We start from the raw sequence: 72,089 nt of genomic DNA, 5'->3' as shown, positions 1-72,089 counted from the left end.
CATTTTTATTCGGAATATTGTATAACTAAATTCTTTAACAAATGCCTGAAATGAATAGAATTGTTGCTATGAGAAAAACATTTTCAAGAAAAGCCTGATGTCAAATTTTTTTTTGGCAGTTGTTCCTTTGTAGGAATCATTTAACACCATGGAAAGATGTGTCTTGAAGAGGAGAAAGACACATTTATGAATTAAAGTATTATTAATATTAGAATTTGTAACAAGATCTTATAATTGAAAAACACATATTAATCATTACCTGATTTACTTACAAGATTAGTACGTAATTTTTATGAAGTTGAAATAGTCTATTTCAAGTATATGTAAAATTTAGCTTCACAGAATCTGCAATTTGGATATTACATATATTATTATTATTATTTCTTCATATTTAATATATTCTCATATTATCAATAACTCACTGTATACTCTATTTGAAATAGAGTATGCTCTATTTGAAATTATTTATCTATTTGAAATAGAGTATACAGTGAAGGCAAATTTTAGATTATTTCTCATTATAATGAGAATATATTAACTATGAAAGAATAATAGTAATATAATATCCAATAATTGCAGATTCTGCGGAACTACGCCAATTACATTTTGTCAGCACAGGTAAAATTTTTTTAACATAGTAAAATAATGCACAGCATAATTTTAATTTGTTTTAACTTTAATCAAATTTTAAATGCGACAGACTAGACGCTATACTACTGGATTAGAACCACGACTTCAAACACGTTTAAATGTATATAAAATTAAAGGGTCAGTCTAAATTTTATGTTAGGTCATTTTAATCCTAATATTATTAGAAATAATAATAAACATATTGAATAAATTGGAACTGCAAGTTCTTCATAGAGTGCTTAAAATAAATTATTACATTTTTGAGATCCTAGTTTTAAAAGAATTCTTTTAAAACTAGGACCTCCAAAATGTGATAGTTTATTTCGTTTTGCTGCCACTTGAATTACTCCAATATTCAATATGTTCATTATCATGTTTTAAATCACTCCAAAATAAATGGCGACAAGGTAGATTTAGGAACGATTTATCTCTCTGTTGCTAGAAATACAATCTCCACGAGTAAGACAAAATTTATGCATTAAATTTAAAAGAAAGCTACTGCCAGAAAGTTAGTAAAAGTACAACCACAACAGGATTCTAATTCGATCCTAGTCAAAGATGATAACACTCCTTTATTGCTGCAATAAGTATGTAATAAATAGTCGACTTGTTTTTATTCTGATCCTCTACCTCCAAGAAGTCATGCCGGTCTCGTCACCACGATTATTATATCACGAGCTTTCTGCTTAATCACTAATTAACTAATCGTTAAATCTAAATAAGAAATATCTTAAACAATCATCGTTCACAAATGATCATCCTCTTTGAAGTTTCCGCGTGCTTTACAGTACAGAAGCAATTCTGGGAAATCAATGGCTTAAAGACTGTATTTAAAGCGACTTGGATTTATACATTTGTTATAATAAATGTGACTTTAAATATAAATTATCAAGATTGTATTAGTATAAATTTTAAATAAATGGTGTTTGCATTATAGGAAAGCATAGATGATGTGAGAAAATATTGTAGATGCTTAATTAATATTCTTGTTTCAACATTGGACGTCGTCTGTTTTGTTCAAAATGGTTTTTATAGGTTCTTGAAAAATTTAGATATAATATAATCTAATTAACTCTACCATGATGACCATATGGTTTAATGATTATATAAAAAATATGTTGAAATAATATAGGTAGAATATTATTTTTGAATATTAATACTAACTAATAGTATATTATTTTTGAATCTGGTTTTACATCACGTGTTTCGAGACTGTGTACTTCAATTTTCAATAAACTTTTCCGCTAACAAGTTTTAAAATTCTTAAATATTTTGTCGATAAAGATTAAAACTTGGTTTAGCCCATCTTGGTCAGCTTAATATCAAGCAGTAGTAATAACTGTGATTCTTGTGATAGCAGTGATACTAGTAATTCTGTTTAAAATAACTATTAAGGGTTCGGTTAAGGGTGCACCAAAGAGTGGGTTAGAAAGTCAAGATACATCTAAATGATTTCCCAATATTTAAAAATTTCTAGGTTTTACTGTGTATCCAAGATATCAACTATAATACCAAATAGTCACACAAATTTAAATATATTTTTCTATCAACCACCGAAACGATGTTCTTGCAAATGAACTCACATCAGTACAAATATGCATATATTCTTCATATATAAATATATATACACCAGATGTTCCATATTTTAAAATATGTTTAAACATCCTTTTTACAAATCATATATCCATAATTATATAGTATTATTACGTGTTGCTCGTCTATCCAAAAAAGGCACGATCATTTTCTGCCGTTTCCGAGGCACGTGTCGCGTATTGTTATTGTAAGGGTGATTTTTTACCGTAATTTCTCGGAGTTCTGTTTCCAGCATGTGGAGAAAACAGCATCCGCGAAGAGTTTAGGGGAAAATGTTGAACTAGTCACGTGAGTCTGGTATAAAAATGATAGCAGAGTAGAGCGGGGCTTAAAGGTCCGCGGGTAAAATGGTCCACCACCGATATCTCAAAAACAAGTAAAGAATTTTTAAACAACAATATTTTAAATTAGTAAATGTATAACCAGCACCACCTTGACTCTTACGACGTTATTATCTGGAGATGAACGGCAATATTTGAAAATCCAAACAAAATATTTTCTTTCCTTGCTAGTTTTTTTGGTTGTGACCACTGTTGTTTAGTTTAGGAGATCTTAATATCACTTTTAAGTATAAGTTGTTTAATTGTTTTATAATGTGTATTGTTAATTTTAAGTTAGATTCAACAGATTTTTTATACAACGTCTATAAAAGCTTACACGTGGGTGGAGTAAAAAGTACCAACTAAACCTTTACTCTTAACCCTATTATTAATTTATTCGCAAAAACAATAAAATGGCGAATAAAAAGCAAATTAAGTTAAAAAAGCTATTTTACAAAAGTTTTTTTTAATCATTTTTGAACAGCAATCAGAACCCAATAGTCCTATAAGCTGCTGTGCTGATTTGACTTAATACTAGTCTGTTTGACAGATGGCAACCCAATCAGTTATCACATCACTATATGATATATTATTATTACAATTTCTGTAATAGGGCGAATATTTTTTAAGGTGCAGCAATGCCGGGTGAGGGCTATTTTCACTTGGAAACATATTACTATCTATATTTCCAAGTGAAAATCGTTGTTACTGCTGCCTGACAACAGGCTGCATCGAACCCGGGACTTCTGATTCAGCTCCCATCGCTCTTAACCGCTTACCTACGGGAGAGCCCTTACAAAAGTTAATTTAAATAAATAGTTATTCCAACCCTGCTGTATCTGTATCTATAAAATTTATATTTAGCATTGATTAAAAATGTTATTATTGTTTCGTAGTATCCCTTTAAAATTAAAAACGTGACATTCACCCTGTTCGACCCTTATCCGTCTCATTTTACCCCGCCCATGACCAGGCGTTACATTTGAAACAAAAAAACACCGCAAAGAAACACATTTATACAATTATTGCGGTATTACTGAACATAGTCAGATAGTTGTTTGTTTTGATATGTGTTATTTGTTGTGATATAATTTGTTTGATTTTCACAATATAATTGCTTAGTTAAAATAGACCTTTGTCTCCCGTCCTACTCTATGTAATTACTAAAAGTTTATTGATTTAACTTATTTATTTAAGAATGTCATGTTTGATAATTAAGCAGCCAATTATGATATCGGGATATGATTGAGGGACATCAATGCAGCTTGATTTTGGCACATAATTTTCATTAATACGTAATGCAATACAGCACTCGTTGAATTAAATAGTGTCACACTTTATAAATCCAATTTTTCTCTTTACGAAATTTTCTCTTTATCATAAAACACAATAAATTTCGTCTCGCAGCTTCCTTTCCGTTCGCAGCGGGAGCTCGGCTTCTACATCGCATTAATTCGTTAGCGCAGCGCACACCAGCGGCGAGCGGCGAGGGCCCTGAAGACTCAAGCAGACTTAATAACTTCATTCATTCTAATAACCAGCGCGCGCTTCTCATAACCGAAAGGTGCAAGACGAACAATTTTTTTACCTTGATTTTGGGCCAAAATATTAATTTTCATTCGTATCATAAGAGGCGTAAACATTAAGTCATTATTTATCATAATCGCATAAGAATTAGTCAGTAATAATAATAATCAGAATAAAAAAGCAATGCTACAATTAACTATTTATTATGAATACGAATATTAACTAGGCTTGCACCGAATATTCGGTTTTTAATATTCGGCCGAATACCGAATAGTACCTTACTATTCAGCCGAATACCGAATAGTTAAAGTCAAAGGCGCCGCCGCCGCTCAGCGACAGCATTGTTGGTATTTTATCTTTTATGCGATAAAGAGCTCGCGATGGATCTGTCTTTGGAAGTGTTTAGTTTATATAATATGATATGAAGAAGTGATTTCATTATTGTATATATAATAATTTAAACTTTATCGGCTTTTGACATTATCAATGAACACGTGAAGAACTTTTTTCTGAATATTCACAAGATACTTTATTGTTACATGTTTATATTATTTAATATAAATCATTCAATGGTTGCACGCATGTGTTGTATCAATACAATAAAGCTATTCATTATATTCAATCTAAGCATTTGCAAATAAAGAATCATTATTGTTTTTTATCGCAAAATATACAAACAATATTTTTGATCATTTTTTTATTTAGTTTGTTATGATTAGCATTCCTAATATATAAGAAACTAGCAAACCCGACGAACTCCGTTTCGCCACCAGATGGTTTCGTGAGAAAGATGAGAAATTTTTTTGTTTTATATTTGGAAAAAAAAAATTGGATTTTATTATACAACAGTAATGAATTTATTTCGATTACAAAAATCGAAGTGTTTTTTAGTTGAACTTCTCTAAGTAAATGAAAGTGAATCCGCAAATTAATCGTTTCATTGATGTGCTCTTTGGCAAACCACATTTTTTTGTTTTTTGGTCTGACGTTAACACAAACAAAGCAGATTTCCAACTCGTGAACAGGCAACAATGATTTTCTAAATAATCTATTTGAAATTTATCCCGCAAACACTAAGCGATTGGCCTTGCGACTTGTTATTGCAAACGCAAGGCGAACTGGAAATTGCAATCGTTTGAAGTCAAACGGAAGACCAATCGGAATCATTGGTACCAAATCGCCAGCAATTTTTGATTAAATGGTGAAATTCAGTGTGTATATATCATTATTCTTTGCGGCAAGAATTGCTAGTTGACTTAACCAAGCAAAATTCTTATAATTCTCACTAATGTCATTACTTGAATTTTTAATTACAGTGCGTGAATTTCCAGCAGCTTGCATTAAAGCACGATGCCATGCACAACTAATTTTCTTAGCTATTAACCTTGCGGAGCCCGAGACCTTTCCAACAAATGCAAAATTGTCGAAATCGGTTCGTGAGTTCTGGAGTTATTTTGTCAGGAAGGAAAACCCGACTTATTTTTATATATATAGAAGATAATCTATTTGCAATTATTTAAAACAATTATTGATTATTTTTATTACTCAAATTTGTAATTACGGTGCGTGAAGTTCCAGCAATTTGCATTAGGGCACGATGCCATGCACCACTAATTTTCTTAGCTATAAACCTTGCGGAGCCCGAAGCCTTCCAACGAATGCAAAATTGTCCAAATCGGTTCGTGCGTTCTGGAGTTATTTTGTCAGGAAAGAAAACCCGACTTATTTTTATATATATAGAAGATAATATTGAGTTTATAAAAGAAAATATTAAAAGTTTATGAAAGAAGTAATTGGAAATTCATTTACATATATGTAAAAAATCGCTTTTTTCATGGTTTTACCATTTATTTCCCTATCATGTGGTATTCAAAAATACGGTATTCGGCCGAATAATTGGTGCCAAATATTCCAAATAACAAAGAGTAGCCGAAAAGTGGTTGCAAGTCTAGGCATAAAATTTGAATAAACATGTAGAGCGTTAGTAATATAACAATTACTGATAGTAATTACATTAATGCAAACGAGCTTAGGCGCCAAAAACCTTCCGAATAGTTGCCGAATATTCGGTATTCTACTACTTTTATAAGTATGTAGCATTACTTATCAAGTTATTTTACGTAAGTTTCTCTCGTTAATATAGAGTATCTCGTAAATATAGATAAATCAATATTTAGGATATCTAATTGCAAATATTACTTATAATTAGATAATTTCAAGGTTTGATCTAAAATATTCAATCGTCATAACAATTGTATCATATTAGAGATGCTTCCTCGGTAATAATCGACAACAATATAATTTGTTCATATGAAAAATTTTTTAGACACATTGTTCCAGACATTGATAACTATTAAATAAGTTACTAGAAAATAGTTTGAGAAATAACAGTTTCTGTAAAATATAATAGCAATAAATAATGAATAATAACAATAAATTCATAATAATAAAAATAATGTATAATAATAAATTCAGAACTAGTACTAATTAACATCACACACGATAAAGTCTCGTGAAGAATGCCCTTATGGCCTCAGTTATTTTTTTGTATGGCTTCGTTATAGGTATTTTTATATATCATAGGGACGGTAAAAGAAAGTCAGGATGCGACTAATTTTAGTATTTTATGTAAAAACTAGTGGAAATTTATAGCTACGAGAAGATACACTTTTTCTCATATCTTTGTTTGTCAGTGGTTTCCAGCGTATGATAACCAAAATATATTTAATGCTTTAAAAGGCATAAATGTGAAGAGATACTTGTAAATAACAAGAACAAAAGATAATTACAAACGATAATAACAATATTATCATTATGAAGGTATAATATTTTAAGGAATAAATTAAAGTAATATTTATTCGACTTTTTTACTATAAACATTAATTTCTATGTAAAATTTTCAGGTTTTATAGCTATTATATTTTTATTAATAGACATTGCTAGACAATTACTCTTCAAATTTTAAAGAAATTTGATTTCAAAATACATGCTCTCAAAAGTAAATATTGACATTCGTCAAACAGTACATAAACTTGTAAATTAAATTTATAGATATTGAGGTTTATTAATTTATGAAACAAATGGTTTCAATATGACGCTTTTTTAAACAGCAATTAGAAGACAACAGTTTTTTGACTAGTTCTAATAAATATTTTCCGTAACTACTTGACTTTTTTAAAAACAGCCTTACTATTACCCTATCGATAATTAATATAATTTTATTATTACAACATCTCTAATTATAATGAATTTTATTTTATGCAGCTATAATATTTCCATCTCCGATATCACTACTGCTTGATATTAAGCTTAGCCAGATTGATAGTATGAAACTTGTATACAGTCAGTTAATAAACTGATTTAAATGTTTATATTATATTTCGATTTAAGAATAAATACATATTTTTTTATATTGAGCGATAAGTAGTACAATAATCTTTTTTTATTATTGTCATATCGTAACATCAGTCAGAACGTTCTATAAGCTTTTGAGCTAAACCTTCTCCTTACTTCGTATTTTCAGATGGTAACCATATTGATCATTTTGTAATTAGAATTTATCTAATAGGGCTGACCTTATATAGTGATATTAATCGAAATTACAGAAAACCTGATGATAAAACGTAACTACTTCCGAATAATTTCCACCTTTGCCAGCACTGTTACAGGAATTCATAAACACTAATCTCCCTCAGACGTGTGAATTAAAAACAATACGATACGGTATCATACACCTCATTGTTCAGTTTTTTTTATTATAACAGATATTCGTTATGTACAGCGGAACTTACACCAGCGTTTAGGTTTAAAGATTCCTCCGAGAATTGAAAGCCCGATGATAACATAATATTCTTTAAAAAAATCAAACAGATCAATTGACACAAAACAGCCGTCTTTTCGAATGAATTTACAGTTAACACATGCGCACTCTATATACATCACACACACTCGCCGACCAAGATTTATAGATTCCGAAAGTTGAATAATTATCAGGTTTTTAACTAATTTTTATTGACGCTTTGTTCCATATTTCAGTACAACGAACGACACTTATCATTCGTTATTATAATGGTGATATTATGCATAAATTGGTTATAAATCAATGGAGATGTGACATGGTCTCAGAAAGGTGTGCAAGTTTACACTAACACCTGTAAAAATTGTCATAATTTTTATAGATTTATGTACATCCGTGTAACTAAGTATGTATTATGTTCGATAAAGAGATCGATGAAATATGTGCGAAGATTTTTGCTCTTTTCATAAAAAAATTGAAATAAGATGTATAACCACTACGCGTTGCCTTATGCATTTTGGAAAGTTTCAACAATTTAGCATATACAAGTGAAATATTACAAACATGACCATACGTTCCGGATTTTTCTATTAGCAATACTAATCCGGATTGAAGGTTTTTTGTCCTGGATTGCCCTGAATTTTCAAACAGGATCTTATTTCCAATATTTGTTAACTTCTCGTAGAGTAAGTTATCGTAATCGTCCAAAAATCAAAATTGATAATTTTTGCATATCTTCACGTTTTGAAGGTTTCTGAACATTTTGGTATAGTTTAAGAAAATTGATGTGTGTGTGTATGTATGTATGGATAAAAATTTTCGTACACGTTTCCGGGCGCTCGTATCAACCGATATAAATGGTTTAAAAAGCATTCGATTCTTATTAATAAGGAGATGTGCTGATTAGTTTCAAAATTATGAAAATATGAAGCAAAGAGTGCAGAAAATAAAAATCGAGTTTTTGAGAGAAAGGAGCATCCGGAGATACGGAGATAAATGTGCAAAAAATGGCAGTTTTTGAGATAACTAAGCATCCGATGTGAATGAATCAAAAAACATTCTGCTTGTGTTGACGAAAGGATTATTTTTGTTTCATTTTTTTATTTCCAAAACAAAATTCTTTAGAAACTAAATTTTATTCTTCGAATATTTCATTTTGGTACGGGAAGTTCCAGCAATATGCCTTAAGGCACGATGCCATACAACACCACTTTTCAACCAGAATTATTTTTGCAAAAATTGAACCAAAATAATTACACAAGCTCGATGTCTCTACATTTTATAGGAAATTGTGCTAAATTTTATACAATACTGAAATAAAAAAAAATGTTCCAATCTTTGTCAATAACTGTGATTAAAAAAAATATCTATTTAAAAAAACTGATGTTCATTATATATTTAAATTGCATTAGCTATGTATAACTTCTGTCACTTTTATCTAGCGGAGATTGCAAGAAACAAATACAGATTTTGTATTGTAGAGTAAGAAAATATTTTTCATAAAATAAAAAAAATATTCACATTTGATACCTCAATCGTTTCCTGCTGTAAAACTTTTATTTCAACTATCTAAAACTCGATTTAAAAAATCTTATGCAACATTAAAACGGTCTTTAAAAAACCCCAAGACGAAGTACAGAAAAATGAGAGGTGACAGTTTGATTGATACACGTCTAGATAAACGTGTGGAGAAATTAGTAAATGACGCATCATTTTGAATAATGATCTCGGTCCACGGGTAAATGATCTGACATAGATTTAAACTAAACCATAAAAGTCATATAATTTTTACGATGATTAATGTTTTAAAATATATTCAATTTAGAATACACGTTAAAAATATATCTGAAGTAGTATTGATTTATTACACTGAAATGAAATCATGTCAGATTGCTAAAATCGAGTTTCGGTAATTGATAAGGCAAAATTAAGTATTTATATAATCGCATATATTATACCATCAATTTAAATTTGTAATTTTACACGTATTGAAATCAAAACTTTTTTTAATCTTTTGCTTTATTTCGATTAAATAATTTAAATAATAAAATAGATTAAATTAATTATATATTTAATTGATGTATAAGCCAATTCACAAATAAGCATGTTTTTCGAAAAATAACAATTTCTTTCACAAGTTATTTATGAAAGAAATTGTTATTTTACAAGGCATTTAAGCCTTTATTATTACTTATTATAATTGAATTTAAAATAATTTTCAATATATTATGCAAAGTGCGATCATTTTCTTGCGATGTCGTAAAAAATACGCTTGAATTAAAGAATTATGGTGTCAATAACACTCATGCATCATAGATAACACTGTAAATAACCTTGATCTGGTATTTCGCCAGAAATTTTCATCAGCAGAATTGGAATAACTATTTATTTAATTTATCTGTTGTAAAATTGCTTTATTTGATCTGGTCTGTAGAAGAGAGGTAATGTAATTCTATGTGGATGATTGGAAACAAAATTCATAAAGTATCATTAATTAATATAAAAAACGCCATATTTACATTTAATGATTATAATGAAACAACATATATCTCTACGCTGGAACTCTACATAACATTTTAAACTGAACTTTCGAAAAGATTCACACCCAAATATACCAATTTTCATAACTGATATCGATTAGTATATTATTTCGATTTTTTTTATCATTTTGTTTAAAAAAGTAATAGCATCAGATTTCATATTTAGACTAAAATCGGAAATCTGTCTGCTGTAACCCCACAGACGTCCGTTTATATATTTGTATAACGCGCGTGGTACTTCTATAAATACCGATATTTATATAACATTCATTCATATTTACTGCTGGTTGAAGTAAACAGCCCCACAGATATCTATGACATCTTATATGGAAACACGTGAACGGAAACGAAAAAGTTCCAGCTAAAACATAAAACTAGGAATCTCTCTCTCTAGCCAGAGAGGTAAGAATATACAGGAGAATTTTTTTTAAGTTCGAATTCGAAATAGTTGAAATATTTTACTGGTAAATGTTCCTAAGATTTACAAAATTCCAATTTTGCAAAGCAAGTTAACAAAAACTTATATTCCATTAAAATTATTTCCCTAGTATGAAAACCCTTTTGTTTTGCTTCTTCAATCAGAAATTATAATATTATAAAATTCTCGCTCTATAAATTTAATGTTTTAATTCTAATTTGTATTAAATCTAATATACTTTTAACGTAAAACCAAAACAAAAGATAAAACTAATGGTGCATGGCATCGAGCCTTAGAGCAAATTGCTGGAACTTCCCTTACCGTAATAAAATATTCGAAAAATTTTAAATGTTTTTAGTCTGCATTAAAATTAAAGATATTTAAGAATTATTTAAGATATATAAACAATTGAAAAAAATTTGAGAAATAATCATTTCTTTATTTCAAATTTCAAATAATAATCATTTCTTCAAACTGTCAATAAAAGCAAAATGTTTTTTGAATTAGATAATCCGTAATCTTCTTAGTAATTGATATTTTTTGCATTTTGCTCCATATGGCGATTGGAACTACCTTTGCAACAAACTAATCAGCACGTCTCCCTATCAATAGGGATTGACTGTTTTTTGAATCATTCAAATCGGTTGATCCGTGATCCTTAAATCGTGGACAAAAAATTGTATCCACACACACACACACACACATCCAGTTTCGGTTCAAATTGCCAGACCTCTGAAACGTCAAGATATACAAAAAAAAATCATTTTCAATTTTTCGTCGATTACAATAATTTACCCTACGAAAAGTTAAAAAATACTTAAAAGTGAAATAATAAAATATTTATACGATAAACAGATAACAGGAAAATGTTCCATTAAAAAGACAAATGAGATTAATAAATTTTACAATAATCAAAAAAATTTAATTTTTATGAAAAATGCTGGCTCTTGAATTTGGGAATACTTTAAAATTATTTGCAATTCATCGCTTTTTTCAAATCACTAGTTTTATTAACATAATGTTAAAACATGAAAATTAAAAAGAAATATTTATAAAACATTAATGTTAAAAAAGATTAAAAGGTTAAAAGAGAAGGGTTTTAATACAACTGCAGTTATTCATACTTACAGTAGAATTTGACACGCGTAGCTCGCCAAAGGAAAATATAATCTCTAACGTATATTTAATATAATTTTTCCTTTTACTAGTATTTATTCAAAATTAAAAATTACATAAAAATTTTCTCCTTGTTCTTCCTTCCTGACGTCTTAACGAGCGTCGCGTGTAATATGCGGTACACCCCGCAGCATCTCATATGCCTTTTGTATATAAACTGTAAAATAATAATAAATTTAAATAGAAGGGAGATATTTTTTAAGAAAAGCTGGAATAATCATTACGTAAAATAGTCTTAAATATCTTCGTCATATATTTCTTTGAATATATTCTTACTATATTCTGAAAAATTATGTTTAGTAATAAACAATGATTCTATTATGGATTATTATAAAAATCCACATGTGTGGAGTTTTAAGGATTTTTGTATATAATTCATTATTTCGTGTTATTTCTAGTATATATTGACCTGCACATAACCTTTCTCCTGCTGACAAATGCACGTAAAACAAAGCTGTTCTGGTGACAGCGAACCGGATTTTAGTTAATGGCGCCAATGATTGATACAATTTCTTCAATAAATCACGTAAATGTGCATTTCTATATTTTCAGTATTTTTGTAAAAAATAATCTAGATTTAAGAAATTTCCAAGAGATTTTAAAGCCTCAAAACGGATATTTCAATGATCACCTCATACATTTATATTATCAAATATCAGTAAGTTAGTAATTCTATTTTACTATCGTAATGATATAGATTGTCACGAATGCTATTGAGATCGATTTTAGTGATTTATATAAAAATGTAAATATATCTTATTTAATAATCGTATGAATGCGATTTACATTTTGATTTGCCAAATCGTGGTTTAATTTAGGAAAAGATATATAATAAAGCAAATGTAAAAATTGTAAGTTTTTTTGTTTTTCGAATATTTGAAATTAGATCAAAATAAAATTTTAAAAATTAAAATGATTTTGCTTAATTTATATCCCCTAAGGTAATAATGATATAATATTTCCATTTAAAAAACATCTTGAGTATTTCTAATTGTTTTTATTAAAATAGGCATTTCACGTTAATAAAAAAATATGCTTTGGTACGTTACAAAAGGTTAAAAATAGTCACAAACCGTGGTTTGCAAATAGTATATTCGCAAATATAATAAAAAATGAGAAAATATAATAATATGTGATTTTTTTAAATTATGAGGTCTTTATACTCATTAAAAACAGCAAATGCTCGTAATTAGATATAAATCTCTATGAGATATAAAACGTTTAGCGCCAGAGCATATGTTTTGCTATATAAATAGTTTCAAGAAAGTTATAAATACATTGCACAAACGTGCAATACACAGATGTGAGCCGTTATTTGTGATTTTAATTATATTGTATACATAAATAACACATATGAATAATTATCATTGGTTTATTAATAAGAATGAATGTATATGTATATACATATACATACATACATACAATAAATATAAATATATATATATATATATATATATATATATATATAAACCTCGTGTCACGATGTTGGTTCGCGATGGACGCCCAAACTACTGAACCGATTTTAAATTTTATTGGCTCATCGTGTGCATATATATCCAACATAGGTTATAGGAAATTTTGAAAAGTAAATTTAAAATATAAATACATATATAATTTTTATAAATTACAATAAATTTTGGCAGATAATTACTAAAAAGAGACACGACAAAAGATACACAGTTTCTGCTGTGTATGTGTATTGCCGACTCGGCTCAGCCACGTATGACACATCTTGTCGATGACGACAAGATAAAGCGATTATTTATATATTATATACGACCTAATGAATGGAACCCATTTATAAAAATTATTAGTCGTCCACGTGCATTGTCCTCATATCTAATTCGTTATCAATGATATTTTAAACAAAATATTCAATCGACACAATATAATTCTTTATATTGTATATCTTCTTGTCAATCATTCGTATTTATTTATTATTTCATTATAATGAAAATTTACAAGTCAAATAATCGAGTGATAAATAGTTTGATAATCAATGATAATAGAAATCGTTCATATAGAATTATTTTATTTATTTATTGGACTATCAATAAATGCAATAATTTTCTTTAAGCTTTGTGATGTGTTGATATCTAATTATGCTTTGAATATAACCTAAGTACACTATACTAAGTACTAATTCATATCGACTAATAATGTACTCGTATTATTTCTTTATGAAAATTGTGCCGACAAATGTAGAATGAGAAAACGCTTTTTCGGTTTGTTATATTTGTACTAAAATTCGTTCCTTGCTTGAAGAGGAAACAATTGATTGTTTATATTTTTACAAACATATTTTAATAAATAAAATATAAGTGATTAATTGAATTTGTTTTTTCCTTGAATATATATAATTCCATACGAGCCTTTTATTTGTAAAATGTAACATAGAAGTTAATATATAATTGTTTACTAGCACGTTTTTTTATATATATCTACTCCTATTCTCTATGTAATAAAATAATAAATATGTACACATTTTGGAACAATGATAATGTTAATATGCCAATATAACAACTGCGGTAAATAAAAATATGACTAGTAAATTTTTTTATTGATAATACCGGTATTAATACCGGAATCTCGCTATTACAAATTTCAAATATCGAATACCGGTATTCAGATCTAGTACGGTATTAAAAGCCCTAATGTGATTCATATCAATATAATATTATATTTAGAATTTAAGTCCTCTAACTTTAACTTAATTATACTGAAATAAATATTCACCACACATCACAAATCAAATAATCTCCATCTGCACAAATTAACCTTTTTATTTTCTTTTCAAATACCTATCATTATTTTATCTTATTCTGTATATAAATAATATTGTTACATTCTGCATTATATGTAATTTTATGTTAAGCATTTATATGTTAATAACTATATACTGTTATTCATTATGTAAAATATTTATATTTTTGAGTCCTCTTGGAAGAAATCTGTGGGCTATCTATTTAAAAATAAATAAATAAAAATAAATAAATAATCATTCAATTATATAATAAACTACAATGCATTAAATTTTTTTAAAAATTTAATATATGATATGCGGTAAAATTCCCATTTGATTTCCAAAACAGTCCAGTATTTGGTCACTAAGGATTAGCGAGGCTTTTTAAAAAAAATGTTTTCTTTATTTTGACATATTTTGGAAATTCTGAACTTTTTTTCAAGGCAATCGTACTGCTTTGACTGCATAGAGAGGAAATATCAAAGCGCGTAAACGCCGCGTCGCCGTCTAATGGATAAGCATTGGTACGTAACCCATAGGAATGCAAACAAAATTTATACTTATTGTTAAAATCTCTATAAAATATCTGATAATTTGAAGTGCATATGTCTAATGATCATTTTTGACCGCCAAATGGCTCAATTTTTTACTTTTTCCTCCATATCTTCAAAGTCGTTGGACTTGACTTTCCAAAAATGTGAACAGTTCTCCATTTAGTCAATACAAATAAAATGCTTTTTGAATTATTCAAATCGGACGCTCCGTTCTCTTAAAAACTGAGTTACCGTTTTCGGCACTTTTGCTGCGTATCTTCGGAACGGCTAGACCTGCCTTCGCCAAAAACTAATCAGCACGTCTCCTTATCAATATAAATCGAATGTTTTTTGAATTATTCAAATCGGTTGAATCCGTATTCCCGAAATCGTCGTCGAAAATTTGTATCCGCACATACATACATACACGCACACACACATACATTTTTTTAAGGCATGCCAAAATGTTCAGAAACCTCTGAAACGTAAAGATATATAAAAATTTTCATTTTCGATTTTTTTGCGATTACTATAACTTGCCCTACGGGAAGTTAAAAATATTTCTCTGCGACCACCCACCAATGGCCATCATCTCAAATTTTTTATGAAAAATCCACCTGTTATGAATGCTGATCGGGTCATTTGTACTGTTCGCACTACATTTCTCTCGAATGAAGCAAAATGAATATAAAATGCGTCAGTAGTAGAACGCAACGTGTCGCGACGCACGCTTCTGCAATAAATCAAAGCAAGGGTCTTTCCCGTGCCGCGAGTATATTTGGAGGGATTTACTTAAATGCATTGAATTACTTTAAACTTTGACTCGCGATGATACCCGAAATATATTTTTCTTACATTTTTTTCGAAAAAGAAATCCATTTTTAATATCATCTGCGAGTGATACAGGATGGGTGCATGGATACTGGATAGAATAACACACGAGGGAACAATGTGTAGTCAACGTGTGTTACCACATTGGGAAAACGTGTTTTATAAATTCTCAATTTTATTTATTTCATAATTTAAATTGTCATTGTTAATTTACAATTATATTATATAAATAAAATAACACACACATTTTTAACAATACTAGTCTTGCAATATTAATTACAATCTCCAATTGAATATTCATTCAATTTAAATTTCTTTTCAAATAATTCAAATTAACGAATTATATGCTTGACCTATGTATATATATTTCTAGTTGATTTCACCAAAAACTATGAATAATTCAATATATAATATTTTTCATTTGAAATTGAATCAAATAGAAAAAGGATAAAATATAAAATAAGAAACTTCAGTTTAGTTTTAAAAGTTATGGGAGTTTACAGAAACTTCATCTTTATCAAAAATTTAAGTAAATTTATGTGAATTATTTCGATGAAAATCGGCTCCTACACCTTCGACTCACATTTAAATCAATGAAAGCTTATGTTCGATTTTATTAATTTTAATAATATAGGATAGAGCGGGGCTTGAAAACCGGCGGGTAGAAAGGTCCACCACTGTTATCCAAAAAAAAACGAAATTTTTAAGAACAATATTTGAAAGTAGAGACGACGTCGCTATCAAGAAATAAACGCAATATTTGGAAATCCATAACAAAAGTATTTGCTTTCGCGGTTAGTTTTTCGTTATGAGCAATGTTGTTTAGTTAAGATACCTTAATAAATTTTTTAATATACTTTATTTAATTGCATTATTAGATGTATTGTTATTTTAACTTAGATTCAACAGTTTTTTTATATAACCTCTATAAAAGCTCACATGTGGATGAGGTAAAAGGGACCAACTGGTTATATACAGTATTATCTTTGTATTATACAAAATGAACTCATAAAATTTATATTTTGCATTGATTGAAAAATGTAGGTATAAGTAACAATGTTTACATAATATAAGTTTAAGCCTATGGGGTTAAAAAGGACAGATGACAAATTTCGTACTCTATAAAACTCGATTTTTATCAAAACATATTGTTTACACAAGGTTCAATTCAAGGTTGACAATTGTATCTAATTGTCAAGTGTATTGTAAAATGTTCAGCATTTTTCAAAAAGAATTTCAACAATTTTTGAAACTTTATGGTATTATTTAATAGCACATCATTTTTGTTCTTTTATTAAATAATTTTCGAAATTGATAACAAAGAATTAGCTTTTCTTCAACTAATGTTTTTAATCATAAATCTAAAATAGTACTATTTCATGTTTAGCTAAATTAGATGGCCAACCAATGCATTTAATAAAGTAGCATGTCTTGGACTTGAATGAAATATTCACTAAATCCTGAGACAACGTACATATTTGCCCACACGACTAGGGGTTATAAATAAGAAAATAACGCAAACAAAGAAGGTGTTGTTGTTAGTTTTAGATGAAATTCAACACATAACAACCCGAGAAACTATCTCGCGCACCTTGATCTATGGCAGACGCCTCGATGCCAGAGAGTTATTTAATATATACCGGATAGCGTGACCGCGATCGTATATGTAACAATGTTGTGAATATACGATATATCAGTACATTTGGAAACAAAATTAAAAGTTAAATTGAGGTAAAAATATCAAGTAACAATTGAGGTAAAAATAACAAGTAACATTTATTTTTAGCAATTTATCAATGGATTTTTTTTATGCAAGCAATTATAACGCATCAACAAATAATAGTCATCAAAAGGCCAATTTATATGTTCAGTATGTGATTATTACGGATGAGAAAACAATATGATTTAGAATTGAGTAAATTTTAATACATATATACATACATACATACTTAATTCCATTTTTTAAATATTTTTATGATAATTAAATATTTATTCAATTTTCGTTGGTTTTCTGTTGGTTATTATTCTATTAGTCATTACTATTTTCACGCATAAAATTCAACTTTGCGCAAGAAATCTGGTCTTGACTGGAGATTGAATAGACTTTATTATGGAGTACATACTTTATTATAAATTATGAGTACGAACATGGTATTATACACACATATACAGAAACACCGACATATACACACATGTTCAGAAACCTCTAAAACGTAAAGATGTGCAAAAAATTTAATTTTCGATTTTTGGACGATTACTATAGCTTACCCTACGATGCCGTAAGGGTAATACCCTACGGGAGAAATTAGGTAAAATTTATTATAAAATATAATAAATGAAATAAACAGAGTGAAATTATATTTAATCATGACACTAAATTCATGACAATAGACAACCAAGCAGGTAATGAGTATAAAGTATAAAGGTAAAACTTATAATTTTATTGCCTTTATTATACACATCTGTTCCAGTCAACGTCATTTACCGTTAACATATTATGAACTATTATAGTACAATTAGTATTATTTATTAATAACTGGATATATTAAAAAATGCTGGGTATATTTTGCAATAGTTAATTCTGCTTATTATTGGCGTTAACATGATAAACAATAGAAAATAAATGTACTATAATCCCAAATTATTTTATAATTTATCATATATTTTGAGAAAAGAAAAGTTCAAAATTATTATTCATCCTAGATTTTTATTTCATTATGCATATAACAACAAAGGTTCAACTTGCAATGAGTTTTTCACGGCCAAACACAATGCATGCGCGCCTTGTGTTTATACTTCAGGCGAAACAAACCGGTTTGAAATAACTAAATTTAGATTAACAAAATCTTATACAATTATTTATGTTACACCAGGTAACATAAATTTACATATGTATTGAATTTTTTGAAAATGCACATTTTTAAGATTTTTTTTTTGAATTCCACAGTAAATAGTAAAATTAGGAAAATATATAAATATAAGGACTTAGTACAAATCGAAAAATTTGGCTGGCTCTTAGGAATAAAATTTACAAGTCATTTTTACTAAATTTATGTAGCTATTTATAAGCATTTACGTATTGCTATAATTTTTTATGAAATTAATGAACGTCATAGTTTTATAATCTTGTTGAATTTTTCTAGTATTTAGAATTATTTTAGTCTTAAGTAAATCATCATAGTTCTATAATCAAATTTATATAGTATCAGCAAGTAAAATTATTGAAATTAAATTAATTTCATACAAACTCATAATACTTAAAATGAGTTTATATTAAATTTATATATTTATTTATTCAAAAGTCATCGCTATATTGTGATATTTATATTATAATAAATTCATTTAATTAACAAAATATTAGATTTGAAATAACTTGCAGCCCATTCGTTGAATTAAAAAGGTTGATTGAAGAACAATTTTTTATTAATTATAGGTTACTACACTTGGATGTAAGTCGTCATTTAGCAGATCTAAAAAACATTGAATTTATCTTTAATGATCTAATATCCTTTTAGATATTAGATAGGCTGAATGATTGCACACATCGAGTGTCGAAACGAAAATAATTGTTTTTCTATTAACATTTTTTTCATTTTGACGAATAGGCTGTAAATTATTTCAAATATTTTTCAACGTCAAAGAAACAATAAAGTAAATAGTTGATATAAAATCAGAAAAGTATTAAAGCAGCTTTAGCGCTCTATAAGTTCCTATTTTTAAGATAAAAAAAGTTATTAATAAAAATATTATCTTATACTATAATAAGTTGAATATTTAAATAAATACAAATACAAATATATAATTTAACATCAAGCTAAGAGTGAAACGTAACATAGCACCATGTGCGCCTAACAAACTTCTATTTTATGCAATCCACGAAGCACTTGAGAGTGCGCATTATTCTATTGAAAAGCCGTAAAACTTTACATAAGTTCGGCGAGGCCGCGACCGATACCACAAACCGCGCTTACGTTAAACGTTGCACTCGACTTGCGAAGTTTATACATATAATTGCGATATTATAAGCAATACTTGGATATTTTGCAATGATAGCACTTTTTCCAATATTTTTATGTTGAACTGCTTTTTTTCTTTTATTAGATCAATATGACGCTATAATAAATATTCGAGATAAATTTGTTCGTATGATTTATAATATAATCAATGATTTTGCCAAGCAGCATTCGTTCTCCATCCGAAATAGAATACTTTCAGAATGAGAAAGAAAAATTCAATACAATAAAAAAGATTTTAAAAAAAATTATTATCTTTGTTTTAACACTTTCGGGACAATCTACTGTACCGGCTGTAAACTTGATTTCATTGTGTATGTCATGCAATTTGTTTGATAAAAATTTGTGGTCATTGAAGGACATACATTTTTAATATTAATTTATTTTTGATCATTTTATAAAGAATGGTGACATTCAAAACATTTTCCAAAATGCATAGCTGGTTGGTTTTGACATGTTTTACAATAAAATGTTGTTCGAGGCCTTTCTCCTGGTGCTTTTCTGTCAGAACAGACAATACAATCCCTTTTTCTTTCTCTCGCATTTAGAATATGACGCTGATTAGTCTAATAATTCATTTGTAAAATATAAAGTAAAATAATCTATTGGATGTCTTATATTGCTTGGTATTTGTAGTCGGAAATCGGCATATTCGCTAATATCTTCCCGCTCCCGCTCTTCATTTATTTTGTCGAACTTCTTTTTGTTGGTTGGATAATATAATCATCACATTCATCACTATTATCGGTGCGTATACATAGTAATTTCGTAAAATTTGTCTGTATGAATGTATATTTGAAACTCATCTTCACTACTGCTTAATTCACAAAATTTACTAGTCGTTTTACCATGTTTAAAAGCGCTCGGTCGTTTTAAATTAAAAAACAGACCATATAGCAAAGAAAAAAGCTTAAAATACTACTAAAATAATTTAAAATTATTTTCAAAATAGAATACTGTTTATCACTGCTATATGTAATTTATTCAACTTTTCGATGCAAACTGAGTTATTGTTTATAAAATAGCCTGTGCCTCACAGAGTATGTTTGTCCACTGAGGTGGACAGCCGCCCCCAAAGTGTTAAAATGTTTTGTTATTATTATTCATATCATTTATATTATGTTCATAAACTTTGTTTAAATGATCATGTTGTGTTGTATTACATATTTCTGACAACAAAAGCTATTTTTGTGTGCATATCACAACCGCCCCTGGGGGTGTGGACGGTCAAATGGCTCTTTTCCTTACAATTACAATTAATAATATTAATATTTACAATTAATAACATTTAGTAAATGTTCAAAAAACAAAAAACTAACGCAAACTCAACATATATAAATGTACAAACACTATTATTGTTAAAATTTAAACCGTTGAAGTAATTCTCCATAGATAGATCATTAGAACACAATAATATTATTATATAATTGAAATGATTAACTATAATTTTTTATCATAAAATGCCCAGATATTTTTATGGTAGGAAAATGATTGTTACAACTGACGAAATTTTTCATATTTTCATTTTGTCAAATTTTTTCGAAAAAACTCTTCAAAACTCGCTCAATGCTCTATGTAAAGCATCAAATCGCTTCTTTGGCGGCTCGTATCGCGAAACACTCGTATGCCGGGTCACTCGTAAATCGGAGGCCGCCTGTATTTGCTATGAATTACAGTAGTAGCGTCATAAGTAGTTTTCAAACCAAATAAGATTATTCGGAACTTTACAACCACATCCAGCTATGTAAAAGTTCTCTGTCTGTTGTTTTCCCATCGAAGGTCTGAACGCGACTAACCCCCACCACCCTCGTCTGAAACGCAAGTTACGCACAAGTCGACGTACGGAGCTCATAACGGCTCATCCATCTCATTCTCTCGTCTCCCACCTCAGTTCGACGAAGCCCTGGTTATCATCAGCGTGAAATATGCAACGCCCCACCGCTGCTCGTACGGGGCGGTCGTTATGATCGCCCGGCGTGTATGATAGTCACCAGTTTTGATTAATGAACCAGCCAGACCACGCCTTCGGTCAATAACGCGACTGTCATAACACGGTGCGCGCGCTCTACAGGGAAAAGAGAGACGGCTGCCCGCGTATACCACGCAAGCGCTCTCTGTTAGAGAGAGACGAGGCCAGCGAGTCTTCTCCGGCGAGCGAGACAGACGACTCGGTACGGGGGTGGTGTTGTGTTGAATCTGTCGACTTCGTGAGGCTAGTCGTGTTTCGGACGTCGAACGTGCAACACCTCGTTCGACTGTTTATCGTTAGACACGCGCGTGTTTTTGACTTGACTTGTATTTAACGTATCGTGTCGTTGTGCAGTTGTGTGAATCATTAAAAGTTTGAAGACGTTTGTTTGATGTTTTGCTTATATGCATTTTTAATTTATGTGTTATTGACAATTTTGTTTTGTGAGTGGGTGATGTCATTAACTTTGGGACGTCAAGGTGCAGCCGGCACGCGAGTTGGTTGAACTTTCTATGTGGTTAACACAGAGATGATTCAATTCGGCATCATCAAATACGGGATTCGTTTTAAGGATAGGACGAGCAGGCACACGAATCGAGGTGAGATTCGATAAACTCTATTCTGACTTTGACTATTCCGACAGACCTTGATATAAATCTTCGCATCACAAATCGTTTATGAAATTAAATAAAAATTCATTTTGAGGAATTCAATGAACACTTTTTTTAGAAATTCATAGATTTTTTTCTTTTCATGTTAAGGCATCGATAAACAAGTTATAACTATTTTATTGATATGAATAAACAATTTCGCCCAAATATATCTGTGGAGGAGCTTTGCGCATAGCGATCTAATATAATATAATATTTATAATAATCATTATCGAGTTTCCAGCTAGAAGATAAAATATAGTATATTATATGAATGTATTTGGGATATATCTGCCATCTCAGTGAATAAGTGGTTTAGTCAATCTTCACATATTTCCCGTTTTAAACGTTTTCGATCTTTTACGGTGTTTGAAAATAAAAACTCCTAACAATATTTAATAATTTTGCATTAAAATTAAATTATAAACACTAAATTATAATTTACTTAATATTTTCATTGTTTCACTGTCAAAATACATCACTACAAAATGTATGTTACAGTTACGAATTCTTAGTCGGATTTTTCTATGATCAAAACTAAATTTTATGTGTGTATAAGTTAGTTTGTTTGAAATACCGAAACAAAAACCGTCATTGTTTTTAATGAGTGTTTATATATAATTGATAGCATGAAAGAGATTTTTATTATTTAATATTATTATTGAAGTTATTAAATGTGTTTGATATTAAATATATTGATATTTATTTTTTGCTCAATGTTTTTGTTATACATCATATTGAAAAATTACAAAAAGGTCTTTTTATAATGATTTTCGTTTAGCACAGTTTTTCCATATAAAAGTGAATTTTTCGAGTTTACACGGAGATAGGTGTACTTCATTAGTGTTTGTTTTTCATAGACAATTTTTCAGTGCAATTCAGAGAAATATTTGAAATCATTTTTGCCGAAATTTGACCTAACTACTTACTTACTGTGACAGTTATACCTAATCGTTCATTCAAATCATTATAGATGCGCTCTATTTATAATTAAAAATCGAAGTTAATTTGAAAATTCCATTCATTTTTTCCTCCATTTATTATTTCATTTACTAATTTGCGTTTGTTTACCGTAAGTACATTCAAATGTGATACTTCAGTTATTTTAGTAACATACTTTGTTATAGTTGCATATGAAATAACTTTAAATAAATAAATATACTTGATGGAAAATAAAGCCAGTGATTTAAAATAAACTTAAATACTATAAAAAAGTGATATAAGTCAGCAGCAGTATGTTTTACATATACAAAGTGGGTATCATACGATTGCGTTTCTATCGACTTGATTTAAAAATATATTTTGAGTATTACCTGTTATAGTAAAATTTATCATTTAGAATGAAAAGTTTGGATAAATTGAAAAAATGATAAATTGTTTGTTAATAAATATACGTGAATCGTCCATTGATGGTTTTTATAAAATAATTACTTTTCTCGAAAAATACATCATATATTCTTATAACTCAAATCATATCGCATATTCTTTTATACTAATTGATATTAGTGATGCTAACAATGAATAAGTAAAAACTTGATAAAAACATATTTTTATAATTATTGTTAGTAAGATTAAACAAAGAAATACATATTGAAAAATATTTTACGTCATGTTTTTATTCATATTGATATTTTTAACGTTTTTTATAATCTTTAAATATAGCTTGAATACTGCAAATGCCATGTTTCAAACATTTATATCTATTAATGCCGACAAAGTTATGTTCTCGAACATATATAATAACATTTTAAAACTAGTTTCGATTTTTAATGCCTTTAGAAATATAGCTATTTCAGCATATATTCTGTGAAATGTGTTTTTTAGTGGAGATTACTTATATATATCGTATAATAATAATAATAGTATAAGTTATGTTTTACAAATAGTATATATATATATATATATATATATATATATATATAATAAATAAGTAATCGTGTAAATCGTTCGAGTTGAAATTTTAGACTGAAACAATTCAATTTGACTTAAAATTAGATTTCTTAAGACTTGTGACGCTGGACTTGTTATTTGAAAATATTTGGACTTGACTTATAGTTTTCAATTGTAACAAAATAAACTATCTATAATTATATTATAGATAGTTTATTATAAATGAGAAATTATATTATAAATAAGAGTATTTGCTTGTGTAATTATTACAGTTTTTTTTGAAAAATATAAAAAATAGTAGAGTTGGATTATACAACAATTTATATCAATTATTGAAATGACTCTAAAATCTTCATCATTATTTGCTTCATTATCAGAGTTGGAAAAAAAATTAGTTGTTTTTATAAACAAGGTCTAAACAAGGAATCTATGAAAACCTCAAACCCTAAATATAATGTTTCCGAATCTTCTACAAATCTTCATGTCTTCAATTAATTTGTATAAGTGTTGTTTATAGGCTAGATTTAAATGAATTTGTACTTTTCCAGAAAATGCATCTACAATTTGCATTTAAATTCCTCAAATTACACAGTAACAAATAGCAATCAGAAATAACAAATTTTATTCAATATACAGATTGAAATGGCAGGCGATAATAAAAGCATGTAACTTTGTTAGATTGCATTCGTAATAAAACATCGAATTATTAAAAAAAAGTAATAATAGGGCTTAACAAATTTTTTTGGTCATTTAGAATATTTTAATAAAGGTTTTTTGGAGTCATCAAATAGATACCCATAGTTCGACTCTACATTTTTATATATGAACATTCAAACTAATTTCATAAGTAAGTATATCATTATATACATGCTTATATTTTATTATATAAGCATAGATATTATAGAGAGAGAGAGAGAGAGATTTATATTAAATCTATATATGCATACATTTCAGTATGTATGAATGATCAAGGCACTTTCACACATCTCTATAAATTTTATATGAATTTACTCTACATCATATAAACTTATAGTATCAAAATCAAATTTATCTTATAATATTTAGTTATTAATAATAACTATATTCATGACTAAAAAATACGAGTAAATCTTCCATTCACAAATAAAGTTACATTTTCTTATTGGATTCTTATGTGATAGAATTTTTCTCAGTTACTGAAAACCAATTGTAATATTCAATATCTACTTTGTGAATTTATGTGTTTTTTACTGCATTGAAACAGTTAACTATTTTTTAATGTATAACAATGTTCAAAAATTTTTTTTATAAATAATAAGTAAACTTATAAGTACAAGAGTACGGGTCTCTTGTTTCTCAAATAATCTCAAAGTTTTCATTTACTCATTGGATTCTTATGCGATAGAATTCTTTAAGTTAATAGTTACTAATTATTAATGGAATTATGTATCTTGAGAATTTGTTTGCCTTCTACTGTATTAAACTAGTTAATGATTTTCTATCTATTGTGATGTTTAAATATTTTTATTTGTGTGATATGAATGTCTTCAATAATGACCGAAGTGAGAATAAATGTGACCTGATTCGACTAGATCGGCTCTATTGTATTTCTATCTTATTTATATAAATATAACAACGAATTATCGTGAACGTTGTATCTGATGTGTATAAATAGCAGCATGAATTCCACAATAAATTAATTAAATACAGAAAATAAATTTCTTCGATGCGTGATTCGCCAACGGCCACTTTACGAACATTGAAACATATACACAAACTTTAAACATGTGGAGACTCACAAAGAGTATTTTATACTTACTAAGCGTTTAAAATAAAATTTGATATTATAAAATTTTAATGACCATAGATGAAAGAGATTTTTCGAGGGCATGTAAACGTCTGTAGTAGGTTTGGAAGATGCACTATTTCTCATCATCTTTCTCGAGTCTTTTGTATATCTATAAAACTGTATAGACTTATTAACACTTTGGTAGTGCCTTCGAATTGCTTATTTTTTATTTATTCTGTTTATTTCTAAATTGAGGAATTCGCCTCAAAGAAATTTTATTAAGCTAAAAGGAATGATTTATCCTCATTCTGCGATTTCGACGTATAAATAGTTATTGATGGGAATTTTTATAACTTTTAACTGTTAAGATCAAAGAAATTCATTGAAGAACATTAGAAAATGTTGCGATTTCAATCAAATATAGAAACGAGTCATTTTTATTATCTGAGAACACTAAATTGACTGGTTGATCGATAGAATTTGAATAAATCGAGAGTGTTTTTTCCAAAAATAACTTTTTTTTATTGAAGACTAGAAGAATAAAAAAATATATTAAATTGATGATTCATTACGATATTTTGTATCAGTAATAATCGGTAATGTGAGTTTTACTCTGTATTCTTTATATTAACCTTCAAAATCATCAGTCGGCTTTACTCAAGGAAATAACAAACTAGTCGATTTGCTCTGAACCCAAGTAAATTATGGTAGAGCAACACAACGTTGTTTTCGATAAAAAAAGATAAATTTGTGATATTATATTTTCAATGCACATAACTAATCATATTTTGTAGCGTTTTACATTTTAAATTTAAAACACTGTCTTTTAAAAAAGCTATGGGTTTGTAATAAAGGGTAAAAGTGCAAAAATAGATAATTAACATTAAATAAAATTATATTCATACATCTGGCATTATATCTACTAATATGCATAAATTTACTTATAAATACCTACATGTATTTGCCCATGCATATAGGTATACACAAATATATATGAATTCATTTAAAGTCTGAAAAATCGTTTTAGTTACTTCGTCAGGATGGGAGAACTTGAAAGTGAAAAAAAATTCATATTACAATTTATACATCGCATTTATGAAAACCATTAACTACATTCAAAAAATCCTATTGGTAAAACCCTTGATAACATAATCAAAAGCCGGCTGCGCTTTACCATCCCCTATTTGTCTACCTATCCCTATATATCTACTCCTCGTCATTTTTCCAAATTGTAGATCGTATCATGTCTTGTAACGAATATTTTCAAATATTTAATGTATTTACCTATAATGTACAATTGGATTAAGGAACATAAATAAAGTACGCTCCCCTTGCGTTAAAGAAAAAAGTTTCTGAAAGTTTTATAATCTGTGGTTTGCGTTCGCAGATTGTTTGTTACAAATCATTTTACACATCCATTAAGGATTTTAATCTTGTACAGATGACTTATTTTAGAAATACACAGGACTTTAGCAAGTCTGATAGCTTGAATTTAACAAATTAATAATAAAGAAAATCAACGAAATTACATATCAAAATTATAGAATTATTAGACTTGTAACAAACATCGTGGTTAAAAGCTGTTGTGCTTTATATTTAAATATGCCTAAAAGTATTTAGGAATTGTATTTCATGATAAAATTTAATAATTTAACAATCGTTATATAATTTATTTTTTATACAAATTAAATTGATGCTTGATTGTGAAAGTTAACATACACAAAATCTTAAAAATTGCTATTGAAATTGTACTATTGTATTTCTTGCAGCTCTATTTTCATCTTATAAATTGTTATATTAAAACTTTACCACATTTATTAGATTTATTGTATATTGTATTTTATAGCTTGTTAAATAGGCGGTGCGAATTATCATGTATGAATGTATGATATACGAGGATATATTTTGTGATCAAGCTTTGAACTAACAGATAAAAATGATCTAAGTTTTCTTTTCAAATCACCACATTAGCAAAGGTTGAGTTATACTTCATGCTTTTGATTTAAATAAAATTGCGTTGTAGTTGATTTATAATCAATCCTGTTTATTGTTCGCCGTCAATTTTTAGTGCAATCTTATTGTAATTGATTGATTTATTAACAACTTTATATATGGAATAATATATAAAGTAATATTTCACTTCATCTCGCTGTAAATCTATTCATATGCTACCATGTTCAATATGTTTCATCTGTAATGCAGTTAAATCAGTTACCTTAATAATTAATGGCTGTGCCTTGATATATTAATAATTAATTACGACAAATCACTGAGAAATTGTTATTTATTGACGTACATACTAATTTCATCGAGTAAATAAAAATTATGGTCAATTTTAATGATCATAGGTAATGTAATGAAAAACATTCGATGAATTGATAATATTAAAGAATGTTATGCAAGAAATTAAGGGGCCGATTTAAGCAGTTTTCATACAAAATCGTACTAAATACTGTCAAAAGCCACGTGGTTGCTGTGCGGTAAGGCATTTTAGATATAAAACCTAACCTAGAAAACGCCCAAATATCAAAAAACGATGTTGTGATAATTTTTATTATATGTTATGATGACATGAGTGAAGCACAGCAATTACATGGAGTATTTAGTAGCATTTTGTATGAAAACTAGAACGTACCATAGCCTTGCCATAACAGAGAATCCTTGCCCTAGCAGAATTGGCTCATACATAGTATTTGAGTTGATTAAAATCAAATTATAATTGCAAAGCAGATGATATACAGTTTTATAGACCGTAACAAATGGATAAAAATACTTGATCAGTCGCCAATTAATAAGATTTTTCACTGATTTGCAACAATATTTTCAGCCTGCTTATTGTAATATAAAATATTAAATTATTGATTTTGATTTCATATAAAATATTTATGTTTTTATGAGCTACTATTTATTAATTAAGTTAATCCATTAAATGAGGTATTATCAATAAAAAGAAAAAAATAATATTTTGAATTTTGTAAGCAAAGTACGGAACCATTAATGTACTCTTCAACCTTAACTAAGCAGCGAATTTTTACGCAAGCCTGCGCAACAACTCGCGGAGCACGTGTTCGTTGCAAAATACTTGTGTACCTCCTCTTCAATTTTCAATTTATTTTGTTTTTGCGTATCAGATTTGCCTACAATAAAATATTCATAGACCATTCATTTGATTTGAATGTATTTATGTATATCAATTCTATCAATGTCAATTTGTCAAATCATAAAGCAAGTAGTTACTATTTGAAGCTATATATTCTTCCATAGGAATATTTATTTTTTAATATTCAATTGGTTCAGCAGGAAATTAGAATAAGCATATTTTAATAAATGCACGTATAAAATCAATACTGCATTTGTATTCGAGCACAACACGCACTTACGAATTAGTACATGCACATATATTATTATTTCTAGACATAAATAATTAATGATTTTAGTTAATTATTTCTATGTGATAATTAAGTATATATGTGAATAAATTAATAAAATATATATCAGACAATTTTAAATAAAATTCAATAGTTTAAACTAAGCACATATCTTTACAATACAATTTCTTTCAGTTACCTCAAAAACGGCCTTCGTTCTTACACTCTTGCGCTACCACTTTGATAAAAGATTATTTACCGTCGGATACGAATCGATCACAAAATGAAATCAATATATGTATTATGTTCATAATGTGTAAATTATTGCATTTAAATTTAATTATCGTATAATTGACATTATTACTTAAATAATAATAATTTTTAAGATTAATATACACGTGCTAATTAGAGATGCTATTGAGTTTTCGCGTCACAATAAAATAACTTCTCGAGATATTCGAGCGCTATAGTACCAATTATTATTTTAACCTAAAAATAACTCATATGTATCTATTGTGGTATCTGGACTTGGAAACATAGAAACCGCTAATAGCTTGGACATTTTTAAACTTGAAATTGGTTGTATTTATAATAATATGCTTTACTATTATTTGCTGAAATAATATAATAAATTTATCAAAAACAAAATTAATCTACTTTACGGAAATTCGAGTCAGTATTGTTCATAAAAATAATAGATTATCATAAAAAGTCGTTTTTTTTAATGTTCAGATTTTAGTATAGTTTTATACATTTCTACAAAATTTAGACTCAATAAATAAATTTCTACAATTGATCTCTATGAATATGATGCATCTAATTTATTTGAATGTAATACCTTTTTTTTCTTCTAGGCGACAGTGTCGGCTCGGGGTCTGAAGAGGATGGTTCAAGCACAGACCCACTTTATTGTGCACGTTGTCAAGACCACTTTCCCGACAGAGCCGAGTTATTAGCGCATCGCGCCTGCTGCAAAAATCGACCTCCAGAGGACGAAGACGAAAGTGAAACACCAATTCCCGATCAAACTGATGACGACCAAGGCAAGGATACTTTAGAACTTGCGCGTCATTGTCAAGACGTATCAAATAATAATAGTGTCGAACGTGACGAAGTAGAATTAACAGAAGACTGTCAGAGCACACAGGAAGGAGAAGGCATGATCCTGGACGAACACAAGATCTCACCAAACGCCGCTGCGGCGGCTGTCGCTTTTCCAGCGGCAAGTCATGTCACACTGGAAGCACTGCAAAATACTAAAGTCGCGGTGGCTCAATTCGCAGCAACCGCGTTAGCGAACAGCGCGGATAATGAAGCCGCACTGCAAGAACTTGCCGTGCTACAATCTACACTTTTTACGTTGCAGCATCAGCAAGTATTTCAATTGCAATTGATCCAGCAACTACAAAATCAATTACATGCAGACCCTCGATCTCGAAATGAAGATGAACCGGCATGCGAAGATGGACCAGAACCAGAAGAAAGCTTACGAAGTAGATCACCTTCACCGGCTCCAGTCGAAAGTCCGCCTGCTTCACCGGCTCCATCAACAACACCACCACCGCAAGCGTCTTACTCAGCTCCATCAAATACCTCAGAGGAACCTAGGCCACCAAGCAGGACACAGATAACACCTGCGTCTAACATGTGTGGTTCTATATCATCTTCTCTGGCTTCTTGTATCATAACACACAACGATGACCAGCAATCCCAAGAAGTACCAAACACTCTTGAAATGTTACAAAGGCGAGCTCAGGAAGTTTTGGATTCGGCTTCTCAGGGTTTGTTAGCAGGAAATTTGGCTGATGAATTAGCATTTCGTAAAAGTGGAAAAATGTCGCCCTATGATTCTAAAAACGGCGGACGCAATGAACCATTTTTCAAACACAGGTGTAGATATTGTGGTAAAGTTTTTGGTAGTGACTCTGCATTACAAATTCATATACGATCGCATACAGGAGAACGGCCATTTAAATGCAATGTGTGCGGTTCTCGCTTTACTACAAAGGGCAACTTAAAAGTGCATTTCCAAAGACATACGGCAAAGTTTCCACATGTGAAGATGAATCCAAATCCAATACCTGAGCATTTAGATAAATATCATCCTCCACTGTTAGCTCAATTATCACCGGGCCCATCACCTACATTACCTCATCCGCCACAGTTTCCACCAGTAGGTCATCCCGCTCATCACTTTCCTTTATTTAGACCAGCTTTAGATTTATTAAGACCACCGCCACCAGGTTTATATACACCGATTGAACAAGAAGGCCCCGCAGATCTCAGTAAACCAGCGCCGCCATCGCCAGTTCCGTCACCCAGGTTAATAGAACAGCGAGATGAAAATTGTATAAGCCCTAAACAAGAACCAGATACAGAACGAGAACCATCACCGCAACAGCGTTATCCTTCTCCCGTTCCTTACGATGAATGTTCAGAAGATAGCAAATATAGCGTTCCACAAGAACAAGAAATGCCTGCTGATCTGTCCAGTAAAGCTGCGTCACCACCTAGTAGCGCTTCTTCTATGGGAGATCCTACCCGCGACCCTGCTTTATATTCCACATTGCTGCCGCGTCCGGGTAGTAATGACAACTCATGGGAAAGTTTGATAGAAGTAACGAGAACTTCAGAAACTAGCAAATTACAACGTCTTGTTGATAATATTGAAACAAAACTTACAGACCCTAATCAGTGTGTAGTATGTCATAGGGTACTATCCTGCAAAAGCGCATTACAGATGCATTATCGAACACATACTGGTGAAAGACCATTCCGTTGTCGAATTTGTGGACGCGCATTTACCACAAAAGGTAACCTAAAAACTCACATGAGTGTTCACAGAATGAAACCGCCACTGAGAGCTTTGCATCAGTGTCCAGTGTGTCATAGAAAATTTTCGAATGCTTTAGTTTTGCAGCAGCACATACGTCTGCATACAGGCGAGCCTACAGATCTTACGCCTGAGCAAATCCGTGCAGCAGAAGTGCGTGATTTTCCTCCACTTCCTGGTTTTCCTTTAGGCGCTTTCCCAGGCCCTGGTGGTTTTCCACTTGGCTTAAAGCCTTCAGATATTGAAGCTATGCGAGAAGCTATGATGACAGAAGAAGACTTTGGCGATGACGAAGACTACCCAGATGAAGACGAAGAGAAAATTAAACCTGAAGCTGTAACATCTTTAGCTGCTTTGGAAAATCAAGTACGCACTATTACTACAATGGCCTCACAACTATCTGCGTCTGGATTGAGTCAAAGTGCAGAAGATTTATCAGAAACCAAATCTCAAGGTGCCTCTAATACGAGGCCCAATTCGCCAGTGAGAAGTTTGGAAGCACGCAGTCCAGGATCTCCTGCACCAAGCGATAGTTCTCAAGGCGGTGCTTTAGATTTGACACCTAGAGTAACAGTTCCTTCGCCAGCGTTTCCCAATTTCTCACTTATGGCTCCAGGACCTCCACAGATGAGTTCAGCCTTATCATCATTAACCTCATCGGTTTTAACATCGACCGCTTTTAGTCCGCTGGGCATGGCTGTCGGACCAGGAGGTAAGCATCATTACTTTTACTATTAATTATATGACGTTCTGATAAATTTTATTCATAACTTATTGAAAAATTTATTTAATTTTTTATATAAAGTTTTTCGTGCAAGGTACAATTATAGTTATCGTGATTATAACATTTTATGTGATATATGCGAATGAATATTCGCCGCACCTCAATCAATCATCGTTTACAATACCATTCAAACCGGAATCAGTTTTGGGTTCGTCATCCGGTGTGCATCTAATTGTTGCAACAATGTCCACTATGTTCACAGAAATATCTAGGCTAAATAATACTCCCATGTCAAAATTGGCACAGTGTCAATTGTGCGAAGAGGCGCCCGCCCAGTCGTCATTGATTGAATGTTTGACACGCTGCAATGAATCTCGAAGAGCTAAATTCCACCTTGTACAATTTATTCTGATTTCTTTAGAGTCATAAGTTATGAATAAAAATATTAAAATATAATAACTAATTAAATGCGTGAACTCCGATCGAAGTCTTCAAATAATTTTGCAACATTTTTCTCACGAGTTTGCCCCAAAATTTCCGCTATCAATACAAGTAAATGGCATAATTTATTTTTAGCCGTGATTAAATTAAGAAAGCGGATATGACCGTTGATTACCATTATATGATATAAGTTCACGTCTCGTTATAAATTACACGATATCATAAATATATAAATTATATACACATGATATATAAATCATGCAATGAAATACAATCCCAAAACATTTGATATAAAGATAGGATCTGCATTGAATAGCCTGAACAAATTAATCATAAACTTAGCTGTAAAATTTTATAACCTGTACAATATATACGATATGTATTTTATTGAAACATATATATTATATATGTGTATTTTTAGAAATACACAAACGCTAAAACTTGTTCGTTAATGGCATTCCACTTTTTAACGAGGTTTTTTTTATTATGCCTCAGATATAGATATGAATAATGATATATATCTACGTAGTTCCCGGACAGACGAAAAGCGCTCTTAAAAATGTTTCTTATATTTAAGAACTATGTATTGAGTAATCTTAAGCTACATTAATATTCTATCGTAATAAAATTGAGAATCCAGAATTGACACCTTGCAGCATTTAACTTTCGAACGCCGGCAAAATTTCTTTATTGGCAAAATTGTATTTTATTTAATTAAATCAATTCAAACCACTTTATATACTGCAGACAATTTGATCATACGACAATTTTCAAATAAGAAGAAAAGTACGATTTATTACCTCTATTTTATTTTACTTTAAAAAAACTAAATAAATAATAAGAAAACTTAATAAATATTCACTGCTTTGCAGCAGTCAATATTGTGAAAATCCGACTTGAAGCCAATTAAATATTTACAATATATTCTCGTTTTCAGCGCGAGGCAATACGACATGTAACATTTGCTACAAGACGTTTGCGTGTAATTCAGCGTTAGAAATTCATTATCGGAGTCACACGAAGGAGCGTCCCTTCAAATGTGCGGTCTGCGATCGAGGATTCTCCACCAAGGTATGTCATCTCTTAATATTATCAATATCGGATACTAATTTGGATCTATCGTTTTGTAACTAATCCATCATCGTTTCGGTTTGTGGCATTCAGAAGCCTAAACAGATTTATAATTGAAATGCTGCATTGGATGTTACATGCCGCAGATGATGATCATATATTGATTACTGTAATCACGTAGTAAAGATACGACTAGTAGATCTTATAGAACTTACAAATTCTTATAGATTCTTAAAGATCTTAGAAAAATAAATGAATTACGAGTTACTGAGTGCACCTCTAAACTACATAGCTACAATTAGTTTTGCACAATTAAACTTAACAAACCACGATTATAGCATAATTTTGGGCATTACTATGGATCAATAGATCCTGAAATTGTGGATCATTAGATCCAGATCAGTTCAATGAGCATCATTTTTGGCATGCCTCATTATAGAGAAAGTTAGAAATAATTATTACGATATTGTTTCACAAGTGTAATCTATTCCATTGTGAAATTTGCAATATATTTGTACTTTAATTATGCTGTGCAAACTTTTGTAATTTAAATATAATTTTTCCTATGCATCACCTACATGCGGCGGCATTATTATACGTTCAATAATGACAAACAAATTTAAAATTCAGATTTGCTTTCGAATCAAATTAGCAACTGACATCAATCAAAACCAAAAGTCAATGTTTTCGCTGCTGCATGCACGCTAATAAGACACAAAGGCCGCACGTTTGCCTGAATTATTGTTTCATCAACGAATTAAACGTCAATCCATGTGAAATTCATAGAAATGGCCGCTCATTTCTATAACTATAACAAACTTGATACGTTATCTATATATAATATAATATGAACCTATTGAATCAGCCTGTCCCATTCGTCAGAGAGATACCGTTCGACACGATTGTGCTATTTCATTAAATTAATTTTATTGTTGGAATTGCTTAATGGATGATTGCGTAATCGTTTAAGTACATTATTTTAATTGATATATAAATTCATCAGACCGATGGTTACCAGAAATACACATGCCACATCGCAAAGTCTGATGTTGGATTAATGACAGAGATTAGTTATATGTGTAATAAATAAAACGACAATTAAAATTTAATAATAGAAATATCATACGCTTAATAGTAAAAATTTTCCTTCTTAATAATCGGTATTCACATCATTATCTTATTTTATCAATTTACATATTTTTACTATAGTCATTTAGAATTTTTTTTCTGAATTTGTTTTACCATTGTTGATGCACATTATTTCATATTTTCAACTGCGCAATTCGAAACAAGACGTTTTTAAAACTAATAGAAATATAACATGTTTATATGCTCGACAATCCGGTAAAATAAAATTACGAAACACTCACCGGTGCGTGCGATATTAATTTCTAATTGCCGCAACTGTATCTTGATAGTTCAGTACATGAGATCATGTTCTTGGCTATAAATTTATAAAACTTGCTGTTTTAATAGGATTTTATTTCTTAATCATTACGAATAAAGTACTGCAAATTTTGAATGAAATATGCCATATTTGAACCAAAAGAGACATCAAAGTCGGAAGGAGGACGCAGGTGGCGCGATATTTGCTATGAAGATGCTTAATACTTTTGTACAGAACATTTTATATATTTTTTATTTCTAACCACTAACTATTCATTTCTGTTTACTATTTTCCCTTATGCAATTACCAACTCATGTATTAGTATAAATTTTTGATTTAACATTTAGTTCGAACCAAACATATGAAATAACATTGTAAATTAAATTGCTCGTGATACATCTAGTGTTCAGACATCAGTTTTTTATATTTATTATATTATTGTATGAATTTGCGTTGACTTACTTTTAATTTACAACAGACAATATTTCTAAAGTAGTCATAAAAATGTGCTGGCCGCGATCTTGCGATATAAATTGAGATTTATTAGAGGCACAGCGGTTTGGTGGCGAGTCGTTTCTAAACTTGACAAGCGGCTTAGATGACTGAAATCATCAAAATAATTTCATTATCATCGAGTTTTACGTAATACGTTTATAAGCCTGCTATAATTGATAGTATTCTTTAACACAGTTTATTTTATGTCAACGCCAACATCAGATTTAGGTGCCCACGCGTTTTTGCATTTTTATGAAATTGCTTTTGGAAAATGGATGGATGGACAGCCACGAAAGCTGTCAGATATTACATGATTTATTCGTAAAATAGAACACGAAATTGTATTTATATTGGTAGCTGATCTAAACTTATTAACACGTATAAGCTCATTATATACCTATAATACGTTATAATAGAGCAAACGCCTGCCAAGAAATGTATCCATTTGTGTTGTTCACAAGTTTGTTTAAGTATTAAGAAAATAGTGCCATTTGTTTTATTGATTGAATTATTGCTAGCAAAATACCAATGTCACGATCTATTGTCATGATCCTAATGTTAGTATTTATACGAAAAGAGAAAATATGTAAATATTTAGCTGAAGTATAGCTTTGTAAAAAAAACTAAACCAGTTATTTTAATTTTCAATGCTATACTGATATGCGTAGTATGAATTATGAAAATTTTAAGCTATTTACTATGACAACGACATAGTCAATCTTCATGTTTTAGTAAAAATTGTAGAATAATAATTATAATTCCTATTGATAACATCAATTGTTGCTTGTCTATTTACATTTCCAAAAAATATGCCTTAATTTTTATGCCAAAGTGTATTTCAACAATTGAATAACCAATAAATTAATACTGCTCTGATTACAGACCAGTCTTGTAAATGAATATTGGCTGTAGACTTTTAATGCAGTGAAATTTCATTTACAAAATAACTTAGCAACATTATATATACCCATATGCAATCTAAGTCAATTACAAATAAATGTGAAACATAAATTGACCACCTCTGGTATAAACAGATAAATACATCATTGAATAAAAGGTGCGTTTGCCGACTAATAGCCACGAAAACTGGTACTTGAAAGAAGCATTTACGCCTGCTATCGTATACAAGTTGTATACTTAAATTCTCACATCATAAGATAAATGCATGTCACATAATGTGCGGAAATAGCGTGGATCTTGTGCAGACACATTTGAAACAACTTAACTAGTCTACACCCGGTGTTGTGATACATTAGGAACTAGATTAATTAGTCATTTCATTTGCGTATAATACCAGGTAAACTATTAATTGTCAGAAGTACAGTAAGAGTCAGTACTATCAAATGTTGATGAAAAAAAAATCACTGAAGTAAAGTAACTGATTGTAAAAGATATGACTTAAATCGATTAAAAATTAAAAATATTTGTATTTAAATTTTTACATTTTAAGAGCGCGAGAATCATTAAATCTAAGTAATGCCTATAGCTAGTTTTAACTTTTGATCTATGTATAAAATGTACCTACTTCTATCACCAATCCATTTTGAATTAAACTTTACTGCTTAAAGTTTACGTAATGTGCACAAGGTTTTAGTTAGCCTATTTATATGCATAAATCATTTATTTTTATTTTTATTACTTTTCTTATGCAAAAGCATGATAAGGGTTATTTATGAAAACCACAACTATAAAGAAAAAGTATATAAAAATAACTGCCATGTTTTATAGCATTATGCTTAAGGCTTTTATATTATTTTAATTATGTACGATAATTAAAACCCGCGTTATGACCCCGTTAATGCAATATACATATAATTATGGTATTTTATACCAAGCATGTATTATCAGTGTTTAAAATCAGATATTATTATTGATTAAAATTGACATACCGCTGGAATTATATGAAATATAATTTGGGAGGTATTTCGAAACAGATATACGATTATTGATACACCAAATCGATAGCAATGCGAAGATTTTTTATTTGAATTTGTGTTACAATTTTTTTATTGCCTTGAGTATCACAGATAGTTTGCAGCAAATTAAAATATGCAATGTTTTAAAATGAAGTAATCTCATGGACACATTGTCCAAAAACTCAAAGATAAGTGAAAAAATATCAGAAAAGCATTTGACATCATTATTAGGTCCATAAGTGTAAAAAGAATTTAAAACCCCTAGGTTAAACTTTACTACATATGAAAAAGTTTGAGGGGCCTGATGTCAAGTAGTAGTGACATCAGTTTTCACTTAGAAATATAGATTGCAATATGCTTCCAAGTGAAGATAGCGCTGATCCGGCATTGCTGCATCAATAAATATTCACCCTATTAAAGAAATTGCAATATTGCAATTGATCACACAGAGAAAAAGGCAACCGTTTTGGTTGCCATCTGTAAAACCGACTAATATCTGATTAAATCAACCCAACAGCTTATATGACTTATAAGTTCTGATTGATCTTCAAAATCATGAAAAAAAACTTGATAAAAATTAAATTAAGATGTACGAGGTGTGTTCAAAAAGTACCCGGAATTACTAATAATTAAATTTCGCGGGTCTGGAGTGTCTGATTGTCAAAATTTTTTTTTTATTGTGTTGGTATACATGCCCCTAAAGTATGATGAAATTTTCAGCTATATTCACTGTTTACTTTGTCTGTGGTAGTCGCTAAGGTTCGACGTGTTTTTCTGAGCTCGGCGATTTTTACAATGGAAGAATTGAAAAGTCAAAGAATTTGTATTAAATTTTGCGTAAAAAATGAAATAAAGTGTTGCAAAGTGCAAAAATTCACCAGATATGGCTCCGTGTGACTTTTTCCTATTCCCAAAGTTGAAGAGACCCATGAAAGGACGGCGGTTTTCCTCGATTGAAGAAAATCGCTGAGAGTGCTCAAGGACATATCAAAAAGTGAATATCAAGGGTGCTTCGAAAATTGGAAAAAACGCTGGCATAAGTGTATTATATCTGGGGGGGACTACTTTGAAGGGGGACCACATTAATGTAGACGAATAAATAAATATTTTTTTGAAAAAACGAAAATTCCGGGTACTTTTTGAACAGACCTCGTATATTCTTTAAATCGATCATGAAATATGAGGAGATCGACGTCTTCTAGCCGGTGATTATACCTGTGAAGTGTCAATTATGTCCCATATATCTAAATGTTTCAAACATTCATTTACCAAATGTCCATGTTTAATGCAAAGTGCCTAAATATGCTATTTATGTCGTATGCTATTTATTTTCATTTAATAGATGTATCAAACATCGTGTCGCAGTGCGAACTCTAAACCGCACTGGAGACAGAATAGAGCGCGGATAATTCAGATATAGATCAGAATAGAAGAATAAATCCAGTTATTTTCGGTCGCACACAATTGTTGCAGGCTTTGCTGGTTTGTAAAGATAGCGAACACAGACACAATACTGTCTCGTGGTTCCACGCACACGACTTCGTTTAGTGTTGTCTGTAATTAATTCACGACTATTTCGATATAAAATAGTGCTGATTTATTTCAATTTTATATTTTGCCAATTTTGAAGAACAGTAGAAGTTCATTAGTCCGGCAAATTCAGAACCGGCTTAGGAGCCGGACTATCCGGAAAATTCCGGATTGTCGGGGGGTAATTATAAAAATATTTAGGTTAATAATTAAACCACAAAAACAGTACAAAGTTGTGAAAAACAGCCTCTAAAGAAGGCGGCAGTCATTAGCACATTGCAAAATGGTTAATCTGCCTTAGTTTTTTTTTTCAAACTTCATCTTTTCATTCATCGTCTTGTTTCTTATTATGACTCATTCATAAAAACATTTCTCTTCTCGTTCGAACTACCCCAAAAACTCCTAATAGCACTGGAACGTTTTTATTTGCCATAATCTTTAAAGACACACTTTTGGAGAAAAACCAAAATTTTCCGAAACGGTGGCGGACTATCGGGCATTCCGGACTGTTGGATGCCGTACTAATCGACTTCTACTGCATCACAAATCTTGTTAAAGAAATGTCTTAAGGTTTTAAATGAGATATTTTACATATTACATTTTAGTAAATATAAGACAACAATATTTGTATTAACTTTAAGGTATTTTCAATGCACTAGTTCAATAATTTAAGTAATAGATTTATGTTATATCTTTATCATAAATTACCTCGCATATGTGCATCGATCATGTTTTAATAATCAAAATTAATGAATATAAGAACTCATACTTCATATAAAGCATAAATCTATGATATTAAAAATTTAATAATTATTTATTACATTGAAATCCGAAACCATTTTCAACATTAAAGCTCGACAAACGAAATTTTCTGAAACTAGAAAATCTATAATAAAATGAAATGAAATTATGGTGCCATCAAAATTGCTAAAATTAATAATGATTTACGGGCACTATTTACATTCGACAGAGTCAAATAGCTAATCTTTCCATAGAAGTCACAGCTTTCAATTCGCTCGCAATCAGATGCGTTCTATAGTATTCTAATGTGTCGGATAAGATGATCTGGCTTGGTGCCAAACACCAATCACTCTAACAGTGGACGGCGGCACGACTGTATATTTTTAGTTTATGAACAACTGAAATCTGCACAGAATCTCAATTATTCAAATATTTAAATTATTAATAAACCATTGTCTTCTTTTTGCTTCGCCTAGGGCTTATGCTGACCGCAACCGCCACCGTCGGACATTGTGCATTCGAATACTAAAATCTGTTTGTCAGTGTCCTTGAATAACTTTATGATCGCTACATAAAACTTACTAATTGAAACGTCATGTTTAACAACATCGTGTGTACGTTGCTGATGATTAATTAAGATGTACAAAGATGCGCACAAATATAATGACGAACATATGTCGCGAAATCCTTATTAGACTAGCATTTGTGCAATCCGCAGAGAGATTGCAAGACCAATACCTTTTTATGTAAAGCATGAGGATAATTTATTTATGTATATGATAATATGAGCTAACGTGATTTGTGTCCATTGTAATTAATGCCTTCTTAGTATCAAAATCATAAAAAACGATTATAGTAGAAGCGTATCCAGCACTAAAAGGCAAAAGATTCTATTATGACCTCTAAAAATGAGAATTGTAATAAATACTGCCCAAAAACTTGCCGATTGAGAACCCCTGATATTTATATCTACAAAAAATAGTAATTGATGATATTTGTCTATTCTATCACTGCGCTCACAATAGCGTTACCAGTTTTTAGATTTTATATAGTTTTCTAGGAATCTATTTTTATCCATACGGATCATTATCACAATGCAGTCGACAAGCATCGCATTTGTTTTGTTTCTGTTACCATTTTTCTTGTGTAGGCTGTCTGACTGAATATCGTCCCTTTTAACTAATTTCAGAGCAGTGGCGGCGCTCATTCAGATGTACGAGGTCCCTGTACGTGTCCCCCTAGAGAGCCTCCCTTGTTCTCATTCCTACCGCATGCCACTGCTCTGCGCCCCCCAGGAGCGGGGCACTTCTTCTTGGTAAGCATACCAAGTGAAAACCCTATTTATGTTAATATGTATATCGGGGATCATGACACAGCTTATTATATATGTCAGAATTGCAGAAGATTAGATATTACCGACAAATAATGACAGAATAAATAGATTGAAATTAGAATTATTTATTTAAATTGATAGGCATATATAATCGTAATGTGGTAGAAAAATGAAGAGATAATAAGCTCTTGAAATTTGGAAATAAATTCAATAAATTAATTATTTGTTAACATTGTTACAGGGCAATATGAAGCAACACATGTTAACTCATAAAATACGGGATATGCCACAACATATGTTCGACAATAATGTCAAGTCAGAAGATGGTTCTTCTGAACCTGAGACTCGATCGCCTTCTCTACCCCCTCAACCAACAGAGCAAACTGTAATCAAACAAGAAGCTGGCATCAAGAGGCCTCCGAATGATATTGACTTGCCATCTCCCAAAAGACCTACAAGTAAGTTTTAACCATTTTTCAAAATACGTTAATAAACAACTTACATAAAATACGAAAAGAAAGCAAACTTTGATTGAAATGTAAAATTAAAGTCACAATCATTATTTTTTCAGCAAATATAGCACCAGTCCCAATACCGCCTCCGTGCCCGACATTAGATCTTTCTCCACCCAGAGGACCGATGTTATCATCACCTGGTATTCCTGTAAGCGTTCAGCAACACCTTCAACAACAACCTTTACCTCTTCAGCAGCAATCACCCTTACATCAAATGTCAGTGATGCATCAGCAACAATTGACGCCGATAAATCAGCAATTGACGCAACAACAAATGCAGCAATCTCAACAACAACAACAATCACAACCACAATCCAATAAACATTTATGCGGAGTATGCAGGAAAAACTTCTCGTCTAGTTCAGCGCTTCAAATCCATATGAGAACACATACGGGCGATAAACCTTTTAGGTGCACGGTGTGCCAAAAAGCATTTACTACAAAGGGAAATTTGAAGGTCAGTAAACAGTAATTTTATTGTCATAAATTTCTTAGTTTTCACATTTTAACAATTCATATTTTCGACTAATTTTCAATCTAATTATTGAAAATATTCATTATTTAAATTGATTTAATTCTAGGTTCATATGGGCACACATATGTGGTCAAACGGAGCTTCGAGACGTGGACGACGTATGTCTTTAGAACTACCGCCTCGACCACTGCCTCTTAGTCCACAGGACTCGGATTTTTACAACGGCGTCCAGATCTGTTTTATCCTTATCTGCCCGCACCTTTTCTGAATGGCATGCAACAAAAGGTAGGAGTAAAATCTATCATCTTGTTTTCATTTTATAAACACGATTAGGACAATTCAATATCGGGATGAATTTTTTTTGTCCCGGATTGTCCTGCGTTTTCGAAAAGTTAAGGTTTGAATTAAATTTTGGTAATTACTTCATCAAAAACTTACAACTACCCATCAAATATACGAAAAAGATATATACAACGATTATGCTTATATGAAACAATGTGTTATGAATAAAAGAATTGCCGAATGAAAAATACCAAAGACAAGTTAAAATAGCCTCTTTCCCACATTAATAAATTCGAACTTCAATTGTCATGTTCAATTTTACAAAAAATAGCAAAAACTTCTATAAACAAAACGCCAACTTAGCACAGGTGCTATTTTTTTTCAAGTTAATTTTATGAGAAAAATTTAACCGAAATTCATATAAGGCTTAAAAGATAAAAATACATAATAAATAAGATCCAGAAATATAAGATATACTATAACATTTATTCGAATAATGAAGTTCCTACTGAAATTTTAAAAAATTATACATTCGAGAAAAACAGATTTTTATTGTATCCTTAAGGGGGTATTCTAGTGTAGAAATACAAAAAAATCGATTTTTTTTTTATTTCATATTTTCAAAGTTTAACTATCTAAGAATATAAGTACGAGAAGGTTTTTGAAAATTTGAATTATTTTTGGAGATATAGGCATTTTACTGACTCGGTCTCCATACTAGTTTGGCTTCACGCAAAACTTTAAATGCGTTTTTCTCAGAACTTACTTTTTCAGTACTCTTGTCACGATTTCTGGACTTCTACTCGACCAATTTATTTGAAATTTTCAGATAGTCTTGTTTATAGATCTATCTCTAGTCTGAACTAGAATCATCCCGAAATTCCTATTCTTACTATTTTTAAAAAATTCGAGAAACTCAAAAAAACAGTGAAAAAAAACTTTTTTTTTCAAACAGTCGCCAATTTGTGAAAAAAAAATTTTTTACTTATCGCTAGTTCAGCCGATTGCGACATCAATGTAGAGAAATAATCTTTTTAATTTTTGCATTTTCGATGGCTAGGAGGGCTGAAATCATGTCAAGACTGAGGTGCCAATTTTTTGAGACCACCCACTTCATCAGTTGCCAGTTTTTACAATTTTTAACGTTTTCATTTTTTAATTTTTATTTTGTATCTTAATAATATTAATAAACAAATGGTAAAAAAATGGATAGTGAAAACATTCATTGCTTTCTTTTACGACACTTTAAAAATGACCTAAAATTCATCGCTTTACACTAGAATACCCCCTTAAATAGTATTTGTCATTTTAAATAATATTTAGGTTATTTAGCATAAAGATTCAATCCCACCTCTCCCACCTCCCGGATTATCTTAACCGAAAATTGCCGTCCCAGTTTTGACTTAAAAAAATATGGTCACCTTATTATTATTCGCATTCGTAGTTTGTAATATTCGCCAATAAATTTATCATCGCAGACTATTAATATTCATTTTTCGATTGCAGCTAAATGAAATTTCGGTGATGCAACAACAAAACGGACCTCCTCATAATGGCATACCATCTCCTGGTAAATTTGCCGGTCTTCTCGGTTTCGGACCATTCCCACCGATACCACCACCGCCAGTGACAAAACAGGAACCTATGCATTCGCAACCCAGTTCACCTCTGAGCGACAAGCCTCCGTCCGGGCACAGTCCGCAGCCAGGTATGACTCAATTGGCGCCTGGTGAGCGGGAAGCTATCATGAGAGAACTAGGCGAAAGAGAACGCGAACGTGAGACCATGTTACCTCGTATGTGGGATTTGCACTACGAGCGAAAAGCAGCATCAGACGTTGGCCCGATGGGCGGTCAAGAAGATTCTTCACCCATGGACGTTTCCGCAAGCAGCGTTCCACGATTGGGGCAGACGCCGCGCGGTGAAGGATTGGCCGCGTGAGACGGGCTTTGGTCAGCCGCTGTGAATCGTCGCTTAGACTTTATACATTGACTGACCTCATAAATTGGCGACAAAGCGCCCTGCCGCCGCATAAATGGTATTCTATGTTGATTTGCAACATTATATTTGATTAGCTAATAGAAAGAGCTATTCACAAATTGACATTTCCGTTTTATTGGTTTACAAAATAATTTATTCACATAATTTCTTTTATAGAATATTATTTCAACGTCAAATTATTTTATAAAACAAATTTATCTTGATATTGTTGAACATTTTCGTATCGATGCAGAATGCCATTTATGATGAGTATTATACACACATATCGTAACACTCAAGTCTATATAATTGAATATCATGATTAATTAATTATATCATGTAATAGTGAAAATAATTTATATGTGTGTCGCATAAAATTTGAACTTTAACTATTGCCGTTTAATTTATGCAAAGTGTTCAATCGCGATGTGCAGATTTAATATAAAAGAGACTTAACATATTTTATATAAATATAACTATATTATAGTGTAACTATATCATTACATATATATTCGTATGACTATCTGATAAGCATATGCAATTGATGTAGTAACAATGTAGGTATAACACACAAATTAATTTTTATTATTGAAGAATCGAATTTAATGTTATAAGGTTGCAATGTTCCAAAAAACCTAGTCTGAATATAGAGAGTTTCTTGATCTTATCAATCATGAATAAATCGTAATATTCAGTGCCGATTGATAGAAGAGCAATTAACTCAATAAAGTGGAACATTTCATACCGTATCGCGTCGATACGCATTTCAAATGTGTATCGTATTTAGTGTTATATGAATATATCGTTAAGAATTGTAAAAAGATATTGATAGTGTTTTGTGGGACGGGGCAATGTAGGGGCCTGTTGTATGGTTAAGCTAAATTGTACTATATAAAAATATAGCACCCCGAAAAAATATGCATATAAAAACTACTTCTCTGTGATAAATCTAAAAAATACGGCGTCCCTATCCAATGGTCACCACGGTATTATATTTATTATTATTTCATTTATTTTTAATATGCGTACAAAATTCAAAGTCCACTTCCTCTGGAAAAATCTGCATGATTTAAAATGAAATGAAAAAGATTAATCAAATTTTATTATGAATCATATTTGTATACGTTATATTTTATTTCAAAATGAAATCTTATATATTATTAAATTTTATTATATGTTGTTATATTGCTTATTTTAAGAAAGAGGAAGTAAATGGAGCTTTATTTGAATAGCATAGAAATTTGAATAGAATAATTTTTAATAAGAAAAGTATAACAAGTCCAAATATATAAATATTATTCATATTATTAACTTAAAGTGTATAATGCAATTATTACCACTTTGATTGACATTTTAGAGTGTATGTATTTATGTCCGCAAGTATATTCAAATAGCAAAATAGTAAAAAAAATAAATTATTTTAGATTTAAGTATTCATCATAATTTGAAATGAATTGTCAAACATTGTGCGCAAATTACTAGTAAGAAAATATATCAATAACAAAAATTGACAAAAATTTATATCACAACCTTTATATCTTTACGCAAAATTACCAATTAATTGTACCAGTGTTATATAAATTAGTAACCTCTAGACCGATATCAATTTATTCCATTTTTATAGTTTAATTATAATATACTATTAGTATTGCACAAAATAGACAATTATCAGTGATATATTTGATTGCATACAAATAATACATTTAAAAATCAAACGTAAAATAATTATTATGTTAAATATTATTAATTATTTGTATATATTTATTATTCGATATGAAATATATCAGTGACTGCCTCTTTTAAGGAATGTATCATCATACAGAATATAATGAATGAAAATATATTAAATGTGTGCTTAAATTAAATCTTGTTTTATTAAACAATTTACGCTATTAATGTAAATAGAAAAGAAGAATTAATTCTAAAGAATTATGCACTATTTATTTTGGAACTATGTATTGCATATTTCCAGAATAATTGGTGCATAATAATTCTTTCAAATTGATTCTCCTTTCTTTCTTTGATTTAGTATACTAAACTAACTAAACGAAAATATACAATCTGCATGATATCAAAGAAAGTGAATAGTTTAAATCAAAGAAAGTGATTTTTTTATCATTTTAACCCACACTATCCAAACAACACATGACTTGGTTCAAGTATAAGTGTTCAATTGTTCAAATTTAAAAAATATAGCAGTATCGGATAAATTCTAATAAGAATATATCAACAATAGACAGAGCAGCTATTGGGTTGCTTTATAACAGCTGTTTTTTAAATATTGATTTACAAAACAATTATTAAATGTCTTCACAAGTAATAGACGGATCGCAATTCATAAGTGAATAAAAAAAGAATATTATAAACCCTTAGAATTTGAATAATAATATACTGGATATGAATAATGTTATTAATGCTGTAATAACAGCTGTTTTATACCGACTATGTGAATTGAATGCAACACATATTAGTAGGTAAATAAAATGAATATTTGGTATGTGTAAAAATATGAAAAACATGCTTTATTTATCACTTACCGATAGGAATGCTTTTCCATTTATATAGATCACACATAACTGAAGTATATGACATTGTAATTAAATATTACAACACAATTACTAATTAAATACTGTAAATATACATGAATATTTGACAATAACGTATTAATACCTATTTTTTGAAACATCAAATTACAAACAATGCTTTCTGTCACCAATCAAGTCTTACCAACTTTTGATCGCTGAAAAACAAATGTGACCAACATTTAAAAATACTAGTGAACTTCACACCATTTATTTATCTATGCTCCACACCATTTATTCATCTATGATAGCACCATCTGTGGATAAATGAGCTCAACACGATACGATTATTTGTGCAAATTCACGAAAATCGTGTTTAGGATGTTTGCGCAAACAAATCTAAATCAAATGAATATGACGACAATCTTTGAATCTTTTCTATTGATATTTTATAATGCAATTATTTATTTACAAATAATTGTGCGGGGTGGGGGGCCTTTCATAGATAAATAAGCATAATTAGGTCCATTATTATATGAATGAATCTTTTTGGGTTCTGTGTTTGTTGCGGATTTTCTTGACCTTTAAAGAGCAAAATATATTTAGAGAAAATGTGAAAACGACCAAATTGATAAACTTTTTAAAGTTTGCTATTTGTGCAAATTCACGTAAATCTTGTACAGCATGATTGTGCAAACTTGCAATCAAATTATGTACGTTTTGTATGTTTGAAATTATCTGTGCAAAGTCTGATTTGCACAAATGATTGTGTGGAGAGTCTATTATGTTGTCTTAGAATCAAACCAAATCGCAATTTTTTATGTAACATTGATAAAGAAGTATCAATATCATATAAGGCAAGTTATAAAATATAATTTTAATATTTTTGAAGGTTTAAATCTATTTTAATTCTGTTTATTGCGGATTTCCTAGGCTAATGAAGAGCAAAATATATTTAGAGATAATGGGAAACGACCAAATTGACAACTTTTATAAAGTTTGCTATATTCATATAAAAGGAATGTGTGTAAATGTTTTAATATATGATAAGCTTAATTCGCACTTGATTTATTTATAATTTTGCAAAATTTAAACAAAAAAAATTTTGCGCGTCCTCTCTTCGCAACTGCTATGAACTTGTTGAAATGTCGGTGTCGGTTAGGTAGAAACTCTATGTTATCCAACAGTTACCAAAACACATATGGGGGACGTTCACTGTCAATGTCTTGTACTGTGTCAAAATAATAAACAATAAAAATGTTGTGATATTGCATTTGTTAACTGAACACCGTGTTTTAAAACGAAATGTGTTTCAATTAGTATCTATAATGATGTTTCCAAATACCTGTTGTGTTCTTTGTATGCGACTGACAATGTTTCGTTTAAGATAATAGGTTTTGTCATGCACAGTTTAAGTTGTTAGCCTTGAAGCAGGTACCCATTCAAATTGGATTAATTTTGAATAAACAATCATGTGCATGAAAATATACATCATCTAGACCTTTGAAACATGACAAATATAAAATCATAGTTTTTTCAACATAAGTAAATAGGTTAATTATATTTATATAGTCATGTCCTTGTGAAACCATTCTTATATTATTAACACTTATACATATAAAATTTATATAAATTCATATAATAACACTACAACAGCTATTGTAATAAAATTGCATTGTACAATCTCAATGTAGATAATGTCGATGACTGCTTATCAAATGTTTTGCCATTCATATACATATTTACTTTCAAGATAACATAGGCATTTCTTGGTCAACACATATTTAATTGTGTTGCACTTGTTATTGCAATATTAATTATAATCATATTAATTATTGTATTTTTTTCAGAAATGAGGGGCATAAGAGTGCGACGTAGACCTTGGACTATGATAACTGGTTTAGCTGTTTGGTGTGGATTTTTTACTATGATTTGTGCAGCTATTACACCAGCACCATGTGATAAAACGAGACGAGTATTTACAGATCAACATGGCACAATATCCGATGGTCCCTCTGGTACAAATTATACAAAGGTATATTTTACAAAATAATAAGAGTATAAATTAGTTAAATGTATTAATTACAGTTCATAATATTTAGATAATTAAAAGTTGTTTTGCAGTATTACAAATATAAAAAAGTACATTAATTAACTTACTATTACTCATATTTGATACTAAAGTTTTAAGTTAGATTTATTAATTTAATCTGTAAATGAAAAAATCCTGATATATCTCACTTAAAATAATAACGAGTATATACATGAGAAGAAATAAATTAACTTTCATGTGTTTATTTCTACCTGAATAGTCTCTAATTATAATTTTCTTATGATTTCAGGATTCCCACTGTGAATGGTTGATAAAAGCACAAAATTCAAGCCAATTTATAACACTCACTTTTAGTAGCATGGGCACTGAGTGTTCTTACGATTACGTCTTTGTATATGATGGAGACTCATTTAGATCTACTTTATTAGGAAGTTTTAGTGGGAAAACGGAACCGCAACAAGTTGTGGCAAGTTCAGGAAATGTAAGTTTTATCACCATTGACATATGAAAATGATTACCTATTCTTCTAATTTTATATGTTGGTGGATGATTGATCAATGTATAAAATTAAAATATATTTTTTGTACTTGTTTTATTTTAGATGTTGATCTTGCTTTATTCTGACACAAATTACGTATTAGAGGGTTTTCAAGCAGAATATAATATATATAATTGTCCAAATAATTGTTCCCAACATGGGGCTTGTGTTGGTCATACTTGTGTGTGTGAAGGTGACTGGGGTGGTAAAGATTGTTCGAGAGAATTATGTCCTAACAGATGTGGTAGTCAAGGAGTTTGCAAAGGCGGAAGATGTCACTGTCATCCAGGGTAAGTAAAATCTGAAATGTAAAAAATAAGTAAAATGCGAAGTTTTAGTATATGCTAGAATATATTATATTATATATGTATTGTGTTAATCTCTGATTTATCTTACATATGTTTGAGATTGGAACTCTTATAGATGTGTAACAATATATAACAACGCATGCTGCTAAGAAGGTCAATTGTTTTTTTTATTGAGAAAAAGCAGCATTTTTGCAAAACCTAAAACAATTATTTTAAATTTCATTGAAAAACATTTTGTATTTCATTTTATAAGATTGATGTATTATTTATATTGCATAAATTATTACATGATTTACTAACATCAATACTTACCAATACTTAATCAATACTTATGATATTAAGTCTGAATTTATATTTTTGCAGTTATTCTGGACAAGGTTGTACCTTGTTCCATGATAATCCGAAAGGCAATCAGTGGCATTGGCTGAGTCATTCAGAATCTGGTTTTGCACCCAGGGCAGCTCATACTGCTGTATATGTTAATGATACTGATTCGCTATATGTGTTTGGAGGATATAATTTAAACAAAGTTTTAGGTTCTTTAGAGGTGTGTACAATATAATCAAATGTTATTCTGATGATATATTAGGATGAAATTAAATATGTATGCAAATCAATACTTTATGCATATTTTTTGATTGATGCCTAATTATGCTTTTTAACCTTCCATAAATTTTGTTGTCAATCTTAATGCATCTTCTTAAAAAATCTCATATTGTTCTTGTACATGTTTAGATTTTTTAATATTGATGTAGATCAAATATAGATAAACACTAATATGCATTTTTATGATTAAATATCCACATATAAGATCTTATTCTTAGACTCACAGTTTGACAAAACTAACACGCATGTAGCGGAATGTTAAGATTATAGTGAACATAATTTAGTAACTTTATAACTTGGTTAAAAATGAAACAAATATAGATTTTAAATAATTTTATTATTTAAAATCTTCTTTATTACATATTCAATATTAAAATAATATATTTATCTGTATCTTTACTACATATTCAATATTAAAATAATATATTTTAAATAATTGTTTTTCTTTAGATTTTTAATTTTAATACAAGTACCTGGCGAGATGAAGATGGAAAAGAACTGGAGGGTATGCCACCTCTTGAATTGGATCATAATATTTTTAAAGAAGTATTGGGCCAGGTATATAAAATAGTTATTAAAATCCAACATGAAATATGAAGTGCTTTAGTTATTAAAATTCAAATTACATAAACATTTTCAGAATGGTCTAGGTGGTGAGCGTTGGGGTTTGCGGCCGCACGCCTCGTTATTTAGAAACGTTTTATATTCGATTTCTGATAATTCTACATTCCGTCGTACGAGATCTACGGAATTTCAAAATGCATCTCTTTCTGATTTTTCTGGCAATTTTTCATCAAGCAAGCCCTTACCTAGATATGGTCATGCAGCATGTAGAGTTGCAGGTAATTATAGTATGCATATGATAATTGAAAATTAAGTTCATTAGTTTCTAGATTCTCTATGGTAATCCGTGATTATATATCTATTATGGGTATATATTTATAATTTAATTTTGCTACTACAATGCATTTTTGACCTCTACATCAATGAAATAAAATAAAATAGAAATAGAACCAAATAAAGCATCTGATTTTTAATTAATTTTTATTTGAGTAAATGAAGATATAATATAAGGAAATGTTCGAGCACAACAGCCTATAGAGTGGAAGTTTTGTTAAAATATAACTATATATATCTTGAGCATTTTTTGTTTGACATTGAAACATTGAATTGAATTATACAGCCAATGCGTCGAATGTAGAAATGTTTATTTTAATTAAAAAAACCAAATTGTACACACCGGACCAGGAAAAAACACATTTTACTATCACCACCAACACAACAATCACATGCTACTACTGTAGGAAAACAAAAACAATTTAAAAAAGAACTGAAGGGGGTTCTCTTTTTTAAATTGTTTTTCTTTTATAAATTGTTTTTGTGTCGTTGAACATCATATTTGACTTTTTCCATTAATTTATTTTAGTTTTTATTTCTACATTTTTTATAGTCTTGTTAAAATCCATAGGTTAGGTTATTAGGAAAAACATCATAAACTTGAATTAGAGAAAAGATTTTCTTGTAGATGGTTTTGCTATGTATGGTGGAAAATTAGAAAATGGTATGCTGTCAAATGAACTCTGGTTGTATAATGTAACATCCAAGCATTGGTCGTTACGAGGATTTCACAATAAACGCCCTCCACCGCTTACTAGACACTCTTTAACATTGGCAGGGAATGATTTGTATTTATTTGGAGGAAGTACTGATGATGGGGAATTTTCATCCAGGTTATTATAATCATTATTTCATTCTAGGTATTATAGACAAATATTGGAAAAATTCAAGAATTGATTTGGTCTTGAGTAGTACCTATGAATAAAATAGTTTTAATTACATCTTAGAAATTATTAAATTGAATTTTAGAATATTTCGAATTCGCCTATCTCAAAACACATCAACTGAAAAAGAAGTTTGGTCAGAAATACGTCCTCGAGGTGGAAAAGAACTTGATGTACGAGTTGTTGCACATACAACAGTTTATCACCCAACATCTAATTCATTAATTGTGTATGGAGGTGTAGTTGCTGGTGTAGCAAGGTACTTTACTTATCATTTATAATATGTTATTAAATAACAAATTATATATTCCTTAATTATTGTATTGTAGGTTTTCTAAGTTATCAGATAGAATGTTTGCATTCCAACTAAATAGTAGGCATTGGGCTGAACTACATTATCCAAGAGCTCATTTGCGAGACAGCTATGTTCCCAGAGAAAGAGCATTTCACACTTCTACTATAATAGGTAAATAAGTCTGTTTTTAAATTATTCTCTTCTTTATGCTTTTTTATGAAATAATCCTATAACATAACATTAAATTTCCTTGTATGATCAAGTATTCTATAAACACTTCTGAATGTTTTACAAATGAATAAACCAATTTTAAATTTCAATTATAAATCTAAAACTATAATCCACTTAAGTATAAGTGCTGAATTTATTTGAACAATATAAGCTTCTATAATTTCTATAATTTGCAATATTTAATCTGTTTAATTTGTATCATCCTACAGGAAATTACTTAATAGTTTTTGGTGGATATTCCCATCGTCATAATAAAGAAGAAATTTGTTACGACAATCAAATGTATTTATATCACCTCGGTTGTCATACATGGGTAAATCCTGACATGCTTGGTAGAACACAAGATTATCGATATCCCAAACAGCAGGGAGTTTTTGCTCATGCAGCCGCTGTTAAAAATGGTAACATATTATTGTTAGTCGGAGGATATCATGGAAATGTTAATGGTAATGATCATTTTTGATAATAATAACAATATGCAACTCAATTCTATGTATTATGCACATGTTTCGGATTATAGGTGATCTATTTGCTTACACACTTCCTCCAATGCTGGCTGCAAAAAATGGAGAGTATTTTGATTCAGAAGCTGCATGCCCTCGACATCATGGTCATACTGAATGTTTAGCTGATCCTGAGTGTGGGTGGTGCTCTGCTGATGAAGTAGGAAAATTTTAATTTTATTTAACAAATATGATTTTAGCATATTGAGTATATTTTGTTAAATATTTGTCTACGATGCAAATAATGTATTACTGTTACGTATATCACAGGTATGTTATGGCAGAACCATTGGTGCTAATTGCACAACCAATTTACAAATCACTAGATGTCCAGGAATTTGTCCAGCTTTGGGAGATTGTCATTCTTGTTTAGTTCATGGTGATACTCCACCCAATATTTCACCCAGGCCATCTGTAGCTTATAAATTGGGTTTTGGTCAATGCACATGGTGTGTTCAGAATGCCAGATGTCATCACAAAGATGGTATGCAGGAGTTTCTCATTATATTAATATAAAACAAACAGATATCTAATTAAAGTTTTTTTCTCAGATAATTATGGAGTTTGTGGTGAAGACACGCCTTCACAGGTTCCTGGCTGGTGGGGACCCAAAGGCACTGAAGTTCTAAAACCAGAACAATGCAGAGAATTAGATAAACGACCTGGACTAACATTTTTGAAATATCAGCATCCAGCCAATTGGTCACAACCCGACCATGTAACAATAATTAATGCCACTACTGTTGATTTTAATGGTGCCAATAATCCAGCTACAAGAACTGAACATGCAGTTAAGGGAGAAATGGTGAGCTATTTGCTAAAACATATTTGGTATTGCTTAGTAACCTTATGTTATGAATGCTTGCTTTAACATATAATTTAACATAATTATTAGAGGTATTTCTGTTTTCGAATAATTCTAATAATTTATGTTTCAACTTTTAGGTAGCTCGACTTCAAGGATTTATTAGACCACCATCATCTTGGGAAGGTGCAGGAGAGACCCTCAAAGTTTGTGCGAGTTATTCACATGCTACTTTAAAATTAAGCAAGAATTCTGAACCTCTCAAAATTGTTGCTAACATCTCAGCGGAGCAGAGCAAATGTGTTTTAGCATCATGGCCAGCAATAGACACACTTAGGTAACTATATTAATAAAATATTACCAATAGAATTAATTTATCAAAACATGTAATTTATAAATTATTTATTTAAAATGTGTTTCTTAATTTTAACAATGTTACTGGGTAACCCTCAAAGCACTTGAATGAAAAAAATTAAAAACTTTTTAATATTAGCGCATTCTTTTAGAAATAGATTCAATTAGATTTTTTTTTTTCAGTTTAATGGTTGATTTTGAAGCACGAAAAAGTGTGACTGGCAGTTCATTAGACCCACAGCATAGCAAAATGGAACTACAGCATATGATATCCATGGAAAATCATAAGAGTAATGAGAACGCAAAAGTTTTTACTTTTGAATACTTAGAGCCCTATTCAAATGGGCTATGCAATCAGTACACTAACTGCCTACACTGCCTCACTGATTCTTTATGTGGATGGTGCGATCTGAATAATCGTTGTCTTCCCAGATCTGAAGATGAATCTCAAACATGTGTTGCTGGAAGAGATTGGAGATATCTTACAATACAACCTAGCGCCTGTGCTAATTGTTCTAATTATATTTCCTGTGATAGATGTTTGGAATCTGGCCTATGTGAGTGGTGGACAAAAGATGCATATTGTGCGCGTAAAGGCAGAATTGATGATGCCATAAAATTAAAGGAAGAATGTCCAGCACCGTGTCATGAGCGTGATAACTGTTCTTCCTGTTTAGATGAAAAAGGGCGATGTGTTTGGTGTGAAGCCACCCAACAATGTTTTAGTTTCTCTGTTTATACAAGTGAATACCAGTTTGGTTTATGCAGAGAATGGTTAGATCAGGATGTACCTCTACTCCCATCATCACATCAGATAAATGAATCTCTTAAAGTTGATCAGTGTAAATCTTGTAGTAGGCATATGAATTGTTCTTCATGTCTACAATCATTAAGTTGTGGTTGGTGTTACAGTCCAGAAAATCCAATCCAAGGAGTGTGTATGCAGGGAGATTTTAATAAACCATATGGTGATTGCAATTTAGCATTAAATACAACTCACGAAGAAAGCGAATGGTCATTTGCGCAATGGTCATATGCCCAATGTCCTGATGTGGATGAATGTGGTTTAGGATTACATGATTGTCATAAAGAAGCTTTTTGTATAAATACTCACGGTTCCTACAGATGCCAATGTAGAAGGGGTTTTGAAGGCGATGGGCGAACCACATGTAGTAGAACCTGCTATAATAATTGTGTGCATGGTTACTGTATGGGTGCTCCAAATTATGTGTGCCAGTGTCATCTGGGTTGGGTAGGAGTGGATTGTGCAACCAATTGTGGTTGTCATAACCATTCAACATGTCAAACTCGTGTAGGCGTATGTGATGAATGTCAAGACTGGACTGAAGGAACATATTGTGAACGTTGTAAAGCTGGTAGCTATGGCAATGCAACATCAAGCGAGGGTTGTCAACAATGTGAATGCAATGGTCATGGTGATGAATCCCTTGGTATTTGTGATTTACAAACTGGTAGCTGCTATTGTCAAGATAATACAGAAGGTCCGAACTGCGAAAAGTGTTCAAGAAACTTTTATGGAGATCCCACAAATGGTGGCCAATGTTACTATGAATGTGAAGCTAGAGGCATGTTAAGTGGTGTTTCTAAGCAAGGAATCGGATCATACCAATCACATCAACCACCTTGGGGAGGACCACCTGCTAAAGAATGTCTTTGGGTCATCAGCTCACAAAATATTGCCGGAGCATTAAGCACCAACAGTATTTTACAGTTAACAATTAATTCTAATGATCTCAATATTACCTGTGGAGAAAACGCAGTATATGTATATGATGGTTTGCCTGATTTGAGTGGTACTGGACAACAAAGTCAATTGTTGGGCGTATTTTGCAGTGAAGATACAACACCACCATTGACTGTTGAATCAAGATCAGGGCATTTGACAGTTCACTACAAACAAGGTGAAAGAGGTCAAGGTTTTAATGCAGTGTATGAAGTGATAAGTTGTGAAAAAAATTGTGCTCCATCTCATATATGTAAAGATGGAACTTGTGTATGTAAGGAAGGTTTTGCTGGGCCCAAATGTGAATTTGAGATATGCCCGAATAATTGCAGTTCGGTGTTGAAGCAAGGGGCTTGTGATCATGGTTATGGGCGGTGCCTTTGCTCATCTGGTTTTGGTGGTGATGATTGTTCTGTGGAGATTCAACCATATCAAATAGTTTACACAGAATTATTTAATTCACAATATCTAGCAGACTCTTTAGAACACTTGAGAAAAACTTTGCCTCGATTTGGGCATACTTTAGTTGCTGATAAGAGAGGTTCTCTTTGGATGTTTGGTGGTTATTCTTTATCTCATGGACCTTTAAATGATATTCGACTTTTTGATACAAAAAATAACACTTGGATGCCTGTGACTGTAGAGGCAACACTAGAAGCAAAGATGCCACAAGGGAGATATTTTCATGCTGCGGAATATGTACATTCTAAACAAGCCATTTACATATTTGGTGGCCTCACTGTTATGGAAAAAGGTCTTTCAAATAATACATTAGGTGATTTTTGGCAGTTTAGTTTACAAAATCAACGTTGGGAATATTTATCTGATTTTGATATTTCACCTCCGCCGTTAGCAGGACACTCATTAACGCTAGTCAAAGATGGTGACTCTGAGAGCCTTATTTTAATTGGCGGATTTTCCGCTGTTTCAGGATTTTTAACGAATGTTTGGATTTATGATTTATTGACAAAACATTGGCAGATAATAGAAGCTAAAGGGGCTGGCCCTATTGGCGTATTTGGACATAGCACTGTTTACCATCATGGTACAAAGAGTTTGTACGTTTTTGGGGGTTATGAATATATGACAAATAGGACAGTATTGTCAAACAAATTATATGCTTTATTATTTATTGGAGGAACCGTTGAATGGAGTGAACTTCCTGTATTTCCTGATTTGAATAATCCTAAAGATCAACTTCCTAGAGCACGTTTTTTACATTCTGCGATCAGTACTGAGAACTACATGGTTATATTTGGTGGCCGTACTTATCCTCATAACGTTACTGATTCCTTGATAGCTTATGTTTACAATTGTAATCAGTGGATTAGACTAGTAAATGATGTAGAAGTTGTGGGTACGCCTCCTCCACCTTCATATGCTCATGCAATGACCGTTGACCCAGAAACTAAATCATTATACATTGTAGGGGGATGGGACGGAGCCTCCCATAGTCATGTCACCAAAGTTGTTTTGCCATCAGATTTATGTACTTTATGGAGTAGAGGAAAGCATATATGCAGACATGTGATGGGATGTAGCTTTTGCAAATTGCTGGGTCTTCCAAATTCAACCTATTGCTTCTCGCAAGGAAGTTCAAAGGTATGTGGTGAAAACGCTAGCGTACGAACTAATAATGGAGCTTCATGTGACGATGAATGGTTTGCAAATAGAGGATGCTCTAATTTTACTACATGCACTACTTGTCTGGCTTCGTGGCCTTCCCATTTAGAATTATCACCTGTTTGTAAATGGTGTGCTGGATGTGGTAGAGGACGTTGCATATCTGCGATGAACGAATGCGATACAGATATTAAGTGTGGCAACCGACAGAAACTAACAACTGGCGTGACAATTGTGGATGAATGTCCAGAACGCCAATGTGCGGCATCAGATTGTGAGCAGTGCTTGCATTTGGGATCTTGTATTTGGACTAGACAGGTTCTAATTACTTCCGAATTGGGTGTTAAAGTAGCCGCAGAACCGATTTACAATTGGAATTGCGTATCTGAAGAAATTACAACAACTAAAATGAAGGACGTAGCAGTTTGTGCCCCGAGATGTACTGTCTATAAGAATTGTAGTAGTTGCTTGGCAGCTACGGGATCAGAAGGAGGTTGGCATGAGTGCAGATGGTCAACGAAATTGAATGAATGTATTTCACCGAGTTATCAATCTTTATACTGTGCGGGAGGTGTATGTGGATCTGTTCTGAAGCCCGATAACGCAGGAATGTGCCCCGAACCTTGCGAATCTTTCACACAATGTTCCGTATGTCTGCGTCATGCTCACTGTGGTTGGTGCTCGAGACAAGGCAAAGAAGGAGATGGTGTTTGCGCAGAAGGATCACTGGAAAGTCCTACAGAATATCCAGCATTATCAACATGCGACGTGTTGTATGCAAGTCGAAAAACCGATAATGTGATTGCACCCAATGAAACATTTACTTGGAACTACGTTCGTTGTCCCCCCGAAAACGAATGTGAAAATGGACATCACAATTGTGATGAAAAATCTGAGCAATGTGTCGATTTAGAAGTGGGTTATGCCTGTGAATGTGGACCAGGTTACAAATTCGACGGACAAATTTGTGTCCCGGTGTGTACACAAGGTTGTGTGCGAGGAGTCTGCGTTAAACCTAATGTTTGTACTTGTGATTTTGGGTACGTTGGAGCAAATTGCAGTATCCAGTGCCAATGTAACGGGCATGCCAATTGCCAAGGACCTGATAAATTAAATGAGTGTATCGAGTGCTTTAATAACACGATGGTAAGTGTTTGTTAATTTTTAATTGTAATCATTTTTAATGTAGTTAAATTTAGAGCTTAATTATTATTTAGCAATCACATACCCGATTAATATTCAAATTATTTAATGATTGCTCGAAAGAAAAATTTTTGCATATTATTGGGAAGGTTATGAATCTAAAAAGATTTCTGAAGCGTAACGTAAGAACTAGTGCCATTGAACTTAATTAATAAATCCGAAGAGCAAAAGTAATTTTTTGAATTCTTCAAAGATATTTTCTGTAATCATCGTGCATTTGCTTTTATAGGGTGCTCAATGTGAAAAATGCAAGCCTCTCTTTGTTGGTGATCCCTCCAATAATGGACGTTGCGTTCCCTGTTTGGACTATTGTAATGGTCACAGTGAAGTTTGCATCGCGGATAATACGGGTATTGCGCCTCCACCACCAGGCATGTCCCGGTCAGATCTTGAAGATTATCTGGGAGAAGGACCCATAGGGGCAGCGCGCTGTTTACGCTGCACGGATAATACCACTGGTAACAGATGCGAAGAATGCGTTCTTGGCATGTTTAGGGGTTCTGAAGATCATAAACATCCTTGCAGACCGTGAGTTATTTATACATATATTCATTTATTTACTTATTCATAAGCAAGCTATTATAAATAATAAGATTTTTGAATATCAATAATTAACAAATTATACTTTCAACAGTTGTGAATGTCATGGTCATGGCGACACTTGTGATCCTGTGACTGGTGAGAAATGTAACTGCGGTAACAATACAGAGAGCGATTCTACTTGTGCCACTGCTGGTGGTGGCAAAAATTCTGCTTCAGTACAACATTGCTGGATGGTACAATGTTCCAAATGTCGAGAATCGTATGTTGGCACACCTACACAAGGACATCAATGCTATAAACTGATCTCCGTAAACGATAGAATGTGCTTTGATGCAAAGAAGATTGGTAAGTCTATACCAGTTTAAGTTTTTATGTTATCAATTTGTTCACTGATGAAATAATATTTAATAGATGTTTCTGCAATTATAAATTGGTGTGAAAGTCTGATAAATCGGAAAAAGTGTAGTGCTAGATACTGCACAAGTATTTCTCTATTTTTAAAATTGATGAGTAAAATTGAAAGAAGGTTTAAAGTTATTAAACTCTGCTTTATCTATAAACGATGATTAAACTTCAACATCTTAAAATTTGAACTCGAGTGAATAGACTTTGAGTTGATTATATAACAGAAGTTTTTATTGGGTTTTATAATGATTGTTCTTGTGTTTTATCATTTAGTAAATAATTGATCATGTAGTTCTTTATGGTGGTTATGGTAGTTATGGTAGCACAAACACAATTTTGAGTCAAAATTAATTCATTTCTATATTTTATACAACAGATGAATGCAAAATGAAGCCTCGTCCTTTGAATCCTGGACAAACAGTATTCTTTGTGGTACAACCTCGTTACATGAACGTTAATATTCACGTAATAATAGATGTAACGCAAGGCATGTTAGATCTTTTCTTAAGCCCTCGTGATGATACCTTTGTCGTTACAACGAACGCTACTACTAGTTCTCATTTTGTTGATATAGACCCCAAGTATAGAATTAGGGATGAAGAGCCACTCAGTCGAATAGAATATTCTATGGGTGATAACACTACATCCGAAAGGACTTACTGGACTTCTTCTACCCACAGCACTGTATATAATTTGGTGGATAAAAATTCAAAAGATTTGAGCACGTATATAACGGTCAATAAGAGGAATTTTGTTCTTCAAGTTCATGGTTTGAGAAACCGTCTTGTATTGATACTTCCACAGGAAGTTCATTATCTGAACTCCACCAGGTTTTTCATGGTATTAAGAGCTGTCAACAATGAGGACGCTCCTGGAAGACCAAGTTATGGAATGGTGTTTACACGTCAAGACCAACTACATATCGACTTATTTGTATTTTTCTCAGTTTTTTTCTCTTGTTTCTTTTTATTTTTATCTGCATGTGTAGTTGCTTGGAAGGCAAAACAAGCTGCAGATATCAGGCGTGCAAGAAGGCGTCATGTGGTTGAAATGTTGCATATGGCCAAAAGACCATTTGCATCGGTAACATTATTGATGGGTAATCGAGGTAGTCCAGCCGCCATGAGAAAAATTAGAGCTCGCAAATTAGCTATGCAAGATATTGGAGAGATTAGACCAATCGCTATTGAGCCGACGAACGACGGTTCGGCAGCAGTTGCTACTGTATTTGTTACTCTGCCCGGAGCCAACAAGGCACCAGTTTGTTTAACAATGGCGAGTGCACTAATTATGCTGTCCAGACAACATCCGGCAGCAGGAAGGCCATTTATGCGGCGTAGAAATAGCCATCATGTCACCGCGCCTATACAACCCACGTGAGTTAACTATATTCATATATATTGGTATTGCACGTATGTGCAAATTATATTTGAACCATATGTTTAAAAATATTGATCGTTCTTCCGTATTTATGCTTAAATAACGTTATAAATTGCAGATACAGAACATAGTCGCGCATAAATATTTTAGTTTTTTCTGTCTTCATTTGCAAACCAAACGCATAATGCTTTTCCAAAATTTGAATCCACATTTGAAAATATACTCTCATATACTAAGCTGATATAATTAACTTAACAATGATTTATATGGCCAATCATTTTACATTTTTATTCTGTACGCCTTTAAATATTTGTTTTAGATAAATTTCTATAATTTATCAAGCTCTAACGGTTTTTTTTTAATCTAACATGGGTTAATAATCAGAAACGTAATTTTGCATATAACAAATTTGCGCGAATTATTATTACTTATTTAATTTTCCAGAGATACATACTGACTTTTTCGTTTATTCAATAATTGAATCTAGAAATTTTCGAAAACTTTAGATTAACATTTTATTTTTCTTGTATCCTTCATGACATGGCAAACTATTATGCCTTTTATATAAAATTATCATAGTTTAATTAATATTTTTATTTTTTTATCTAATTTTTATGTGTTAAAACATTTAAATATTTTAAGAAAAGACTGTAAGGCAACTTTAATGACTTTTAAAATAACTAAAAGAAAGAGATCTGAATAATTACATATGATAAGAATTTTGCAATGATGCATTTATTTCATGACCGATTTAGTTCGAAAGTCTTACATTGATTTAGTTTAGAAAAATCATGAATTCAGATTTGGTTGTGATATAAAATAATACATCACTTTTATTACTGACTGATTATATTTTTAATACTTGAATTCTAAAAGTACTGTACTTTAAACATCTCTTCCAAACATAATAAAATTTACTTATTTTGAAAATTATGCTTGAATATATATTTAAGAGGTGTTAATCTCCAAAAGGTCGTAAACGTTCCTAAATACTTAAAGAATTATTAATTGGAAATGCATGTTTACATTAATTACGTCACAAATTCCATTTTAAGATTAACATAAATTTTAATGTGCAATGATTTACAATAACATATACTATATTTATAGTTAGGAAAATGACAATTGAAAAATACAAATTCAGATGGGTAATTTGAATTATGCTCTATTCGTTACAAATTTAATATAATAACTATTATATTTTAATGTATAAACAATGTACTAATATTATAAAATAATTAAATTATAGTTATATGTGGGGATATACCAAATCCTCAGCTATTAAAATCATTAAGTACATTTTGAATTCGCAGAATGATTTATAATAAATTGATATTATTTTATATGTGATAATATTGAAACTATGTATATATTAATTTTATAAAAAATAGATCCCTGGTACAAATTCTTAAGTTTGATGAAATAGACGTATTGAAAAATATTCTTTAGAAAAACATACAAATATATTAATTCTACCTTTCCGTAGCTCAGGCCTGTGTTGTAAAGTTGTTAAAAAATTGTATGAACTTGTGTTATTAATTGATAATTGTCCGAAGAGTCTTCCGTGATTATTTTATGCAACAAATCAACTTGACGATATAAAAACATTTTTTTAATGATTGAATGTTCCAAAATGTTCTTGGAAGATTTCTCATTTTTATTGTCCCTAATTTTTTTAGATCAAGTTCTGGCGCGTCTTAAGTCTTAATAAGTAATTCTAATAAAGTATTGAATAATATTAAATAAATAGTAATTTTTTATGCTTGTTTATTCAAACAGTTTTGTTCAAATATTTCTCAAAGCTCTCATATATACATTTTTGGAATTAGTCAAAAATATGAGGGATTGGGATATTCATATTAACTACTGAATTCTGCTTAAATAGAGAAAAATAGCAATTAAAATAATTGGACTGATATAAGACTCGGACTTGAGTAATTTTCCAAGAACTTAATAATAGTATATTAGAAATAAAGATAATTTTTGTTTGATATATGTGGGTACTAACTTAGAGTAAATAATACATGTATAGTATGTTCCAATAGTGATTTAAAAGTATCCATATAGTATATATGTATTATATTTAATTTTTATGTACAATACTCTGATTAAGCTTAGATTTACGATTTTTTAAGATACATACATATTTTTGTTATTTTTTATTAACTCGATTTAAAGTATTAAATAAAATTTGATATTAATTCGTGTAATAAAATTACAAAGCGGTTAAAATGATAAATATGGAGCAACATACAAGTCTTTTGTTTTCAAAAGTATATATATATTAATTTTTAAAATGGATTATTTTTGAAATGCGTTACTATTATTTTTTAAATATATCGCTCTCTACGGCAATGAAGATGCTTAAAACATTTTGCTAGCTAATGAGATTTATAATTCATTATTAATGGAGACTGTACAAAAATTTCTCTATAAAATAACAATAAGAATCCCCAGCATAAGTGATTCAAAGAGCATATTTTTATGCAATACAATAACAATAGGTGTTAAATATATATTTGTATATAAAATAAAACATGACATTTAGTTCAGTGCTCAAATTATATATTCGTGTAAAATGCCATGTAATATATCTTCTAATTTGTACATTATAATATATCTATTCTGTGGTAATATTATTAAAATATATTTTAGAATTATGGACATATGCATATATAACGACTAACATATATGTACAGTATTAACAAATTGTTTATATATAATCGGTATATCAAATAAATATATATCTTACCAAATTAATTTTGTATTCAATAACTCGCGTGCTTAATAACTTGTTTAGTTATTAAGATTAGGCTTGCGGTATCATTTTTAATATTTTTGATTATAATATTGGAATGAGTGAATTAACTCTGCAAGTCGTGCAAACCTTAGCAAAACCTCTAGTAAAATGGTAAACAAATGAAACAAGAAAATATGAAAACAAATGAAACAAGAAAATATGAAGAGAAAAGAAATAAAAATAATAGAAACTTTTTTAGTTGACAGTTATTAAAAAAGATTGGCAATATATTACATGATCTGAAGGCAAGCAAACAAGCAATTAAACTACTGTTGGAATATTATATGGCAAACCAATGGAAATGAACAAATTCAATTGGATGGATTTTTTTTTATTATTCGGTGGTTTTTGAAAATTTTGAAATCAACGTCATTTTCACATCATATGATCAGATTTTTATCAACATTTCGAATGCTTAATTATTTTTATCAAATTCTTGTTTTTTCGAACCGACGAATGATTTTAACTCAGGTCGCACTTTTGTACCTGTTACAGAAATTGAAAGTTTTTATAACTTACATATAAAGTAGGCATAAAATAAGTCTATTTTGTTAGTAATGATACTATGATCATTTATTACAATTTTGGGTTGTGTATGATCATACAATGATTTTCATCTTTATTTATTTTTCTAAACTCACAGGATTTTAAGATAATAAGAAAAACTCTTAAACAAATCGAAGTATTCGAAATTTATAAAAATGTCATTTCCAAAACTGTTGCAAATCAAAACATGGCACAAACTTTAGAGATGTGAAATAGTTTGTAAATATACAAAAAGATAACAAAAATGATAATAAAAAAATAAAAAAGATAATAAAAAATGAACTTTTTAAAAATATCTTCTTCTATTCAAAATCTCTAAAAGATTATAATTTTTTTTTCTCAAAATTTTACGTTCACATTTCTGAAGTTTCATAATTTAAATGACAAGTTTGAAAAAAATATTTATTTTTTTTTTTTTCACTCGTTTTATTTAGCAATCAGAAATACATAAAGATTCCTATGAGCTAAAATGATAATGTTTAAGAGCGAAGCCTAAGAAGAGATCCAATGAGATCTTCTCAGTTTAACAATTACTATAATAATATTATATTAGACCTAATCCAAGACTAAGTCTAAAGGCCATTTGAAAAAATTAAAATAGCATTGAAATATTTTTTAAAATAAAGTAACGAGATCAAGATTTTTTCAGGTTGAATTGTTATCATAGCACAGAGAATTTTTTTTGAACTTTTTTTTCAAAAATAATCTGGCATCCTTATCATATATGTAAATATATATATATAACTATATATATATATATATATATATATATATATAATAAAATATATAAAATATAACCAGAAGCGGTCTTTCACTCATTCAGCGGGCGATTATTTTCAGCCATAAAAGAAATTTTTGATATATTGTGTTTCTACAATCTCTTCAAAATTTGGTACGCCCATACTTAAAAGTTAAAGCTCGATTTTTTGGCATTAAACCGTCAGCAAATATAAACTAGTTATTGCTGGGTAGAAAAGTTCATACAACAAGTTTCCTATAATTAAAAAATGTAAAAGGGCCAACTTCAATTCTTTATTGTTGATGTTTGTTTCCCATGATATATTATTATTATTAAATTATGATTTCAGTAGGCATGTGAACTTTGATCATATGTAATTTAATATCTTCTTCTTCAATGCGTCTTCATTTCTTATTATTCTGTTTACTTATTGAGCTTGTAAGCTATATACAGTGTATACCTTTGTAGTATTGATAATCCTGTATTGTAATTATATTGATCATTGTTGTTTCTCATGTTCTCGATGTTTTTTATAAAGGTGATGATATCGTTATTAGATATCATACCACGATACCACTCTGTGTTTATTTCAAATTCATATCAAATTGCAAATGTGCAAATTAAATACTTTGCATAAGAACATCAAATAATCAGATTTTCATATTTTAATAATCGAATATTTTTCTTTATTCAATTTTAGGTTTTATATCTATACACGAACATACTCAGAAGCCACAATATTCACATTAAAAACTTATAAGATTCGCTCTAAGAAAGCATTTATAAAAATTCTTATAGGATTCTTTCTAAGAACATATAAAAATGCTTATAAGATTCACTCTTAAGTATTTCAACGTGTTTTTACAATAGATTTTGATGTTCTACTTGATTCAAATTTCGTATCATTTAATGATAAATTTTACAACGAATTACCCACTGTTATATAACTTTTACTAACGTAAGTTTATGCATTGTTTTTACACAGTTTGGTTTTTTAAACAAAGTGATTAGAATGTTTTATGAGCTACATGTTCTATGAGTGTTTGCTATTGTATATTCTAAATTAGTATTTTTTTTGAGAGGGCAACTCAGCAGTCAACCAATATTTCTTTTATGTGTTTATAATATATACTTAATATTAAGGTTACCAAACGTCCCGGTTTGGCCGGGACAGTCCCGGATTTCCGACTGCACCTACTGCACCTACTGTAAATCCAGCACTGCATATAAATAAAAACTGTATTTTATTGTATCTTTAAAAAGCGTTTGTTATTAGCCCCCCCTCCTGTCTAGGTTTAGCATAACTAAAAATTGCCGTCCCGGTTTTGTCTCAAAAAATATGGTCACTTTATTCATATATATATATATATATATATATATATATATATATCTTGATAGTTTTTTCGACGTTGAAACATATTTCAAAGTAACTAGCAGCCCATTCGTCGAAATAAAAAAGGTATAAAGTATAAAAACTTTTATTTATACGTTTCGACACAAGATGCGTGTCATCATTCAGCAACACAGGACAAAAACACTCAACAAAAATTTATTTTAAAAAATTAAACTTAATAACATATTAGAGAAAAACATTTTTTTAGAAAAAATTATGAATAACTCTGGATTGAGTCGAGTCTGGATGCTCGGTACGGGCGTGTTTCTCGCTTCACAATTATGTATTTCATAACTTTTAGTCAAATTAGTTTTCAAATCTTTTAGTTATTCATAATTTTTTCTAAAAAAATGTTTTTCTCTAATATGTTATTAAGTTTAATTTTTTAAAATAAATTTTTGTTGAGTGTTTTTGTCCTGTGTTGCTGAATGATGACACGCATCTTGTGTCGAAACGTATAAATAAAAGTTTTTATACTTTATACCTTTTTTATTTCGACGAATGGGCTGCTAGTTACTTTGAAATATATATATATATATATATATATATAAAAATTAGTCGGGTTTTCCTTCCTGACGAAATAACTACAGAACGAACGAACCGTTTTCGACAATTTTGAATTCGTTGGAAAGATCTCGGGCTCCGCAAGGTTTATAGCTAAAAAAAAATTAGTTGTGCATGGCATCGTGCCTTAATGCAAGCTGCTGGAACTTCACGGAGTAATGACATTTGTGAGAATTATCAGAATTATGCTTGGTTAAGTCAACGAGCAATTCTTGCCGCAAAGAATAATGATGTACACGCACTGAATTTCACCATTCAATCAAAAATTGCTGGCTATTTGGTGACATACCAATGATTCCGACTGGTCTTCCGTTTGACTTCAAACGATTGCGATTTCCAGTTCGCAATGACAATTAACAAGTCGCAAGGCCAATCGCTTAGTGTTTGCGGGATAAATTTCAAATAGATTATTTAGAAAATCATTGTTTTTCACATGGGCAGTTATACGTTGCCTGTTCACGAGTTGGAAAACCATCCGCTTTGTTTGTGTTAACGTCAGACCAAAAAACAAAAAATGTGGTTTACCAAAGTGCATTTCAATGAAACGGATAATTTGCGGATTCACTTTCATTTACTTAGAGAAGTTCAACTAAAAAACACTTCATTTTTTGTAATCGAAATAAATTCATTACTGTTGTATAATAAAATCAAATTTTTCCTTTTCAAATATAGAACAAACAAAAAATTTCTTCATCTTTCTCACGAAACCATCTGGTGGCGAAACGGAGTTCGTCGGGTTTGCTAGTATTATATAAGTATAATAGTGTCGCCTTGTCGGAATCTTGTTATCATACTGCTTGAAATCGAGCAGGTCGAGATTGGTATTGAACCCGGGATATAATATAAGTTTGTCCAAGCTGACGTTCTTAGCTATTAAGTCATTGACAATTAGTTTGAGCAATTAGTTCATCTAATATTTATTTATAAGGAATTTATTTAAACCCTGCTTTTATTTTATATTTTATGCCGTTAATTTATATCTTTTGAAATTTGATATATTGTTCAATCGGTTCACTTATCTTCGGATACCCATCGATCGAAATTACAAGATTCTCATGTCACATTCGTTCGTATCATCCAATATGAATCATATGAAGAGTAATTCATAAGAAGGCAACAGAATCATCGAGAGTAGCAGTCACGTCGTCGCGGACAGGTACGCTCGGAATCCGCTTAACACACACACGGACGGGCGACAGGTTGTGCGAGTTGGCGGGGAGCGGCACACGGCCGGAGTGTCGGAGTCTAGCCGGTGTACGATCAAGCGCTGGAAACAACGCGTATGTGCTTTTCCTAAGACTGCATCCACACTCATGAAATCAATAGAGGTATCATTAATATTGCAACAAAGTAGTGATGCATGGCTGTAAGGAAATATAATACATATAAGGAAAGTAAAATATATACACGAATAGTTAAATGGTAAGTTTTTTCTTATTTAACAACAATCCCAACTATTAGCTGTTCTATGAGCTGTTTTGAAAGCTGCTTGATTCTAAGTTTAAGAGTTAAGACACTACAGAAATGAGTCTTTCAATTGCTTAACTAACTGAGATATAGGAGCCAATTCTCCAACAAAATAGACCGTAACATGGCGTTGTTATGGCAATTCTATGTTACGGTCATTTCTTCAAATAAATTGATAATAAAATCTGCGCAAACGTTTGAATTTCATTTATAAAACTGTAATTTTATTTGGATAATTGAACCACTTAAATGTGTACTAATTTACCTAGTCCATTTTAATTTAATTCATAAAAATAGCATGTTGCGCGAAAACGCCATATTAAAAACCATAGATAAGTTAAAAACTATTTATTTTAATGAAAATGTTCCATTAGATTTATTCGCGAACCGAATGTATTTTTAACTTCCCGTAGGGTAAGTTATTGTAATGGGCCGAAAAACGGAATTGAAAATATTTTTACATTTCTCGACGTTTTGATGGTTTCTGAACGTTTTGGCATACCTCAGAAAAAATGGATGTGTGTGTGTGTGTATGTATGTTGGATACAAATTTTCAGTCACGTTTTAGGGCGCACGGATTAACCGATTTGAATGGTTCAAAAAACATTCGATTCCTATTGATAGGGAAAAGAGCTGATTAGTTTTTGGCAAAGGCATGTCCAGCCGTTTCGGAGATACGGAGCAAAGAGTGCAGAAAATAGAAATCGAATTTTTGAGAGAACGGAGTATCCGATTTGAATGATCTAAAAAACATTCAATTAGTAATGTTTGGGAGAAGTGTTTATTAGTTTTAGGCAAAGGCAGGTTCAGCTATTTCGAAGATACGGAGCTAAATATGTAAAAAATGGCAGTTTTTGAGAGAACTAAACGTCCGATTTAAATGATTCAAAGAACTTTCTGCTTGTCTTAACAAAATAATTGATTTTGGAAAAAAAATTTTGTTCCAACTTTTTTTTTTTTTTTGTATATCGAAAATATTTCAGATTTTATTTTTAATTCTGGCTATAGTTCTAATATACTTTACAAATAATTTCAACTCTGCAATTCAGTTTATATAATTATTATAAATATTAGACAATGTTACAATATTTAATCTATTTGAAAACATTCAGTATTCCTCGAACATTTACGTTACGGTACGGGAAGTTCCAGCAATTTGCCTTAGGGCACGATGCCATAATTGCCTTAAGACAGAATTCCACTTACAGCTAGTTTCTTATTTAAATCATTATCAATACTAAATACATGTGTTTAGGAAGCCGGTTGATTGGATTTTGATGATTCAATAAAGATTTGTTTGGTATTTTTCATGCTTAAAACCTGGTTTAGGAGCAAGGTAATGCAATTTTGAAAAATTGGAGGCGAAAAATTAGTAGTACTTGATATTTCCCCATATCAGAGATGACATTTATCAGTCAGTCGTTTCAGATATAAAACCTATGTTGCGGTCTGTTTTACCGGAGAATTAGCCCCATAATTTATATCTGTTTATGAATAAGCAATTACATGGTTTGATTGTCTTACTAATTGTAACATTTCAGCTATTTCCACGAAAGGCGTTTTTGAATTGAAGATATATTTAAGATATATGATCTCAAGTAAAATTTTGACATCATGCTGTCTGATGTTGAGCTTGGCTGATCGAACCCGAAACTAGTTTGTGCTAGTCTACGTCCTTACCGATTATGGTACCAAATGGTGTGAGTGAGTCAGCCTTATAAATGCTTTTAAACTTATATTTTATTAATTATTAGTTCGTATCACTATCACTATAAACAATCGCATGACTTTATATGCACATATCAAGCACTCAATGGGTTTCTCAATGATAGTACGGCAGAACACGAATCTAAGGCCAAAATTGGGAGCCAAACTACAAAAAATTGGAGAAAAACAAAAAAACGACTAAATCACCGATTTAATAATTCTTCTACATGATAATTAAAATTTTATAAGTTCTGTCGTTTCCTGGCCTTTTTTTACCTTAAATGACTATTGACGAATTTCAGTAAAATGATATTTTGAGCTTTTTTGTAAAAATGTGTACTCATTGCCCTGGGTAATTTGCAAACATGTTTGCAATTGAATATCTGGAAATGTGTTAGCAAATTACTGCTGTACTCTACGAAAAAAAAGTCAATGGATCATTTAAATGCAACTCAATGGCCATTCAAGGTAAAATGGCCCAGGAAACGACA

The 72,089-nt window shown here is 30.5% G+C and overlaps 2 protein-coding genes across 2 annotated transcripts; both read left to right on the top strand.

The window, feature by feature from the left end:
- The first annotated feature begins 30,753 nt into the window (after positions 1-30,753).
- On the top strand, positions 30,754-45,449 carry LOC113367436 (homeotic protein spalt-major-like). The gene is given in 7 exon segments (XM_026609044.1): positions 30,754-33,310; positions 34,701-34,834; positions 42,478-42,694; positions 42,808-43,208; positions 43,333-43,435; positions 43,438-43,511; positions 45,015-45,449. Coding segments are annotated over 7 exon segments (3,750 nt in total). The 5' UTR covers positions 30,754-30,924.
- Positions 45,450-49,304: 3,855 nt separating this feature from the next.
- On the top strand, positions 49,305-62,595 carry LOC113365774 (multiple epidermal growth factor-like domains protein 8). The gene is made up of 19 exons (XM_026607318.1): positions 49,305-49,444; positions 49,861-50,045; positions 50,353-50,544; positions 50,665-50,891; positions 51,273-51,456; positions 51,966-52,073; positions 52,156-52,357; positions 53,041-53,245; positions 53,382-53,555; positions 53,626-53,762; positions 54,032-54,268; positions 54,343-54,485; positions 54,596-54,809; positions 54,877-55,130; positions 55,271-55,467; positions 55,668-59,997; positions 60,284-60,582; positions 60,689-60,942; positions 61,379-62,595. The coding sequence occupies exons 2-19, from the start codon at positions 49,863-49,865 to the stop codon at positions 62,380-62,382; spliced, it is 8,544 nt and encodes a 2,847-aa protein (XP_026463103.1). The 5' UTR covers positions 49,305-49,444; positions 49,861-49,862; the 3' UTR covers positions 62,383-62,595.
- Positions 62,596-72,089: the final 9,494 nt, after the last annotated feature.

The sequence above is a fragment of the Ctenocephalides felis genome, unplaced genomic scaffold (assembly GCF_003426905.1).
Source record: "Ctenocephalides felis isolate EL2017-DRISC unplaced genomic scaffold, ASM342690v1 CF-g0.4_SCAFFOLD_01170, whole genome shotgun sequence".
Classification (NCBI taxonomy): Eukaryota; Metazoa; Arthropoda; class Insecta; order Siphonaptera; family Pulicidae; genus Ctenocephalides; species Ctenocephalides felis.
Note: the sequence above shows the minus strand (reverse complement) of the source record. Positions and strands in the feature narration are given on the sequence as shown.

Bases quoted from the DNA above. Each gene is read 5' to 3' on its own strand.
- LOC113365774 (XM_026607318.1), top strand. From the start codon at position 49,863: ATGAGGGGCATAAGAGTGCGACGTAGACCTTGGACTATGATAACTGGT. The intron at 53,556-53,625 runs GTACTTTACTTA...ATTGTATTGTAG, and splicing joins GTAGTTGCTGGTGTAGCAAG to GTTTTCTAAGTTATCAGATA. The intron at 60,583-60,688 runs GTGAGTTATTTA...TACTTTCAACAG, and splicing joins CATAAACATCCTTGCAGACC to TTGTGAATGTCATGGTCATG.